Raw genomic sequence first — 50716 nt, 5'->3', positions numbered from 1 at the left:
GCAGTGAGCAGGGTCTTTGCATACCCTGGTTGGAGACGTGGGGTCGGAGTTGGGGGTAGTGCTTTGCTAGGCCTTTCGGTCGGAGAGACCGTCCGGAGGCGCTGGAGACCGAAGTGAGCGCTCCGGTCGGAGAGGTGGGCCGAAGTCGACAAGCGGGCGCTGTTCCTCCTCGGCCTGACCTTCTGGTCGGTGACTGGACCGTCCTTCTGGTCTGTTGTTTTTACACTTGGGCCAGCCCATGAGTTACGCACTATCTGCTTGGACCGGGCCTTTGTGGGGAAGCTGGTCCGCAAGGGACCCAGGGTTTATGAACCCAACCGTTCCTATCCCCCAAACCCTAGACGTCGTCATCGCCGCCGCCTCCATCACCGTAGCTGCTACCGCATCCTCTCCTTTGGTGCCTCCACGTCCATAGTCTCCCCTCCGCCTGGGAGTCCTCCGCCACCGCCTTCACAGTCGTATATGGCGACCTCAAGTGGGTCCAGTCGAAGTTTGGGGACCCAAGAGTCGCCATGGCGATTCCCATGGAGATTCATCCTCACCCATCCCCTATCGTGAAGGACCACTAGAGTATACCCCAGCTGTGCTATACAAATACGGTGCAAAAGCTGCTAGGTTCATATCTTAGAGTGATTTGAACCCAGGATTGTGGTATCTAAAGTGTGCACGGGCTCATGTAAGTTGTTCTCTTCGTGATTCATAGTCTGTAGATGCATCAGTGATTGAGTGTGTCTCTGATTTGCTGGTTATTGGTTTGTTTCATAGGATGGTGGTTGCGACTTTTATAATTGGGTGGATCCGCCAAACAGTAGTTTCAAGAAGCAACTTCTTCTTGATTTGCGAGATGCAGTGAAGTACTGGAAGCGTGCAACTGGAGTAGCTGAACAGAGTTTGGAAGATGCAAGAATGGAGACTGCAAGACTCTTGGAAGGTGCAACAAGGGAGAATCAAAGACTACAGCTTCAGCTGGAAGGCACAACAAGGGAGAATCAAAGACTGCAGCTTGAGCTGGAAGGCGTTGTTAGGTACAATGAAGACAGAGAGGCCATGTTTGTTGCAGCCAGGAGAGATGTGGCCATTATGCAAGCTGAATTGCAGTTGGGAGCTGAATCTAGAGTTTAGTTAGAGGTGAGGATAGGAACATTGGAGAAGGAGAGGAAGTTCTTGTTTGGTGCTCTATTTGTGTGTAGGATTAGTGGCTGCTTCCTGGATGCCTTGGATCATGTAAGTCAATGTGGTGTTAGCCTTGGTGTAGTTGTAGTTGTAGTTAGTAGTATCCATGTTGGTACTGAAAACCTGTTCAGATTCTATTATGGGTTGTGTATCAGCTTAATGCATGAGCATAATGCTCAGGACCATGTATGAATATCAGGTTAATACTCACGTCCTAATGTTTTAGTGAAATGTGGTTGCATGAATCCTTTTATATGTGTAACCAGTGAGTTTTGTCAAATTTTTGACGGCGTCTGCACAAAGAGATGACTAAAGTTCAATACAACACAGATCCATACAACACATGTCATTCAGTGATTAACACATGTCATTCAATGATTAACACATATCCAAGTTCATTATAATAGTTTAGGTTGCACACACAGACTCATGAAGTAAGGTAGAAGGATAGATCTAAGTTCATTACACTAGTTCATTATAATAGTTCCAGATAGCATAGATAAGACAGATCCAAGTTCATTACGATAGTTCCAGATAGCATAGATAAGACACAGATACAGACATGGGCTCTAAGGATTTGGGCCTGTCAGCAGTAAGGTAGAAGGAGTGGCTCTCTTGTGATCAACTGCACTTGGTCTTCCTTCCTCTAGATAAATCTGCTTGGCTGGTCCTGTAGCTGACACAGCAACCTTGGAGGTAGAAGCACTTGAAACTTGGAGGCTTGCTTTACTGTGCTTTCCAGACATCCCTGGTATAGTGGCCTCTAGGGTGACCTTAGCCTGAGCCCCTTCCTTCAGCGTTGTCTTCACTCTTGCTGATGACTTCATAGCTTTTTGCCTATCCTATAAGACAAAGGAAGTATATAACTAAGACAAAGAAAGGATATTACTATTAAGGATGACCACATGGAATAAGCAGTTAAACTTACATTGCAGTGTCTTTTGCTACTAGCAGCAGTAGATGAAGGGCATGACTTCCTTTTTGATGAGCCTCCTCTACCAGACCGTGAAGCACCATCACCTCATCTAACAGACTGTGAAGCACCACCACTTGCATTACCAGACTGTGAAGCACCACCACTTGCATTACCAGACTATGAAGCACCACCACTTGTATTACTGGAACCTGTCCTCCTGCTACAAGTTGTCCTATTATGTCCAATCCCTTTACATACTCTACACCTTATAGCTATTCCTTTCTTGGATAACTTACCCTAAGGTGACTTCTTCTTCTCCCCATCTTGCCTTTTCCTCTCCTTCTTTGGTCTTCCAGGCATCCTTACATACCTGGGGGGCAATGGCTTTTCTCTATTTGATACTAGCCAGATGGCCTTGCCTTCCACTGGTTGCAGGCAGTGTGCATATGTCTTGTTGTACTCCTCAATGGAATAACACTTGGCTATGAATTCTTCTAAAGGCCTGGATGCATAGTAGATGTAGGAAATAGCATGAGGGCAGGGCAAACCAGACAACTGCCAGAACCTACAGGAGCAACTTCTCTCATCCAAATTCACAGTGAATCTGTGATCCCAGTAGGTTACTTCATAGCAATTGTTGCCATTGCTGATAGCATGGCAGAACCCACTAGCTGTGACATATGTCATCAGCTTCTTGTAGGTGTTTGGACAGATGAGACTTATCCACCTTTCTGCCTTGTTCCTATTCTCATGGATTCTTACCATAACTTGGTGCCTTATACCTTCAAGCATACTTATGATTGGAAGGAACCTTACTTTCAGAATCTAGTGGTTGAAGCACCCACACATGTTATTATCCACAGAATCACAGAATGACCTAATTTTGAACCATGCTCTACTCCAATGCTCATGATCAGTTCTCAAAATAGCATCAGCCCCATGTGGTGTCTCTGCCCTTAGCTTATTCATGTTGTAGTTGAATAGATTCATTGATGAAGACTTTGCACATCTCCAAAAAAGCTTCTAATACTTCTTGTTAGTGAACTTCTTCCTCCAGTTAGCATAGATATGTCTGGCACACATCCTATGGTCCACCTTAGGTGCCCACTTGTTTACAGCATTGATGAGCCCCTTCTGTTGGTCAGAAATGAATACCCAGCTATCACCATCACCAAACTGCAGGTCAGTGCTCAACAAAAATAAGAAAAAGTTCCAGGACTCCTTGGTCTCTCTCTCTACAACTGCCCAAGTTATTGGGTACATTTGATTGTTGGCATCTCTACCTAGTGCACAAAGTAGTTCTCCATTGGTTAATCCCTTAAAAAACAATCATCCAGTCCAATAACCTTCCTGCAACTAGCAAGAAACCCCTTCTTGCATGCATCAAAGCAGACATAAAACCTCATGAACATGGGTTCAAGTTCTTTAGTGTCAAGCTTCACTACTATTATACACCCAGGATTGCTTCTTAGCAGTTCAAGCTGGTAGTCAAACACCAGAGCATACTCCCCCTTGGTTGCATCATACATCCTTTGCATCACAATTGATTTGGCTCTCTTAATATTTGAAATACTGACATATGCAAACATTTCCTCCTGAATTGTTCTCTCGTACTCTCAACTGACCACTGTGGGTTAGCCAATATCAACTTCTCATATTTATCTGCTATTCTCCTTGATGTCACTAAAGAGTTGTCTCTCCTTGGTGGGCATGTGTGCACATCTTTACGTGTGGCTATAAGCCAACTACTTGCCCTTGATGTCTTTGACAGATGCAAAACCCAAGTGCACTTTGGCCATGAACAAACCGCTCTACACTTTATGTTCTCATTCTTCACAAACTTAATCACCTTCCTTTCTATCAGCCCATACTTGATGACAGCCTCCCTAAATGCTGACTTATCATTAAAAGCCATCCCAATAGTAAATACTGGCACTGGAGCATTGGCATCAAACTTGGGGAATTTCTTCTCCTTCCTAACCAACTCTCCATCAAATGTTTCATCATATGAATCATCCTCTTCATCAGTATCCATAGCATGGGAATCACAACCATCCTCTTCATTAGCATATTCCACATTGACATCATGCATTTCCTCATCAACCACCAACATGCCTCCAGCCTTTAATTTCTTCTTTAAATCCTTTAGCTCTGCTCTAATCTAGATTACCTTCTCATCCTCTCCATTGCTCTCATCATCACCAGGCAAGTAATCCTGGTCACTGGAATCATCCATATCTGAACTATGTTCCTTCTGTACAGGAGCCTCTTCATGAACATACACTTCTTCTTGCATAACTAACTTCTGTACAGGAGCCTCTTTCTCTCTAACCCAATGCAAATACTTAGTAGCACCTACTAAGTCCTTCTTCACTTGTTCTGGTGATGACATGTTCATTATAACCAAATCCTCAACCACCACATTGTCTTCATGAGGTGTTTCTATCCTAGTGCTTCCACTGCCTACTCTTTCACTTTCCATTTGAGCATCTTCCTCCCAGTCACTAACTGGCCCTCCCCATACTCTTTCTCCTCAGTCTCCATGCCATAAGCTTTCACTTCAATAAGCTCAACAAATACATCTGCAACCCCTCCATTAGTAACACATTCAGACATGTCCAAACAAGCCTTGTCATCTACCAAAACTCTGAGTCCATTTAGTAAATCCTTGCCAGGGAACAACCAATGGAGAAGAACAGACTCTGAAGCATTGTAATGGTCTTTAAGATGTCCAATTACTTCAGGCAAAGATATTTTGTCACGCTCGATGAATGACATCTCCTCATTTCCACCTAGATAATGAAGCTTCTTTCCATCATTGAAAAACTCGCCACCAAAGTAAAATCGAACACAAAGAAATTTCAAAGGGTCCATTCCTACAACAGATAGTACAGTCTTAGAGGACTATGGATCCGAGGTAACTAACCTAAGAGTACTTCCATCCATACATCCAGAAATACAGAAGGATTCAATCGTACCTGAGCGTGTTTGTTTCAATCCTCCAAGCCCATATGACTGCGAAGGCGGCGGTGGAGGACTCCTAGGCGGAGGGGAGACTGCGGACGTAGAGGCACATGAGGAGAGGATGCGGTAGCGGCTACGGCGCTGGAGGCGGCGGCGGCGTCTAGGGTTCGAGGGAGAGGAGCTGAGAGGGAGAGACAGAGCTGAGCGGGCCGGCTCGTGTTTTGACCCGCACGGTGATCCTACGTGTCCATCAACGCCAGCGTGGCCAGTCAAAACCGGGAACACGTCAGCGCAAACCGCCTCAATCGCGCCGATGAGCTTAAACTGAACGGGTTTGAAAGTTCCGGTGTCCAGACCAGACGGTTTTGTACTTGGGGGTCAAAATTAGACCGACATGAGAGTTGAGGGGGCAAAAATGGACTTAATCTAAAAAATAATATATAGTTTTAGCATCGTATTAATCGAGTACAAGCGTTTCTATACTAAAGTTTTTGCGTTTTATGGTGCCAAGTGGAGATACTTTCTATACTAAAGTTATAATTCTCAACGAGATCTACAACTTTCTTGTTTTGAGTTTTTGCATTTGAGATCGTTAAGATGCTTAAAAAATAAAATATAGTTTTAGCACCATATTAATCGCGTACAAGCTCTTATATTTTTGAGTATTTTAACGACATCAAATGCAAAAATTCAAAACTAAAAAGTTGTAGATCTTATCGAGAGTTATAACTTACATATAGAAAGTATCTCCATTTGGCACAATATAAGAAAGATACGAATTTTTTTAAGGCGACAAGCGCTGGTATGTGATTAATACGATGCTAAAACTATATATTATTTTTTTGAACATCTTAACGACCTTAAATGAAAAAACTCAAAACTAGAAAGTTGTAGATCTCATCGAGGGATATAATTTTTATATAAAGATCATCTTCATCCGAGATTGTATGAAAAAAATATAATTTTTCTAAGTTGCGCCACGTCAGTGAGTCAGCGTCCGGCTGACTGCCACGTGGCAGGCTTGCCGTGCTGCCATGCATGGCACGACAGTGTGGAAAAAATAAAATTTTTCTAAGTTACGCCACGTCAGCGAGTCAGCGCTCGGCTGACTACCACGTGGCAGGCTTACCGTGCCGCCATACATGGCACGACAACGTACTTTTGCCGCACCGCCAAAAGGGTCAGTTAAAAAAAAAGTGAAGACGTGTTAGCTTTGAAAATAGTGTTAAAAATAAAAAAAAAAGCTGATGCTGGACATATTTCCACTACGTGGCAATGACCGTGGACAAGCTCCTCCTCTACGTTGTGTCCGTGCTCTACGACCCCGTCCTCAAGATTTTTTTAATATTTTTTAAAAACTATTTTTAATTCTAATATTGTTTAATTTTTTCTTAAAAAACTAACACTTTTGGTCGTGCTTATTCGCATGGCGCGACAAAATCGCATTGCCGCGTCATACATGGGGGTGCAGTAGGAGCGGTGACGTGGCAGCGATAGGGCCGCTGAACGCTGACGTGGCCGGGGCTGTCGCGCCGCAGATATGGGGGCGTCACTGACGCGCCACGGAGCATGGCGCGGCAAGGCCCATGGCAAGACAGGTAGGCGAGCAGAGGTCAGGAGCGGAGCGAGGTCGGTCAAAGATTCGGTCTCGTGTTTTCGGGCGCGGCATCGCGAAGAGCTGGCGGCCCCCCTCTCCCACGCCTGCATTCAGAAGATCCGCTCCTGACCTCTGCTCGCCTGCATGTCTTGCCGCGGGCTTGCCACATCATGCTCCGTGGCGCGTCAATGTCGCGCTAAGATCCGCGGCGCGGCAGCCCCGGCCACGTCAGCGTTCAGCGGCCCTGTCGCTGCCACGTCACCGATCCTACCGTGCCCCCATATATGGCGCGACAACGTGATTTCGTTGCGCCATGCGAATAGGCGCGGCAAAAAATGTTAGTTTTGAAAAAAATAAACAATGTTAGAATTAAAAATAGTTTTAGAAAAGTATTAAAAATAAAAAAAACTCGTCCTCGACTGCGACCCCATCAACGAGGACATCGCTGATATCTACGCGGCCGACCTCGAGCTGTACGAGGGGACGGCCATGGCGTGGACCTGGGAGTACTCCTCGACGCCCATCGTCTCCCACTGCTACCCGGCCAAGAAAGACGCGAGCAGGAGCAGGAGCAGGCCGGGCTACCACAACGATGTGGCTGCTAGGTCTAGGAGTTCTGCCTACAAAGAAAAGAGGATCGTGGTGCGAGTCCCGTGAGATATTGGAGCACCGCGACGACGCATCGTCGTCGCTTGCCCGTGGAACGAGAGTCGTGGTGCCCCGTGAGACGTGGAAAAATGTGGCGGCGTTCTTCGGGCATGCACCGCCGCCTTACCATTTCCTACCTTTAGGTGGCGCTTCTCCTCTACCTTACTCCCTTTGTGTCACTATAGTGGCCGCGCACGCTTCTAATTAGAAAAGCTCAAATTTGTTGTGTATGTTGATCTACACAATTATATTGTTGTTTAAGTTGTAAATACTTATTTTGACTTTATAAAACTTATCAAACTGGTAAATTTGTATTTCAAATTACTTCTACACTACTGTTTTAAAAACTTTTTTTTTTCTCTCGAAACATAATGACAAGAAAATTTATTAGATACTCACTCCGTTCTAAATTATAAGTCGCTTTGACTTTTCTGGTTTATCCATTTTACTATATATCTAGATATATTATTATATCTAGATGCATAGCAAAATAGATGTACCAAAAAAGTCAAAGCGATTTATAATTTGAAACGAAGGGAGTACATATTAGTAGAGAAGGAGCCATGATATCACTATTGTTAGCATGGCCCTCCCCGCACCTTGGGCCACCATTCGTGCCATCCCAGAGGAGCGACGCGGGGCGGCTTAGGTAAAGGATAGCTCTTCACTACCTTAGACACACTATTGTTATAACTGTTTCAAAAATTGTATTTTGCGAGAAACTAGTGGTAAGAAAAATCTATCCGAAGATAGCTAAGCACAAATGTTGTAATCTCAAGTGCTCCCCTTATTTTCTTGTCATTACGGCGATTGCATTTTTTCCAAGTATATTCTTGTCATTACGGCGATTGCATTTTTTCCAATTTTATACTTGAAAAAAGTGAATTATATAATGCCAAGGAAACTTTTGGTAGTAGGAAATACCGACAATGATTTTGCATCTCAATTTTTGCGATAATATATCTATAGGTACATTATACATACGCATTGGATGAAAAATTTTAGAAACTTATAAATATTTGTTTCGAGGAGTTTTTTATGATTGCACAGAATGTGTGGTTTGTACCAAATATTTTCCAAAAAAAAGAAAGAGCACAATATTGTGCGATTGTTATTGATAGTGAAGTAATTAGTGTCTCTAGCTTGATGTGAAGCAATTGTTCATGCGGAAGTTTCTCATTTTTCTGAATGCATGGCCTTTATGCATATTATATACTCCCCGTTCTAAATTATAAGTCGTTTGGACTTTTTTAGTTCATTCATTTTGCTATGTATCTAGATATATTATTATATCTAGATGCATACTAAATTGGATGTACAAAAAAAATCAAAGCGTCTTATAATTTAGAACGGAGGGAGTATATGTTTTGACATAGACTTCATGAGCTGTTGTTTTTGCAACAGTAGATGTTATCTGTCACAGCCATATAGTGGTCTATGGTATTTGGGGTAAATTGCGGCACACTACAAGAGTACAAGTTGTCGATAAATGGAGTCTCTCCTCGGTGTGTAAAAAGTCCTCCATCTATATATGCCGCCCCCTCCCCCTTCAACTTCAAGCCATTTCGAGTTAACCAACCCAAGTACACGTTTCACATTCTGATCTCTGTTCGTTTGGTGCCTTCGTGGGAGTCTCTAGCTAGGCTCCCCGATCGTTGCATCACCGGTCACCGCTCACCGCTCACCGGCCATGCAGGCAAAGGCCATGGCTCCCGGTGGCGGTGCTCTCCGTCTCCGGGGAACGACGACCACGGGCGCGCGGCCAGACAAGTCTTTGGACGACGCGGCTTCAGAAGGAGCTCGAGGGGCTCTGGGGCGACCCGCCCGAGTGGTGCGTCCCCGGCGCCGACGCGACGGACCTCTTCCACTGGCAGGTCGTCGTCATCGGCCCCCGAGGAAGCCCCTACGACGGCGGGGTGTTCGCCGTCCGCTTCAAGTTCCCACGCCACTACCCCTTGAAGCCTCCCAAGGTCACCTTCGCAACCAAGGTACCGGCTCGCTCGCTCCCTGCAGTTCTTCTTCGGTTTTGGTGGGTTCACGCATGCGTGTCGCCCTTGCGATTTCAGGTGTACCACCCGAACATCGATCCGAGGACCGGACTGGTTTGCCTGGACTTCCTGACTGACAACAAGCACTGGTGGACGCCGGCTTGGACGGTGGACAAGATTCTCCTGGTCATAGTCTCGCTTTTGCACGAGCCTGTCATGGATGGCCGCGCCATCAACCCCGACGCCGCGAACCTCTACAAGCGGAAGAGACTCAGGTACGTGGAGATCGCGAGGGCCAAGACCCTGGAGCACGCCACGGCGTCGGCGTCTTCAGAGAAGGAGCGTCCGCAATCCCGGGGCGTTTCGCTGTGCCGTCGGCTCATGACAAGGGCGGCGTTTCTTCAGACTTCAAGATAGGGGCCTGCAACATGCAGGCTGCAAAACGTTGTCTCCGCTCCGAGAAAACCAAGATTCTGTGATGCTGGCTGGCTGATGGACATGTACGCGATGGGGTTTTCATCTTCAATTAGGCCATTGTTCTATGCTTACCACTTTACCAGCTTACAATTCGTTGTTGAGTAAGTGCCTAGCTAGTTGATCCATGGAGGTTTGTAACACGTTCGTTCTTTGGACTTTGGATGGTCGTTTACAAAATGATTGTATCATTGTAGAAACTAATGGCCTGTTCGCTTGACTGATAAGTTATGACTGAAAGTACTATTAACTGATTTATTGTGAGAGAAAAATACTGTTTACTGGCTGAAAAAGTACGACTTATAAGCCAAACAAACATGGCGTAAAAAGATGATGCGGAGATGAGCGTCTGCTTTCTAATTAAAGTCTGTCAGGGCCGAGTCATTTCCCTTATTACTTTCGCAAGCATATGCATGGTGCTTGTTAATATTCCAAATGGTCGCGTAGTTACTCGCTTGGTGTTCCCAACCATATCCCACTTTTCTTATTCGAGCCGGTGTGCGTTGGTTTCGTGAGGAGGATTTGTTTGTTGTGTCGTGGCTCGTGAGTCGTGACAATGGACTTTTTTTCTGCGATGGGAGAATATAGATCATTTCTTATTATCAAACCGGTAGAGTTTGGCCAGCTCTCAGACCATCCATGTGACCCCGATTAATTCAGCTGTTGGATTGTTAGATCAGCGCTCCTGGTTGCTCCCACCGGCTTCTACAGTGACCGCCTTCGAATATCTTCTCCCACCGCGTCCGCTGCCTCTCGAAGCCTCCCGTCGTACCGTCTCCTTCGACCTCTCCGCGACGCTCGGCGCCCCCTCTTCCAGCCCTTCCTCTTTCCCTCCCGACGCGGCGACGCCCTCCTCCTCCTCCTCCTCCCCTCGCGTCGCCGCATGCCGGGAGGGTCAACGCTGCCGGCTCACCGCGCGAGCCCCTGCCGGAACTGCAGCACGATGCCGCGGTGGTGGCCGACCCTCCGCGCGGCCGCCACCACACTCCTCCTCCTCCTCCTCCTCCAACACCACCACCACCACCACCACCACGCCGCTTCCTCCTCGCGACGCAAGGCAGCGGGTCGCACGGCCTAGGGTTTGACCCCTCCATCGCCGATCGTCCCCACGGCCGTGCGGGCAGCCAGCTGAGGCCCTAACGCGACGGCCAGCTCTCGCGGCGGAGGGACCTCCGTGCTGGCCGTCGATGACGATGGGGAGGTCATGTCAGCAAACTCAGCGGTGGATCTGAAGCGGCCGCTCGCGGGGTCCCTCCCAGCGGCGGATCTGAAGCTGGAGCACGACGTGGACCTCATGCCGGCAACGGAGGCGGTGGATCTGCACCGAGCAGGCAGATCTAGAACAAGGCCTCCCCGTCTCCACTGGATCCGGCTGCATGGGCTCCACCGATGGTCGGCAAGGTAGGAAAGGAGATAAAGGGGATTTTTTGCTCACCCCCCTTCACGCGCTGCCTGAATTTGCTCAGCCCTCAAATAGAACCTTGTCCTATTTACATGGACAATGATCTCTGTTAGTTTCACATGTTTAAATTCAATCCTAGACTGATCCTATTGTGTGCCTTTAATTATATGCCGCCACCAGTAGGAGGTATTTCCAAAGCCTGTGCTTTTAGCGCCAACTTCTCATATAAGAGCTGGTGCCGGCCTGAACTTCTTGTGTGTTCATATATGGATCATGTGCTGCATAGGTGAGTTCTATCTCTCATAGGTGTGTTCATATGTGGATCATGTGATTTTATGAAAAGATAAGTGGTAGATCAACTCGTCAGATAACATTGTAGCACCATCAAGAATTATCTCTATACTTTTTTTTGGAGTACCACTAAGCTAATATTAGTTGCTATGCCGTTTGTATGTATATAAGTTGCAGCAGCAATGTAGTGCCTCATGGTTTGCTTTGCTTTGTAATAATAGCTTCTAAAAAGCGATCAACTTAGCGATATAGGCTTATGCCTTGCTGCCTATGGTGCCTTTTAGCAAAGTGATCACCTTATCGATTTAGGTCTGCATCTTACTGCCTATATTTTACAAGAAATAACTGCTTCTTTGTACGCCTAATCTGCCTGGCCAGCATTAGATGCAACAAAAAAAGATGTTTGACTCAATATAGATCCATGATGAGAGTCCTTGCTATAGGCTCATGTCATTTGCAGTGATTGTGTGTTGACGCTGGTTGAGTCATTATCAAGGTACACTTTGTCAAGCTATATTCTTTCCTGTTTTTTAGTGCACTGGCATTTATATTGTCTTTTGTTGTTCAAAATGTAAACATTCGCTTTCTCTTTAAGATAATTCTATTCATAAGATCGGTATGTGATGCCTCTGTTTGCCTCATGCAGTTAATTGTCTCAGGTAAACTCACATAATTTAGGAGAGGAGTTCTCCAGCTTTCAGAAAATCTGCCAGTTCATGTTGATGCTTAGATTAATCTTTTTGAGGTAATGCTATATCATTCTTTACAGTAGTACACAAAGAATTTCGAGAGTCAAATTAGCTCAACCTTTTTTCATTGTTTTTTGGATATTTAGTGTAACATGGAATTGTCCTTTTCCCTGAGCAATTTTTCTCTGTGTGTAGCTTGTGTGTAGCTTGCAGAGAGTGAAGCTTATTGGTTGATCATGGACGCTGTCTTTGACAGATTTAGTGGCTCTTTTTTCCCTTTCAAATTTTTATGTACCTTTATTCTATTTTTTATTCAATGTGTTCCAAATATTCGCTTGGCTTCACTTATCTGGAAGCTAACTTCATTTGCAGGTTCCAGGGCTCAAGACCTATTATGACTATGCCAAAAAGAGGTTGAGTATTGCAGAGAAAATGGGAAAATGGGTTTGATCCCCTCCAGCCCCACACATGTATGCAAATTTTGACAGCAATCATGTTAGATTACATGATTATTGTTCATGATCAAGATTAGACACGCACATGGGTTCTAACATAATCTGTATAACCTTCAATTTTATATGGCAGACCTATGCGCGTGATTTGCCGGCGCGCGTGATGGTGGGCGTGATGGACTAGTTTTTCATTAAGCAGAAGAGAATTATAAGATCCAACTACGAGAGAACACTCATAGCACATATTACCAACCACTAAGTCAGCAGTGAGTAAACTGGAATACAATATAATAAACAAGAAAGAAAAAGAGAAAGAAAGGAGCGATTGCCCTCAGCACCCAAAATCTACCAACTGAGCCTACAAAAAAGGATACAAAGACGCAATGGTTGCCTACAAACAAGACGGTGCCCTAGTGGCAAACAATCCACCCAGAGAGAAGCGAGCATCCAGCAGCAACGGCGGCAAAGCATCTGCCAATGACCACGGTGGCCAAGCATCCACCAAGAGAAGACGCCCTGCGGCAAAGCATCCACAGGGGGAAAGGCCAAAACACACTCGGCAGCAAAGCATCTGCCAGAGAGGAGGCCAACGACAACGGTGGTAAAGCATCCGCTAACGACCACGGCAGCCAAGCATCCGCCAAGAGAATACGCCCTACGGCAAAGCATCCGTGGGGGGAATGACCAAGACACACTCGGCAGCAAAGCATCTACCGCGAGGAGGCCAACGACAACGGTGGCAAAGCATCCGCTCGAGAAACCAATGACGGCCAAGCATCCGCCATGGAGATAGAGATAGCGGCAAAGCATCCGCTATGGCAGCCAAACAACGACGACAAGGTCAAATGCTGCAGGACAAACCATTGCGAGTAAAACAAGGGCTCACACAGGCACAACGAGGGACTCCACCAAAAGCCGACAGAATAGATGAGCCACGGATGTCAGCGACCGCACGGGGGACAAACGATGAGCCGGAGATTCTTCCACAACGCCTTCAGGAAGGAGGTGACGCCCATAGTGGATGCCATCATCGATGGCCTTACAGCTTGTAAGGCGGGGCTTTCACCCAGAATCTGGCATCGTCGGCGGGAAGCATGGGGTTCAACAACGACGCCTCCAAGGAGGAATGTGGCGCTCGAGGTGTCACCGCCGCCCGCTCGACCAAAACCGAGCTGAGCTTTCGCCCAGAACTCCTTGCCTCCAACCCGCTGCCCTAGATAGCCAGTAGGGTGACACCAACCCCGCAATTGGGACTCAACATTGCGCGAAGCCAGCAGGGTCAGATGCAGAAAGGTGAACTGACCGCCGGCCTATGAGCTCGCTGGTCGCTGGTCACTGAAGCGCGAGCCAGCTGCTGGGCACAGGGGGTGCACGTAGCTGGCCGAGTCCGCCTGACCCTAGCACTGGAGGCCACCCGCCACCCGTTGATCGTGGATCTAGGGGCCACATGCGGCTGCCTGCATCGTAGCCCCAGCCAAAGCCGGCCGCCCATCCCCGTACAGAGGAGGCAAGTCAGCGCACGCAGCTAGACCCGAAGGCGCCAGATCTGCCCGGCTTTGGGCGCTGGAGGCGCCGGATCTGCCCACCCCATAAACACAGATGCAGGGTGCGCACGCGACCAACTGTCAGCGTCGCAGACCCGGCCAAAGCCACCCATCCCTAGGACGGAGGAGGCCTTTCAGTGCATGTAGCCAGCTAGATCCAACGCGGCACCACAGCCCCGGCCGTAGCTAGCCGATCACACGTGGAGTGCAGCCAGATCCAGCCACCATAGGGCCAGATCCGGTGCCCAGGAACTCCGCCAGCCCATGGTTGCCGCTGCTTGAGGTGGAGCTCAGGGAGGATGGGAGGAGGAAGGAAGAGGAGGTAGGAGGGGAGGGGAAGGAGCGACAGCAGCCTTTCCTGAGCAGGACCACCGCGGGCCGCCACCACCGCACATTGGAAGGAGCGGTGATGGTGGCCAGAGGAGCGGTCCCGAAGGGCCTGGTGGCGGCGGGGGTTGGCCCCTCAAGTCGCCTCAGAGAGACGACGTGGGGGTCATGGGTCTTTTGAACTGAACCCCATCCATCTTAGCCAGTGCACCTCCTTGTGACAGTGGACTGCCACACATTGTGAGAAGAAACCCTTTCGATTGTATCTTCGAGGTGACTTAGCTATTTCCAGTAGAGTGGAAAGTTCCAAAACAAGCTTGGTGTACGTGACTGTTATAGGTCAACCCTGTGTGCTAAGTCTCCCAAAGTTTCTACTATTTTACCACTCTCTAATTTTGGGAAAAGGGGTTGAGGGAGCACTGAGCACATCGGTTGCTTACAGCTAGAAGGGCAAATTGCGGTGAGTCGGCCTGTGAGTTCGTGACAAGGAAACCGACTACAACCTAACTTACGAAAAAGTGGACTTTTTCGTACAAAGAAGGTTTTAGTTTTGGGGATAAATTGATTCCATGGAATAAGGTAGTTGCAAAGGTAGCGTTAGTGCATCTAAATTGACCAGCCTAATTCCTACAGATGGACCCCAAACATAGATTTATTTTCGTACAAACAATGTACTTCACTGCTTCCTCCGCCGCCCCCAACCCCCCCAAAAAAAGAAAAGAAAACATCCCAGATTTAGGTTAAAGTCAAAATTTCTCAATTAATTTATAGAAAATAATATTATACATGATAAAACAAGAATATGTCATTCTTTTGGGGACAAAGAAAATATGTAGCTTTACTTAATAATCAAAATATTATATCAACAAAGAAGGTTTTACGAAACACAATCCCTACTAGTAATGGAAACGGGGATCCCGATCTTCCATCAGGTAGAGGTAACTATCGTTGTGGCGGAGAATGACACACCGATCCGGCTTCAGATCGAAAGATCGAACCCTGCAATCTTAGCACCATAGCTCCTCTGGTTATCAACTAAGTCACGAACCAGGTTGACCTCACCAAGAAGGCTAATCCCTGCCTGCGCAACGAAGAATGCAAGCAAGAACAAGAAAGAATACAACCAAATTGCAGATAAATGATTAATCTCACGAAGTTTGGGTCTCACAAACCGATGAACGACGAAACTGTTCTTGACAGAATAATCTAAGCAAAACCCAAACCCTAATAGAGGGGCGACGACTGTTTATGAAGACTCTAGGGTCATGCAAGACTCCTGGACGTGCCCCTAATGGGCCCAAACTCGATACATGGTCCAACGGACCAAAAGACGGTGTCGCAGCACCTTGGCAGATTCTGGATGCTAACTTGTAACCATGATTCCCATTGATTCCGAACAGCTTTTGACGTGAAACTACTTTGATTAGCTTCCTTATCAAATTATCTTTCCATCCATATGTGGATCATCAAAAATGGAGTTCGGATGCATCATGAGTGACCAGTTTAAGACAGACGGATCCTAAAGGCCGAGGTAGACTCGAAATCATGTTGGACCGGGCCTCCGGTTCCTGTTGGATGTCCTTGCTGGTCATCTTCACCTCCACCATGTCCTCTAAGTCCTTCATGACCCTCTCCAATATTCCTAAGCAAGATAACATCATTAGGTAGTAGTCTATTCTCAAAAGTATAAAAAGAATCGCTTAAGAACGAGCTCACCTCTAAATTGAGTTGACGCATTCGAGTCCGGGTCATTGGACCTTGCATGACGGCTGGAGGATTAGCGGGTTTATCCAAAGGAGTGATGTCCTCATCATCCTCCCCCTCTTGAAATGGAGTCGTCCTTGACTCAAGCTCATCTTCTTCTCCCAAATAAGGTTTCAAATCTGCAATGTTAAAGGTGGGACTAACCCCGAACTCAGGTGATAACTCAAGTTTGTAGGCATTATCATTTATTTTCTCAATTATCTTATAAGGACCAGCTGCTCTTGGCATTAATTTAGACTTACGCAGCTTAGGAAATCTATCTTTTCTCAAATATAACCAAACCAAATCACCCGGTTCAAGTTTAATCTCTTTTCTACCTTTACTACCAGCAATTCTATAATTTTCATTCATTCTTTCAATATTTGCTTTAGTTGCTTCGTGCAACTTACGAATAAAATCAGCATGCTCTCTAGCATCACTATGTATTCTCTCAGTGGTAGGTAAAGGCAAAAGATCAATAGGAGCACAGGGGTTAAAACCGTACACTACCTGAAAAGGACTTACCTTGGTGGTGGAATGTTCTGCCCTGTTATATGCAAACTCCACATGCGGCAAACACTCATTCCACATTTTCAAATTGCGCTTCAAAATTGCTCTCAACATGGTGGACAATGTTCGATTCACAACCTCAGTTTGCCCATCAGTTTGGGGATGACATGTTGTAGAAAACAACAGCTTGGTCCCCAATTTATTTCACAATGTGCGCCAAAAATGACTCAAGAATTTTGCATCGCGATCTGAAATAATAGTAGAAGGCATACCATGCAAGCAAACGATTTCTTGAAAGAAAAGGTCAGCAATATGAACAACATCGTCGCTCTTATGACAAGGAATAAAATATGCCATCTTAGAAAAACGATCAACCACCACAAAAATACTATCCCTCCCCCTCTTAGTCATTGACAAACTCAATACAAAATCCATAGATATATCAGCCCAAGGAGTAGAAGGAATAGGAAGAGGCATTTACAAACCATGTGGGTTCAACCATGACTTAGCTTTTTGACATGTGGCACACCGAGCCACGTACCGCTCTACATCTCGCCTCATCCTTGGCCAAAAGAAGTGTGTGGACAACACCTCCTCTGTCTTCTTGGCAACAAAATGTCCTATTAATCTGCCTCTATGTGCCTCCTGCAACAACAAAAGATGAATGGAACCAACTGGAATGCATAGGCAGTTAGCTCTAAACAAAAACCCATCATTGATCATAAACTTATTCCATGCATGTCCCTCTCTACAATTAAGCAACACGTCCTTAAAATTAGGATCAAGCATATATTGTTCTTTTATTGATTGAAGACCAAAAATCTGACGATCAAGTTGGGACAGTAATGTATATCTTCTAGACAAAGCATCAGCAATCACATTATCCTTTCCTTTCTTGTGTTTGATAATATAAGGAAAAGATTCAATAAATTTAACCCATTTAGCATGCCTATGATTCAGATTATTTTGAGAACGAAGATACTTAAATGATTCATGACCAGAATGAATAACAAATTCTTTAGGCCACAAATAATGATGCCACATCTCTAAAGAACGAACAAGTGCATACAATTCCTTATCATACGTGGAATAATTAAGAACAGGGCCATGTAGTTTTTCACTAAAGTAAGCAATGGGTTTACCATCTTGCATCAAAACACCTCCAATGCCAACTCCACTAGCATCACATTCTAGCTTAAAAGTCTTACCAAAGTTTGGAAGTTGCAGCTATGGTGCGTGTGTAAGCTTGTCCTTCAAAGTGTCAAAGGACTCCTCATGTGCCTTTCCCCAATGAAACATCACCCCTTTCTTTGTCAACTCATGCAATGAGACAGCAATGGTGCTAAAATCTTTGACGAAGCGGCGGTAGAATCCTGCAAGATCAAGAAAACTCCTCACCTGTGTGACGGTTTGGGGAACCGGTCAGCTCTTTATGGCTTCAATTTTCATCTCGTCCACCTTAATTCCCTGTGGAGTTACAACATAGCCAAGAAAAGAAACTCAATCCGTACAAAAGATGCACTTCTCAAGGTTACCAAATAAATGTGCATCACGTAAAGCATTAAAAACAGCACGTAAGTGATCCATATGTTCATCAAAAGACTTGCTATAAATTAATATATCATCAAAGTAAACTACCACAAAATGACCAATAAAAGCTCTTAAAACCTCATTCATTAAGCGCATGAAAGTGCTATGTGCATTTGTCAAACCAAAAGGCATAACTAACCACTCATACAACTCAAATTTGGTTTTAAACGTAGTTTCTATTCATCTCCAAGTTTCATTCTAATCTGGTGGTAGCCACTTCGCAAGTCAATCTTAGTGAAAATTATAGAACCACACAACTCATCAAGCATGTCGTCTAGCCTAGGAATAGGATGACGATACCAAATAGTAATATTATTGATGACTCTACAATCAACACACATACGCCAAGTTCCATCTTTCTTAGGAACCAAAAGTATAGGAACGACACAAGGACTAAGGCTTTCACGTACATACCCGCGGTCCAAAAGGTCTTGGACTTGCCACTGAATTTCCTTAGTCTTATCGGGATTGGTTCGATAGACAGCATGGTTGGGCAAGGTTGCTCTCAAAATCAAATTAATTTGATGCTCCATTCCTCTCATAGGTGGCAGCCCCGGGGTATCTCTACTGGAAAAATATCCTCATAGTCCTGCAAAAGGTTAGTGATAGCAGGAGGCACCGAGCTAACAATATCATCAAGCGAAAACATAGCTCGTTTGCAAACCAAAGCATAGCAAATATCATCATCAGAAATTTCAGCAAAGTCATATTTTGTTGCAAGCATAACACCACCCTTCAATTTAATTCCCTCAGCCTTAGAAATAGATGTAGACTTATCCTTTTTAGGTGGGAAAATAGAATTAGCAACTTGCTGATTTTCAGATTGAACATCATTTAAACTAGCAGTGCGTTCTCTATCAGCTTGTACAATTTGAGCAGGTGTCAAAGGTACCAAAGTAATTTTCTTTCCTTTATGCACAAAAGTATATTTATTACTTCTACCATGGTGTGTAGCATCATTATCATGTTCCCAAGGACGACCCAATAAAAGTGAATAAGCTTGCATATGTACCACATCACAATCAACAGAATCAGCATAAGAACTAATAAAAAATAAAACTCTGTAAGTTTGTGTTACCTTTGCTTTATCAGAATCATTTAGCCACTGAATATGGTATGGACGTGGGTGTGGGTGTGTGGTCAAGCCAAGCTTCTTGACCAAATCAGAACTCACCAAATTATTGCAGCTACCTCCATCAATAATGACACGTGCTCGACGGTTGCTAATGACGAAGAAAATCTAGAACAAGTTATGGCGTTGTAGCTTCTCAGATTGCTGGACTTGTGAGCTGAGCACCCGTTGTACAATGATGCTCCTATAGGACGCCGTGGCCTCATCACCAAGGACTTCGCCATCCTCCTCATCTGCATCTTGGTCTTCTTCATCCTCAATGTCAGAGGTGCTGATGTAACCATCTTTTATAGCAATATATGCCCATTGACTTGGGCAGTCCTTCTGCACATGGCCAATGCCATGGCAGCGGTGGCATTGAATGCCCAAAGTGCGTTCCATCGATGCAACAGATGAGGCACTCTTGGTAGGCACCTGCAAATAATTTTTACCTGAATCTGAAGGTCATGTGGGAGGTGCCTTAGGTGTAGCAGAAACTCCAGAGGCTGTTGGTCGCTTGCTTGTTGGTGGAGGCGCCCGAAAAGTGGTTGGCTTGGTCAGCCCCAAAGATGGTGCCGAGCGTGGCATGTATGTGGTGCTGACCTTGCTCTTGCTCTGCTATTCACGCCTCTGCAATTCCTTTTCTACAAGCATAGCAAACTGAAACAACTGGTTGACAATGTTAAATTCTTTATAATCAACAATGTGCTAAATCTCATGCCTCAAACCCGAATAAAAACGACAGATGGCATCTTCGTTCCCCTCCACAACACTACAACGCATCAATTCCTTTTGGAGCTCACCATAGTAATCCTGTACAGATTTATCTCCTTATTCTAAACGCATCAATTTCTTACGCAAGTCTCTATGATAAGAAGGGGGAACAAAACGATCACACATAGCTATCTTAAGTTCTTCCCACGTACTAGGTAAAGCATCCTATGTAGCTAGCTCATTCCACCAAATAATGGCAAAATCCTTAAACTCACTAGTAGCTTATCGAACTCTATGATGCTCAGGCACAAGATGGGCACTAAACTTTTGTTCTACTGTCATCTCCCAATCAAGATATCTCTCAGCATCATAATGACCCAAAAAATATGGTATTGTGAACTTAATCTTAGCATAAGGATCATCGGGTACACAATGATTATTATCTTGATGGTGGTGGACACCACCCATATCTATCGTGTTACGGCGAAGACGTCATCGTAATCTTGCTTGTCGGAAGGCTGCTCGATCTATATTCCCAACAGCATCATGCACCGTGTCTTCTGGCAAGAGACCATCGGTGTTGCTGTCGGAGACGTCATTGTTGTTGACCGCCACCAATGTTTCCAACTCAGTAACCTTGTTGGTTAGCGTAGAAATTCGTTTGTCCAATCTCGCCATGCTGTTGCCAATGTTGAGTTCAATGAGTGCGTCAGTGATGGCCTTCTTGATGGCCTCATTCATCCTTTTTTGGGCATCCTCCACAACAGCTTATAGTTGCTCTTAGCTGACACACTCGTTGAAACCCTTAGGATTGTTATCTCCAGTCTGATCACCTCCTGCCATTGTAAACACAAAAATAGGAACAAACGGTAAAAGTTATCCCTACCAAATGACTACGTGGTTGTAGTGGTGTCACTTTTCACAGCAAGTAGAAGCGTCTTACCAAGCTCTTACAAAGTTCTTACCAACACAAGCAGTGGGCGGTACAACCGGTGGCTGGTTCGTGATACCTATGAGGCAGTGGTACCGAGATTGCAAAGCCCTTTTTCTATACTGATCTAAAGAATTTGTGGAGCTTGGAAGGCAAACAAAGAGTAATATGTATATCTGGAACACAAGTCAGTAACAGAAAGTAATGCTGAATTATAGTCCAAAGTACTTGTTCTCATTGCTGATCTAAAATGCTCCAAGTACTAGGTGTGTAACAAACAAGCAAGTATGGTGGATATCAAAAAGATAGATGTGTGAAAAACAAGTATGATGGATGAAAACAGCAACACAAACAAGGAACCAGATAGCACATGCTAACATAGCTCACTTTGGTCTTCTCTATGTGCTTCTCTAGATATTGTTCCTCTTTTGCCCCTCTTTTTTTTCTATTTTTTGGCTGTCGTTGTTTTTTTGGGAAATTTTGACTTTTTTATTTTATTTTTTTGATATTTTTTCTTCACTTAGGAGCACAAAAGAAGTAACCACAAAAAATATGAGCTTAAACAAGTGAAAGACGTGGCCTGTGGAATTTTTAGAAAACTTGCTCAAAATCGACAAAAACCTTGTAACCACGAAAAGAGGATCTTGTGACCACTTTTTGACCAATTTAAAATTTTCCAACCCCGGCAAATCCAGAGATGGACGGATCCAAATTTTTTTTCTAATCGATTTTGATATATGGAACGTCGAAATCGGGGTTCGTATGCGAAAACTAGACCAGTTTTAAGAATTGGCTCCGAATTAGAGGACAAAACGGGAATAATATGCGCAAAATTGGTCACAGCAGCAAAGATTTGATGGAAACGATGGGAGAAAACACACGAACTGGACTCTAACATGACCTAACCAGCAACAAGACCTTGACCAGGACACAAACTCAATACGACGGACTCTGAAACCGAAATATGCAAAGGCTATGGTGCGGAAGGTTCTACGACAGGGAAAAAATATGGCACTAGACTATGGGACGAAAGTGAAACACTCAAAACTAGGGGATAAATGTAAACCTGACGGTATACCTTAGCTCTGATTACCACTTAATGGAAATAGGGATCCCGATCTTCCATCAGGTAGAGGTAACTATTGTTGTGGCGGAGAATGACACACCGATCCGGCTTCAGATCGAAAGATCAAACCCTGCAATCTTAGCACCACAGCTCCTCTGGTTATCAACCAAGTCACGGACCAGGTTGACCTCGCCAAGAAGGCTAATCCCTGCCTGCGCAACGAAGAACACAAGCAAGAACAAGAAAGAACACAACCAAATTGTAGATGAATGATTAATCTCACGAAGTTGGGGTCTCACAAATCGATGAATGGCGAAACTGTTCTTGACAGAATAATCTAAGCAAAACCCAAACCCTAATGGAGGGGCGACGGCTGTTTATGAAGACTCTAGGGTCATGCAAGACCCCTGGACGCACCCCTAATGGGCCCAAACTCGATACATGGTCCAACGGACCAAAAGACGGTGTCGCAGCACCCTAACAGATTCTGGACGCTAACTTGTGACCATGATTCCTGTTGATTCCTAATAGTTTTTGACGTGAAACCACTTGGATTGGCTTCCTTATCAAATTAGCTTTCCATTCATATATGGATCATCGAAAACAGAGTCCAGTTGCGTCCTGGGTGACCAGTTTAAGGCAAACTGGTCCTGGAGGCCGAGGCAGACTCGAAATCATATTGGACCGGGCCTCCTGTTCCTGTTGGACGTCCTTGCTGGTCATCTTTGCCTCCACCACGTCCTCTAAGTCCTTCATGACCCTCTTCAATGTTCCTAAGCAAGATAACAATATTAGGTAGTAGTCTATTCTTAAAAGTATAAAAAGAATCGCTTAAGAACGAGCTCACCTCTAAATTGAGTTGACGCATTCGAGCCCGGGTCATTGGACCTTGCATGACAGTTGGAGGATCAGTGGGTACATCCGAAGGAGTGATGTCCTCATCAACTAGTCCATCTTTGACGGGTATGCTAGAGTCGGCAGGAATCCGTCTTCATTGTTGGGTAATGAGCCTAGGATCCGTCTTCATTGCTGGGTAATGAACCTAGGATCTAGATAATTATTAAGGATTCTATTGACCCGATGGTGAATTTAATGTCGGGTAGAGCCACGATACGACAGTGATATGGGAAGATATCGTATCACTACCTAGTCAGGCCACAATCCAATAGTGGTATGGCAACGGTGGCAACACATACGATATCATAGTCGGGTTGAGCTGCAACCCGACAGTGACCTACATCATTGGATTCACCTACCACTGATTACTCGGTCCACCTGCAACGAATCCACCTACCTCTACCTATCCTAATTACTTCTAGTTATAAATAGGCCTCCCAGATACACTTGTAGTGATGATCCCATTTCTACAAAGAGCTTCATTATGTTCTTGTCGGCCATGTCAAAAAATATTTCATTCTACATGTTTCCTTTGAGCTTTTCTAGGAGGAACCCCTTTCTAAGAGAAAATCCTCCACATACATCTTTTCTTCGTAATCAAGATAGTGCATGAGATAGGACTAAGGATAATTGATTGAACACTAAAGATCGAGCCGAACTGAACGAGACCGAGATCAAAGTTTTTGATCACTAGTTCGGTCCCGAGTCTATACTAACCGAATCTTTTACGGTTTGTTCGATTATATATCTTGGGTAACCAAACTAACCTACAACATTCAAACTTTGTCGTCAGAATGCATACTTTGGATTGTTATTAGTGGTGTTACATTTTGATCGATTTGTATCGACTATCACTCTTATCATTTTGTTTTATCTACGTGTTGTCTTGTCATATTTGTTGAAATTTGCGGAAAAATCTGCTGTTTTGTGGCTATTAGTCTGGTCCAGTTACTTCGATCACGAGTTTCATGACCGTGATTGAATCAAACTAACTGAGATCGAACTTGCTTAGTCCTGGCATTTAAAACTAATTTATTGGTCTCTGTTTTTAGATGGCCGAACTTTCAAAGTAACCGAAGAACTCATCGGTTCAATTCGAGTAGACCGAATGCCCAACCCTAGCAGGAGAGGTATCTAAAGAAGTTCATGAAGACAGAACCACGTCGGATCCAAGGCGCACTGCGAGAAGTGCTAGCGTGATCTGGTTGGTTCTTAGGCTGCAAACATTTAGGAAGAGGGTTTGGCACCTTTGAGACCCTAATCAAGTACTAGAAGAAGTGATCATTCGAAAGACGATTCAACCGTGCACAACCCTTGCTCCGTGTCTATAGGCTTTACACTAATATTAGCCTAGTCAAAAAAATATTGCATCTTTTTCTTGAAAAGATCTTTGATGTCGTATATATAATTTTAAGGTCTTTTTTATTGATGCGCGCATAGAAACAAAAGCTTTAGGGTTTATGGTCTAGGATCTATCAATGAACTTATGGTACCATCTAGGAGACAGGAGTTGATGAAATTGTTGATTAGATTACTGATCCTTTTGGGCAGATTATGTAGAATAACATTACATACCTGCCTTAGAGATAAGATGAGACAGGATTACAAACGATCATACACTAGCGTATCAGGAGATATGATGGTAGGCCTGGCATCCTGAGGGCTGAGGCTGTGATGAGTGAATGAATTCTTGTGTAGATTCAAGCCAGCGCATTACACTAACAAGTGGAGATAGTGATCAATCTTCAGTTCTGAAGATCAGATATCTGATTCACATAGCTGTCATAATGTACTTGAACAAATTTTATGGAACAGAAAGAATCATGCTAATAACTATGTAATGAGAATTGACAGCATCATGCTAAGCAAGCACAGCACAGCACACCATTCTCAAGAACCAAAAAATACCAATGAAACTTGTGAACTAAACATACAACACCCCACCTAAATTACGACGAATAGCCTTCGTCCTCGACACCCTTCATGACGATGGAGCATAGCACCTGCTTCGAGATGTGGGTCTCCAGATCCCTCGACACCTCGGCGAGCCTCAGGTCGAAGTTGCTTCTGTACCTCTGCGGCTTAGGCGACGATGACCCTGAGAATCGCCTCCTGGGGCTCGAGATCCTTGCTGTGGGCGACACCGACAGCCAGCTCTTGGTGAAGACCGGTACGATCTCTTTCCCAGTTGTGATGTGTTTTCTCTCTGGGTTCAGAGGGCCTCGCTTTGTCTCCACCGGCAGTGGTTTCATCGGTGATGTTGGCAGCTTCTGTCTGATTCGCTCGCGTGCGCGCTCAGCGGCTGCCATCGCCTTCTCCTTGCTCATCTTGATCAATGTCCATGGGTTGATCTGGATATCATCCTTCCTTCCTGAAGCATCCATTTGGTCGCTTTCGATCCTGACTTCCTGAAGCTTCCGAGCACTCTGTGTCATGTTTGAAGTGAGCTTTGTTATTATTAAACGGTTCACTAACTGGTAATGAGTATACAGCAGCAGCAGCAGTAGTGCTGCAACTAATAGCTGCTTACACTTCGGTCTTTCAAAAAAAAAAAAGCTGCTTACTTCATTCACTTCATCTTTTCTGCAAAAGATCCTTGAAAAGAAAGATGGCTTCTCTGGTGAGTCAAAGTCGATGCTCTCGTCAGAGTCGGAGTCTTCGAATGGGTCAAATGCTGCTCCTGCTTCCTTCATCGCAAGAATGTAGTCGTAGGTCCTCATGCCCTGTAGTGATTGAGAAAGTAATGACCGACCATTTTATTTCTTAGAAGAAATTGCTCTATTTCATAAGCAAAAGATACTTAACACTAAACATGAATCACAATACTGAACTATTATTCACATGGATATGATCATATTTGCTGAAACTATACCAGTAATGAATACTCACCTTTCTAATGAGCACCATGTGGAAAAAGAAGAGCTGACCCAGCGCTGCAGTGCTGTACAATGTGAAGATGACAAAAGCCATCTGTGGCCAAAATTGCAGATAAAATTTTGAGTCAAGAACTAAGAAATACAGAAGTCATGTTTAATTCCATGTGTATGCCTCATGTACTTACTGATAGTGCTGCATGAGCTCCTTTTGGGAGCCTCATGTGCAGTCTGTGCTCCATTTCCATTTTCACCCCTTTGCTGTCGACAAAGCAGCGGATGAAGATCGCAATTGCTGTTCCTCCCTCAATTACAAGCTGGTAAAGTTGTGTGTCATCATCAGCTAATTAGTACTAGTTAAATTCAAGAGATGAGAAACTAAAATGATGGCAAAAACGTTAGCGCCCACCATCAGCAGGACAAAGAACATAAGCAGAATAAATGTTGCATAGTTCCTTCTTCCAATGCAATTGTTTAGCCACTGTACAAAACAAAGCATAAAAGATTAATTCACTTGGCATTTGGAGGACTGTGATTAAGAAAAATATAAAAAGCAGGGAGTTGGAGTTTAGTTAATATGTAAGTTTTGGTGGTTACCCTGCAGTGGTGATCAAATCCATCAACGCAACGCTCACAGGTCTTGCAGTGCTTGCTACGCAACTTCACCTGTAGAACAATTCAATTCCTGTTTAGATTGTTGGGTAATTGTTGCAAATTCCCAAAAACAAAAACAGAATTTGTCAAACATTCCATGGATTCATAGCCTGTTCGGTTGGCTGGTTCGTGTCGTTGCTGGTTCGTGAAGAAGTTCGGCATAGTAACAGAAGTACAAGCATTTAGAATTCTCATGCTAATATCATTTCTGTCATAGTAAATCCAAGGTTTGGAGTTTCACAGACAATGTCAGCATTCAATTCATCTGACATATTCGAAGTTGGAAACTAATCCATCCACATCGAACTAAATGTCATTTGCTGCTGTGTTTATCCTCTGAAACGAGCAGAGCCATATCATCACCTATGCGCAGAGGGGAAGAATCAAGCAAATACCTCGCAGTCGCAGATGGGGCAGAAGGAGATGTCGTGCCCATCGGCAGTGGCGCATGGCGAGACAATGTCATCGAGGCTGGTGAAGGCGAAGGGGAGCATGGGATCGAGCTGAACGCTGGTGTTCCACTGCTCAAGGTAGCTCCGCCGCACCCAGCGGTTGGTGACCCGAGCCTCAACCCGCCGCAGCAACCGCACCGCGTAGCGCCACAGGATGTAGCCATACCGTAGCCGCGGCAGCTTCGCCGTGGTCCCGCCGCCCCGCGCGAGCTGCCGCTGCCACTTGGTCTTCTTCGCATCAGTCCGGTCGGACGGGTCCACCGCCGTGCAGCGCACGTAGAGCACCGCCGCTGCCGCGGCCTGTTTGGAGCGGAACAGATCATCGATTCAGCATCCGAAAGACGACCAGACCGGCGCAAAAAAGAAGTTGTGATGATTCCGTCAATGCTGAGATAGATGTGCGAACCGAGAAGGAGAAGGTGCCAAGGAGGATATTGCCGGCGAGGGTGTTGCCGATGTAGGGCCCCAGGACGACGTAGAAGGCGGCGACGAGAAGCGCGAACACTGACGCGGCCACCAGCTGCGCACACGCGGCGAGAAAGACAGAGGCGACATGAGCTCTGTGGAGTGAGGACAGCATATTGCTAGGAGAGAGGAACTTTTCCGGATGGGATTTGCACGCGAACCTGAAGCGGGTGTAGGGGGAGCTGCCATCCGTGGCGGCGGCGCCAAGGCTGCCGCGACATTGCCGCCGTCACGATGTCTCTGTCGCCGCAGCGGGCCATCTTTGACGGTGAGATCTGTGGGGTGGACGCGACGCGAGTGAGGTGCTCTGCGCTCCGCTCCGGTCGAGTAAAGTCAAGCGGCGTGCGCGCGGGTCGTGTGACTGGCATGTGGGGTAGGGTAGACGCCCGCAGCAACGGTCGGCTGCTCGCTCTGCTTTCGCCCAAGTGTCCAACGTCTTTCCATTTTGTTCCGCCCTGGCTCGTGCGGGTTCCATGATTTTTGAAATTCGAATCAGGGGGTGGGGGCGACTGAGCGCATCTGGACCGTCAGGTGGGCCATCGGCCTAGGTAGCAAAGTGGATGTTTCGGCAAGATGGGCCATCGGCCTAGGTAGCAAAGCACATCTTTTGGCAAATAAGAGAAAAAATATTTTACTTCCCTCTACTTCCGCTGAAGTTTGATAGCATTTGAGTTTGCTACTAGGGTGGTTGTCTAGCTTTTAAAAACATTCGAGTTTGTTACCATGTGGTTTTGGAAAGATTTTTATCTAATATGTCGTCACATCAGTCATCCTACGCGGCGCCACGAGGTAAATCAGCCTAGATATTTGTTTTTTTAGGTTGAGTGAGGTAGACGAGATTCTTACGTGCTATGTGAGAAAGCGTATGTAACAAGTAAAACATGCATGCATGTGTGATAAGTGTGTCAAGCTTCTACTTCAGCATTCTCTAATTTAGAGGTAGAAAGTTCCAAAACAAACTTGGAGATGCCGAAACATTGGCAACAAGTCAACCTTGTGTGCTAAGTCTATCAAGCTTCTAATTTATTTAGTTCTCTAATTTAGGGAAAATGATTGAGGAAGCTTAGAGCACGTCGGCCTCTTATTAGAGCTAGAAGGATAAATTGTGGTCAGTTCTTGAGTCTTGACAAGGACTCATACATTTTCAAAGCCAAAAGCTTCCTACCTTCTAAATTTGCAAATTCTTTTACTTTTGTGGCCTCTGATGGTGCCAGGGGAGGGATCCTAACTGCCTGGGATCCAGCCTACTTCTCCATCTCGTTCACCCATCAAGATAACCACACCCTATCAACTGTGCTGAGCTCCAATATCTCGGACAATGACATTGTTATCACTAATGTTTACGCACCCTCGGACCAGAGACTCGGCCGCTTTTTTGAGCAACCTAAAATTACTGCCGCCATTTTTTCTGGCCCATGGGTACTGATCGGAGATTTCAATCTGACACGTTCTAGAGATGATAAGAACAGGCCCAATTTCAATCAAAGTTTAGCAAACCTTTTTAATGACACAATTCAGGACCTCAACATCTTTGAGGTGCACCTTAATGATAAACTTTACACTTGGTCGAACATGCAGCCGGCACCGACGCTTGCTCGCTTAGACCGTGCCTTCACCAACTACGAGCATAGCCTGTCCTTCCCATCGACAAATCTTTCTTCACTCCCTAAACCAACCTCGGATCACACGCCGATACTTCTATCCATGTCTACATCTATTCCTAAACCGGCTTTCTTCCGCTTTGAAAATGCGTGGCTGCGCAACCAAACCTTTCTCCCATCCGTTCTCCCGGCTTGGCAGCAGGCGCCTTCTTGTGCGGATCCTGCTGGACAGCTTGTTGCGTGCACCAAGGTGACCAGAGCGGCGGCAAAGGTTTGGTCTCGGTGTAACAGGGCACCACCCACTCTCATTCCAAATTGCAAGTTCCTGATTCAACTATTCGACTACTTCGAAGAAACCCGTTGCCTCTCTGTGCAAGAGTTTCAGGTCCGTCCAGCGGTGCAGGAATGTCTCACAGAAGCACTGAAGGAGAAAGCAGCATACTGGAAACAACGAAGTAAACAACGTGCAATCAAAGAAGGCGACGCTAATACAGCATATCATCATGCACAAGCAACTCTACGCATGAGACACAACTGCATCAGAGTAGTACAGGTTGACGGCTCTGACATAACAAACCACGAAGGCAAAATTCAGGCACTGACTGAATATTTCAAGGGAATCATCGGCCAATCAGGTAACTCAACGCCAATGAACATAGATGAGCGATATGAGGGAAGGCCAAGACCATCTTCTGCACTAACAGCTCAGTTCACGGAAGAAGAAACGAAGCAGGCCCTCATGGCGATGAATAGGAACAGTGCACCGGGCCCTGATGGTTTTGGACCAGGTTTCTACAGAGCAGTCTGGGAAACAGTGAAGGCGCACATCATGGACTTCATGTTTGCGTTCCATCAGCAATCAGTGCAATTGGAGCGGCTCAATAGATCATACATGGTTTTGCTGCCAAAGAAGCCAGGTGTAACTGCAGTTGATGCCTTCAGGCCAATATGCCTGCAAAACTGCAGTTTGAAAATCCTTGCAAAAGTTCCTAACAAGCAGGCTACAAAATGAAATCCAGCCGTTAATTGACCCGAATCAAACCGGCTTCATTAAGGGACGGTCAATTGCAGAAACCTTCATTCATGCAATTGAACTAGTTCAAGTTTGCCACAAAAGGAAACTGCCGGCTATTGTGCTCAAACTAGACTTTACAAAGGCATTTGACACTGTAAACTGGGACGGTTTGTTCAAAGTGTTGACTGCACGTGGATTTGATGACCTTTGGATCAGTTGGATGCGTATGATACTGACTTCCTCCAAATCAGCTGTCTTGGTAAATGGTAGCCCTGGACCGTGGATAACTTGCAAACGGGGCTTACGCCAAGGTGACCCTTTATCACCTTACCTCTTTCTGCTGGTGGCAGAGACACTCCAGTGCCTGATCAAGTCCAATTCGGAAAGCCTATCACACCCGGTCAATAGTGATCTGACATGTGCTGTGCTTCGATACGCCGACGATACACTCATTGTCCTTCGAGGTGATCTCCATGGAGTAACACTTCTGAAGACAATCCTTGATCGCTTTGCAAGCACGACTAGTCTGCACATCAACTACTCCAAGAGCACGGTGGTACCCATTCACATGGATGAACAATCGGTGCAGGCTTGTGTTGAAGCCTTGGGTTGCAGAAGTGAGGGCTTCCCTCGAACGTTTACCTCTTTCTACTCATAAACTGCCTCTGTCAGCTTACACACCATACATACATTGTTGGTATTTATTAACGCACATAGATAAATCTGTAAGCGCACGGATACTGCTGTACCTTTCATCCCCAGAAGTATTTCAAGTATCGTATCCACAGGAAAACGTATGAGACTAACTACAGTCTAACTTAACTAAAGGTAGCAACAAGGTTAGGATAAACAGGAGCATAGAGAGGATAACTAAAGTTCTCTAGTTCTGACTTCGGTAAGCTATGTCTTCTACTATTCAACTGGGGACATTACTAAAGGAAAGACACCAGTAGAGAATGCTTTCCTTCGTAATCGGGTCCTACTTGGCCTACAAACGGGAGGTGAACTACAAAGGATTCAACGAAGCTAGAAGAGTCACCCTCGCGAGCTACCACCAATCCAGAATGTAGGGTGCATCCACGATTAATCTAAGTCTAAACACCACGCTTACACTTACGATTAATACTTTACCCCCCTAGGAAGAGAATAAAGCACTCAAAAGAGTCACGATCCTGATGAACAATATAAACAAGATGCTTACTTAAATTAGAAGTTGATTACCAGAGAAGTCTTAGAAGCAAACTCAAATAGAACTTGGATCCGCCAAGGTATAAACAAGATGCTTACTTGAATTAGAAGTTGATTACCAGAGAAGTCTCAGAAGCAAACTCAAATAGAACTTGGATCCGCCAAGGTACAAGCCGTAGAGAGAGCACCGACAGGCCAACACTTCCTCCAAACTCTTCACTCACACTCTATCTCACTATTATTTATAAGACTAGATCCTATGGAGGACTAATCTTTTCTTGATTGCTGGCTCGATCCTAAAGTTATGAATTAGATTTTTAGGGATGGCTCCAGAGAGGGGGGTAGGGGCTGCTATTTATGAGGGGTGCCTGGCACCCTCCCCCTCTTAGTAGCCTCATTAGTACTAAACTTTACACCATATCTCATTAAAATGCACATGAGCCTTTAAGGGCCAAATTCTGAATTGAGCCCATAAATGCATAGCATGGCTCTATCTCGTCCCTATATTTGAACCGACGTTGAGCAACGACGTAGATTGATCCTCAATGGCGGTGGAAGAACCGATGTCGAAGCGGAGACTAACCAACGGACCCATAGGCCGGCCTGCAGGTGGGGCCGACCGGCCCCACATGTTAGCCTTTCAAGGCCTGCTTCGGTGGGTTGTCTTCTGGTGTGTTCAAGATCCTTCCCAAGTAGTTTACGTCGCGGATAATCGTGATATAATCTAACAATTAAGTCTTCCTTGACAGTTTTCTGGATAAACCCTCTTGCATTCACAGATTCACCAAAACTCATAGAATTCATTAGTTTAAACCCCTATACCTATGTTTGGTGATGGAATTAAGTATATATGTAGGTTATGTTGATGGTTTATAATTGGTGTTAGTGACCGTCAACAAGCTCTCCCAAGCTTAACCTTTGCTAGTCTCTGAGCAAAGCTAAACTCAACACTGGATCAGGAGTTGCTATAATGTTTTCACTCCTCAAAAGTACACATGTGTTCAATCAAAAATTCTCCTCTGAATTAGAATAAACTGATCTGACTTTCAAACTTACCCATATTATCTTCAACCATGGGGCTTCTAAGCCTTCACTTGGGTCTTGAGCAATTGAAAGACAGAACGATCGAGCCAAGCACTATATCTCAAGTTTTTTGTTCCACCATTATTCCAAAGTTTTTATAAGTTTTCAAAATAAAATTCAGTGATTTCATTGTATGACACTCTCAAGTCTCTCAATATATGTGGTATTTATGGATCCTCACCAAGGCAATAATGATGTTATACCTTTTTCTCTTCCTACCACTAAGGCTTATGTGGAGTTCATAGGTAGGGAGAAAGCTAGAGCATACCTGCAATGCATATATTGTAAAGTCAAACAACGGATTCAAAGATAGCTGAGTCATACAATCAAATCAAGATGTGCATGTGTGTGGATATATGGTGGATATATATAGTGGCTAACCTAATTCTACTTTGCTCCTTGAAAACTTATCTCTCTTTTGAAACTTGAAAACATTTGCTAGAGAGCAGGGGCTATCTTATTCATCTTCTCTTTTTTTTCACACGGGCATCTAAGTACCCATTATTTTAGATACATCGGACACTTTTGTGTCCATTTTTTTCTCTTCATTTTTCTTTTTTTTTCTCATTTTTTTTCTCTTTTTTATGAATAACTTTTATATAGCCCATGCCTCTTTTCTGTAATAAAACTTTTGAGAGATAGCAATAATAACTTGGAACATTTATTTGGTGGATGATAAACCTAACAAGCATGTTTTTATGTTCACTCCCAGTGTAGGAGTGGAACATTTTTGGGTGGATCTAAATGAAAAGCATGTTTTTGCACCTACCCCTAGCGTAGGAGTAGTGCATATGTGGGTGGTGTGTATGTGATCTTGATTTTAAGAGCATGATAAATCTCTCATAAGGGTCAACAAATCTTGATAAAACTCAATGCAAAACAAGCAACATATATGTGGAAGTTTTTCTAGCCTAAATAACATATATGGATTTGGTAGGAATTCAAGCTTTGTCATATAGGAACTTATCATGTAGCATTTTTGTGTTTTTCAAAAAGTAAATCTCTAGAACTTTAGTGTCACTAGGAACAAGATAAACATGAGCTCAGACCTTCTCATATCATATCCGTCAATTACCTAGACTTAGATCAAGCATATGCTACCTACGAGTTTTAATTTCAGAGTAAATCCTTATATCAAAATAGTCGTATCCAAAACTCAGGAGAATTCAAGGCTAAAAACTAGGTACTTGAAATGAATTACAATAGAACAACTATTCATCATTACCATTTAAGAGATTATTCTGAGTCCTCTTTATTTTATTCAGCTCTTAAAAACAAATTAAAGCAAACTAGACACACCTTTTATTTTGTTTTCAATTTTACTAGATCACACATTATTACTATAAATGACTAATGCAAAGATAAATTTTTATTTTGTTTTTCATTCATCATTCTTTTAACGATTAAAAGAAACTAAAACTAAAACAAAGGAGGAAAGAATACTTACCTGGATACACGAGAGTGCTTCTCCCCCAAGCTGGCTCTTTTAGTGAGGATTTAGTGTTGTAAGTTCTTCAAATCGGACTTCTCCTTGTGTTGGTATTTATTAACTTGTCACTTATTTTAGTAGCCACCTATTAATTATCTATATCTCCTAACATTACTTTACTAGGTTATCATCCCTAGTGATGGTGCCAGAGATGCTTGTTGGTACTGCCTAGCATCACTACTAGAATGATACTAAGTAGTTCTTTATCATTTTATGTGACTAGAAAGAATATAAAGATGTATGAATGAAAAGGAATCTGCAAGCGCACAGATAATTATACCATTGTAGCACTTCACCTGGGAGTATTCCAGGTATCGTTATTTATATTTTACCACAGGGAACGTCTATCATAGACATGTATTGATAACTTATACTATTGATGGAGAAGTAAACCATAACCAATTATTCTACTCATAATAGGGGTAAGTCATAAGATATATATATATATATATATATATATATATATATGATAAGTGTTGATCAATGATAATGATAAATCACTTAGAGTACTCCTTTCTATGGCATTAGCATGGTTAGGTAGAATATTAGAGGAATAATCCCTAAGTCATTCTTAATTATAAGTTAAAGCATACATTGACTAGTGCAATTACACCTAGTAATCATGGTTAAGATCATCTTTATATCTACACATAAGGGATATTACTAAGGAAGATTAAGAACATGGCTTGTCTTACTTCGTAACTAGATCCTACATGTATACCTATATTCGGGGAGTGGACTACAAAGGACTCAACGGGAGTGTCACATCTGCGATCTACCACATGGCCCAGAATATAGGGTGTATCCATTGGTAAACAACATGTAAGCACCACGCTTACACAATATCGACCACTCACCCCGTGTACTTTGGATTGAGCGCTTTGCGAACTTATGCATAAACATAATAATAAACTAGCTATACTAAGTATATAATCAAAGTAGACGATGAGAGCATTATAACAAAGAACACGAATAAGATGAATACTAATATTGTTGTAACAATTGTAGCAAGCATATAAAAATAATGGAGATACAAAAGAGAGGGGGTACAAGGATTATACCAAACCGCGCTCTTGATACGATCGGGAATCCAAGTGAAGCCTACTTGCCTCCCTCTAGACCTAACCTAACTAGCTATGCCCTAGAATATAGTGGAGTTCTGAGGATGATTAGGGTTTTTGTCTTCTCAAATGACTTGAAGCCTCCAGGGGGTGGCAGGGGCTAGTATATATAGCCCAGAGCATCAAACGTGAGCCATTGGATCAAACTGACTTAAAGAACAGCGTAGATGCAACCTAGGAGGCGGTGGAGAACCAACATTGTGACGCGAAGACCGACAGGTGGGCCTAGGGGCCGGATGACCTACAGGTGGGGTTAGGTGGCCCCACCTAGTAGCCTCTGCCTCTCTACCTCAGCATGGTGTCCTCTGGTGTCCTCTAGAACCTTCTAGTGTTCGTTTCACGATGGATAAGCGCAATTAAATCTAACATGTAGGTCCATCTTGATGGTTTTCTGGTTAAACCCTATAGAAAATACATATTCACCAAAACTCATGGAATTTATTAGTTTAAACTCCTAGACCTTTGTTGGTGATCATATTTATGCCCTTATTGATGTTTCTTTGATGGTTTATAATGGTTGTTAACTACCATTAACACCTTGTGAAGTTCATTGATCAAGTACCTCGGTTCACTCTGAAGATGAGGACTCTTGAGGTGGCACCTCTAATGGTGATGCCACCTTCTTCTGCCAAACCTGTCTTTGTTTTGAGTTTGTATTTTGGTTCGACAGGTTCAGAACCTTCACTTGTAGAAATTGGGGAATCGACTTTTCCCACACTTTGCTTGAAGTGTGTCCTGCTCATAAGACAAGCTAGAGATCAAGTGCATGGGCTCTATTGGTCGGAAAACACCAACATAACCAAAATTTTATTCATTCCTCTCTAACCTTAGGCACATCAAACAAGATGAAGTTGGTGTTATGTGCTTTGTTCATTTATATCATGGGTGATAAGATCAGAAGATTAAGCATGAATACAACATTTGAAGATATTTGGCCAAAAGGGTTGAATTGCTTAACCCATGGAAGGATTGTCTATCTTTAGAAAATATATCAATCTATGATCTTTCAGAGATAAGGTGTGCAACTTTTAGCTCATTTAGTTAAAACTATGAGATCAAGAAAGTGGTGCTGGAAACAAACTAAACATGTTGAGTTAATCAGGTTAGATCAAGTAGAACTATAACTTAAACATGTTTGTTTCTTATTTATGTGCCTACCAGAATCAAGGAAGAACTTTTTAAATGATGACATTTACCTTAGGATGTTATCTTTGTCCTTGGGGCGTGATGACACCATGTGACAAAGAGTAGATAACTCATAATGATCCTTCCCTGTTTGCTTAAAGTTTTCCTTGTTTGGCTAGCCTCACAGTTATGAGCTTCTTGTTGCCTAGATTGCACCCTTTCTTTCTCATCTTTTTGTCATGCCATCTTTTTGCTCTTTAATCTCTGACATTTTGTTGGATCTTCTATTCCACTCATTGTTTCATGCCTGTAAGGGATTAGTGGACAATACATACCTGAAGGAATATAACAAATTTGAACTATGGGTTGTTGTCCATAAATTATATGAATTACATCTATGCTAATGAAAATATGGTTTTAGGATTACTTTAGCATAGATTTTGTTTATCATGTTTTATACAAGCATGGCTCAAGGCAAAGGTAACTTGTAGCTGTTGGCACGAAAATGTGTGTTGACACACAACGCAGGGGTAACCGATCCTGTGTATTCCTCCCAAGACGTATCAGTCAATTTGACTCTACAATTGACAAAGCGAGAAAGTTTATCAGTAATTTAAGGTGAAACATGCCGGTCTGTGCTCAGACAGTTCCAAGTGTGCCGCTTCGGGAGCAGCCAGACGAGAAAAACGACTAAATAGCCGATACGCATAGAAATCGGCTGTTACGGACTGTAAAGCTCGTAGGTAGCGATTGATTTTATATTGATAGGTACAATACACGTAGATGTAAATGAGATCGTCAGCTAGGTAGATATTATTAGTGCAAAGCATTGAGCCGATGAATCTAACAAGAAATGATATAGCATACGAACAAATCTACTGTCTAATACAAATGATTCTCCAAATGCTCTGAATCTAATCTGTTACCATCATCAGTGAGGTTCGACCAGATCGATGGCAGCTATGATAATAATAATAAACTAAAACCGAAGAATCCGTAAAACCATCTATACTTCGACAGGCTTTCCAAAAGACATGCTATACGTGAAGGCTCAGGTGAATCGGCTGAAATAGCCAATTCAGGTGAAAAGGGACTACAACATGTGAATAATCGACTATTTCACATGAACAAACTTATGGACTCATCAGACTTAACCTGCTATCTCTAATAGTGGGGTTCGACCAGATCGATGCAGCCATGAAAAAGACAACGAATCAAACCCTTAAAGTACACAGATCTATTCACGCTTAACAGAATCATGGACGCACACTGTAGACGTTAACGCACAGGCGATCAACTATTTAGCCGATGTAGTCATAGCAAATAGCTAAGGACATGCCTAATCAAGAACAAATCTACTAACTAGCATCCTCCAATCTACAGTGCCATCAGTGGGGATCGATCGGATCGTTACAGTCATAATAGCGAACTATAAACTAGATTTAACTAGCCAGCAAACCTCTTCAAGATTATACATGCCTTAACCATATACTATGCACGATCAAGATCGAAGTAGAACAGCCGATGAAACGTAACCCGTCGCTCAGAGTAAGAAACATTGTGTTGTAATAAAGCGAACGACAGACTAAAAAGATATGAGGCCGATCTAGATCGATCTTGACTGAGCAGATTGATGTTGCTGCAAACTAATATCAATAAGAACATCAGCAAGATCGTTAACTTAATGAATCTACCCGAAGGACGCCACCCTTAGGTAGAGCCGATAACTTAACCTTAATCTAGTCCATGTAGTGGAGGTTGACCGGATTGATGCAGCCGTACTTGAACTAGACAAGAGTCGATAACTAGCTTATACTAGAGCTAGCAGTGAAGGTTGATCGGATCGATGCAGCCGTACAAACCAAAGTATAAGTCATGACAGTACTTACAGACAAGCCGGAGGTCAGCCGGACCGATGCAGCCCTGCTTGCTGAAGAACTCACCGAGATCTACTTTACTCCTACTCCTAAGGGTTGGCACGGAGCCGAAAAAAGTAAATTATATTTGATTGATTGGATGTCCCTAATACAATGGCCGGGGGTTAATATTTATACCCTAGGCTAATGAGGTACAAAACTTGCATCAAAAGAAATATCTAAACAAAAGGAAATATTAAGATACATGAATTCTGGCTTTCCCTTATGTAGAATCCTTGTTGTTGAAGCTTTCTTGATCGACGCGTCTTTGGTTCAATCGGCAAGAGTCCTGTGCAGACACACCTTGCAGAATATGTATACGAACATGATGCCGCCGGCCTTGTATACGCATATACATGATACGTGTTCTTGCTTTCCTTCACCGTTGATGTGCACTTGGACGTTACAGTCACGTATACGTATATCTCTTTATTTCTCCCTCTGACAAATATAAACTTTCATGCAAGATGGAATTGACAATCTCTCTTGGATTTGCTTGCCTTGCTTCCGCTCTATATTCCTTTCCTTATCTGGTCCTGCAAGTTGCTGAAGCAAATAACCACAGATTTTTCTTCCCCTTTTCATCTTGCTTTTCCCTTGTCTGGCCAAACCTAGGAAACTTTCTCCACAATAGCCTGGTAGTGTGTATGTATGCATGTGCTTGAGCATATCTTCATTGGCCTGCATCTTCATCACGTCGACAACCAGAATCAAGAAGCTTTCCTTGTATAGCGTAGCCAAATATTATTAAAATATCATGTTGCAACAGAATTTTCCTCCTCAGCACACTTCCATATCCATACACAAATAGGCTCTCTCACGCCCGAGCCAATGCTGCTGATGCCATGGCCTTTTCTAAATTTAGAACGAACAAGAACGCGCCTGGCCTTTCCAAGTCTGTTGAACACACGCGCAGGCACGTTTCTTCTTTCTCTTGACTTCTTCAAGTGTACGTATACACAAGCAACATGCAAATCAATGATAACTGTGTGCTTGGAGATATTTTCTCTAATGCATAGCTTGACTAATAATGAAATAATATGAATCCCGGCTGGCTTCTTTTCCTTAACATGCACGTACAGCTCTAATACGTACGGCAGCTCCATCGGCCCCTTTATTTTCGGCTGTCATTTTCCAATTGGACTTGTCACCCTTTATCTTTATTTTGATTGGTCCAAAGCCTTTCGAAATATATCCATATGCATTTGGACAGTTCCAACGAATAAAAATGCACATTTTGGCCAACTGTTATACCATTAGCCGATCCCTCCTTACCAGGCAAAGCTTACCAAATTTTGGTGTTAACACAGGCCTCCCTAGTTTGGAGTATGAATTTTTCATGCTTCGAACTATTTTGACAGCCCCGGCCCTGTCAAATTATAGACCTGGAGCGAAGTCACAGACGATGGGCCCCTTAATATAAGTCTAATAATATAATGATAATTTTAATAAGTGTAATGTATAAAAAAATTCTTATGAAACAACAAAAAAGTTATACATCTTATATTACCTTAAAAATTTCTTCTAACATTTGCTGCTGCGAAGTCATTGATGATGGCCTCAATATCAATTTCATCTAATAATTTTTTCTCGATGCATAAAGTTGCCAAACCATTTAATCTTTCTTGGGACATTACAGACCTCAAATAATTCTTCAATAATTTCAGCTTTGAAAATGTTCTTTCAGCTGAGGCCACAGTCACAGGCATAGTGAATAGGATCCGATAAGCAATAGAAATATTAGGATAACAATCCGCTTCTCTGACAAACTCAAAAATCTCCATAGCAGACATTGGCTTATCTGGCAGAGTAGACTGCATAACAGCTAACTCAGAAATCATGTCATTTACATCAACATCAGATGAACCATCTGAAGAGAAAGTTTTTGCAAATTTAATGCAATGGTCTTTTAGATCAGCACCATCCATCGCCTTCAAGGATGTTGAATTCATTAGAAATCCGAATTTTTCATTGAATGACTGTAGTTCTTTAAATCTGCTTTTCAATGAACTCATTGCCATATCAACCATAACCAAAAAATAAAAAGTTTCAAAATCCTTCTCAGCTTGCAAGATAGGTTCATTGCATTCAGTTTCATCAAATTGTTTCTTCCTAACAGAACGACGCTTTACTGAAAATGATGCCTCTACTCCCATTTCAAGTGCTATTTCTGTGGCAGCAACCACACTATCAGCAAACCCAGTATTTCTGTAGTTCTGAAAGTAATTCATCATACCTTCTATATGCTGTAGGGTAGAATCAACGCACATGGATGGTGATTGCAACTTCTTACTGACAATATTTACAGAGTATAAAATGTCATGCCAAATAACCATACCAAGTATGAACTCAAAGCTGCCAAGCACGTCATATAAATTTTTTGCATCACTTCTATCCTTTGGTTCAGTATCTCCATCCTCACTTAGCCACAACAAAGCTGACCTTAGTTGAGGAGCTTGATATCTAATTGCTCGGACACTTTTGATGCGACTCTCCCAACGAGTATTGCTTAATGATTTCACGGTCAAATCTGGAACATGTTCAAGCAAAACATTCCATCTTTTGGTAGAACCTGAAAATAATACATATATCCTATGCACAATTCCAAAGAATGAAATAGCTTTACTGCATGATTTAGCCATATCACAAAGAGTGAGATTAAGACTGTGGCATGCACATGGTATATACAAAGCCCTTCGATTTATTTCACGCAAACGACTTTGTACCCCCTTATGTTTTCCTTTCATATTAGAGCCATTGTCATAACCTTGACCTCTAATATCATCAACATTAAGGCCAAATGATTTGATGGAGTCAACTAATACATTGAAAAGCCCCTCACCAGATGTGTCATCCACCTTCAAGAAACCAAGAAAGTACTCCTCAATTTTTATTTTCTCATCAGACATATCAACACATCGAACCAACAAGCTCATTTGTTCTTGGTGACTCACATCTGGGGTACAATCAAGAATAACTGAGAAATATTTGGCCTCTTTAACAATCTTTATGATGGAGCTTGTAATTCTAGAAGACATAAGTGAAATCAACTCATTCTGAATTTTATGACCAAGATAATGATATTGTAGCTCTTTGTTTTGAATGCGTCTAAGGTGGTCTTGCATTACCAAGTCAAATTCAGCAACCATCTCACAACAAGCTAAGAAATTACCATTCACATCATTGTAAAGTTGCTCACTAGATCCTCTAAAAGCTAAACTGCGTTTACCAAGAAACTTTACAATGGCAATAATTCTTAGTAGAACTAGCCTTATGTGTTCTTTCTTCTTTGTGATTTGATGTTGCAACTCCTTGTCAATTGTTTCATGTTTGCTTAATCTAACTCTCAATTCATTCCAAGAGTTCATGTTGGTCATATGATCCACGCTAACTTCATGCTCTTTTAGCCTTTCACTAACATGGCTCCAATCTCTAAAGCCATCATGCCCCAATGAACTCTTGCGGTTACTAGAACCAAACAACTTACAACAAAAACAAAACACTTTGTCAACACTTTTTGAATAGACCAACCATTTCCTATCACGTACCTCGCCATTGCTCATTTTTCTAGAATAATGAGTGTATGCAAAACGTCTTGATCTGGCATCCATTGGAAACACAATATTTTCTTCTCTAATAGGCCCCTTCTCGACTAATATGTCCCTTGCTTTGTTATCAAGATTGTCCCAATTTACTGGATCATACATATCAATTGTAAAAACTGGTTCTTCATCAACACGAGTAGATTCCGTCGTTGGAGAATTAAATATGGGCTCATGGTCACTCACATTATTATCATCCGTGTCGATGCCAACATTATCTTCTATACGGCTTTGATCTTCTTGTTGCGTAGTTTGATCCTCCACAGCAACTATTACCCATTCATCTGAATTTCTTGTAGCGCTTGTATTGCTCTTAAAAAATTTATGAATAGATCCCTTTTGTGATTCTTTCAAGGCCTCTATCCTTCTCTTCTTTTTTCTTTTCTCACTTCCAGATGAATGTTTTTTGGGCAACATGACTTCACTGTATATTCAGACAAGTAGTAAGTAATTAAAAAAATATGCCATGCTAAATTCAACATGATTGCTACACCATATGGGATTTCTAAACCCGAAATCTAAAGAAGTATAAAGAATAAAGATTGGGGTGATTAACTGATTAAGGGGGCTTGGCCGCTCAAGGCAAGGGCTAGTTTCTTACCTCCGTATACGAAAACCAGCAGGACAGGAACAGAGTGCCGCCGGCCGCTCGCACTCGCCCGGAGTCGCGATTCGCGAAGATCGCCAAGACGCACCGCGCACGGGATCACTCGCTGCTCAGCCTCGCACAGTCGCACGGAAGTCGCTCACTCGGCACTCGCGCGGCGCAGGAACAGATCAACAGAGTAGCAGCCGGCGGCTGTGCGGTGGAAGGGCACGGGACGGGAGTACGAGTCGCAGACACGGAAGGCAAATAGGCAATCGTAGTATCGTACCCCTGGTTCTCCTGTTCGCCGGCTGTTCCTATGGGCCAAATACTACTACTACTTACCTATTTGGGGTTGGGCCCCCTGGCCTTGAGGGCCCAGTGCGGCAGCCCAGCTCGAACCCCCCTAGGGCCGGGCCTGTATTTTGATACGAATATACGATGGTCTTCTTTTTTTGAGCCGATAACATCTGATCGCGATCACTGGAAACTGTAACATGAACGCTTGGAAAAGTTACCGCCTTGGCAAGCCGCTGACACCGTACCAATTTTCTTCCTCTTCTGTGATCGCCAGATACTCTGTTGTTTGCTTTCTGCTGGACGTGGAAGTATAGAACTGAGGTGATAGAGGAAGCACGAGCCCTTTCCATCATCACGTAGCCATCAGGTAACTAGGACTGTGATGCACTTGGTCTCTCTGAGCAGATGGTTGATAATCACAGTCTGATGCCTATACAACTTTCATGCTTGTTGCTGTCGAAACCTCCTCTGTCGTCCTGTTCAATGCAGAAGCACAAAACCGAGCTGTAGATAACTAAGTCGACGTGCTGTGCAGAAAATCGGCTAATGAGTTCATTTATATGTTTATCAGCGTGCGTCATCCACAGTACGACGGTCTCCTTCTGATTTGACTTCCAAGGAGCTGATAAATTTGCTGGCAGCAATAATAACTTATTCCAAGTCTTGCCTACACTTGTGAACTTTAAAGTGTCTATCACATCATCTTGGGTGGTTGAGGAATGAAACGGATTAGAATTCGGTCATTCTCGCTTCTCCTGCTCAGAAAACTTGGGTTTTTGAAAGATTTTCAAATTAAAACATAGCTTTGCTCCTCAAACGATTCTCTTAGATCGCTCAACGTGTATAATTCCTCATCAAGGCATTGTTTTGTCTCTTTTCATCCTACTCCTAAAAAGCTTATGTGGAGTTCAGGTAGGAATAAAATATATAGCGTACTTACCTTGCATGTATTGTAAAGTTAAATCCTGGATCTAAGGAGAGAAGTGTCGTATTCTTAGATCAAGATGTGCATGTGTGTGAAATATTTGGTGGCTAACCTAACTCTATTATGCTTCTTGAAACATATTTCTCTCTCGTGGAATATTTTTGCGAGAACATGAGCTATCTTTATTCTCATCTTTTTCTTTTTCTTTTTTTCTCTTTTTTTTTTGCTTTGGACCTCTTTTTGTCCATTTCTTTTATTCATACTTTTGCATAACCCATGTCGTTTTTTTTGCAACAAACTTTTGAGAGAAATATTATAAAAACTTGGAGCATTTATTTTGATAAACCTAACAAACATATATTTTTATTTGCCTTCTCCCAGTGTAGGAGCAGAATATTTTGGGATGGATGAAAATCATGTTTTTGCGTACTTCCAGTGCAGGAGCAGCACATATATGTGGTGTGTACGTGATCTTAATCTTGGGAGCATGATAAATCTCTTAACAAGGGTCAACAAGACTTGACAAAACTCAACACAAAATAAGTAGCTTATGTGAAATGTTTTTAATGATAACAAATGGCCTTGGTAGGAAATTCAACATTATCGAGGAGACAATCTATTGATTTTGAATTTTGTAAGAAAATTTCACAAGTACTTTGTGAAAAGAAGCAAGGATCCTTTCATCGAACCATATCTCATTCATCAACTATTTAGATAGCATGTTTTCCTTATGATAAATTATTCACAAGTGACAGAAAAAGTAAGGAATAAAGAATATGCGAGCCAAGCATCTGCATGTACATACTTCACTCTGAGCCGACAAATATCCTCATGACTTCTTTTTTATTATTTTGAAATCGGCTGTCATAATCCGAGGCATTGACCGGTCGTAGCTCGACATCAGTGATGACTTCTATGTGAGTTTCTCTTGATATTTTATCCTTCTTCCCTTGCCTAGTTCACTTTGCAAAAAAAGTGAACCCGATGAATAGTACCACTTTCGTTTTATTTGGCAAATATTATCTAATTGTGGACCAACTAGGCTCAAAAGATTCATCTCGTGATTTCCAACTAAACTGTGTAATTAATTATTTTTTTTACCTACATTTAATACTCCATACAAGCGGCTAAAAATTAATGTGATGAAGAGAGAGTGAAAAAACTTAGAATTTGGATGACATGCGTTAGTAAACGGCCACAGGGTCTGACTCTGGTCAGAAATAGATGCAATTGGCCTCAGATGCTAAGGCAATCACATGTGGCTGGACTGAACCCTACCAGTCTCTGTGTATCTGCTGATGCAGCTTTTGTCCTAAGGAGAAGTATTCGTGCCCCAGCATGTCTACCAGCTGCTTCGCGTCGGCATTGTAGAAGATGAGGCTGAACTGGTTGAGCTCCAGCTACATGATCTCGAACACGGCCTACTTCTTCTCCACTTGCTACTGCTCCGTGGCAATGCAATCGAACTTCGTCACTGAGCTTCTTTGCATGTGTCTTCTTGGCCTCATTAAGCCAACTAGTACATCATGCGTGCCATCGCGCGCGTCGGGCAATTAAACAGGAAATCAAATGGTATAGGTAAGCATAGCAAGTACTGATAAATGCAGCGCAGTGGTACAAATTGTACTTATATTACATGGATGGATGTCATGAAGCCGGCAATCTTTTGAGTTGGAATGCTAGGGTAGTGTTACTGACATATTACAACAGCTCACGCCATATGTCCAGCGACAGGTTATAGCCTAGCATAGAGTCTGGTATAGTGCAGTTAGCAGCAGGTAGGATTCGTAGTTTTATAACATTAGATAGTGGGATCCTAGACTATACAAGAATGCTGACGACGAAGTTCAAAAGCGCCCAGATTGCATGCCGGTATAGTAACTTAGGCAGCCAAGTTTTAAACCGGCGTTGTAATTACCACTGTACATTGTGTTGAAGATGAGCTTGGCTGTAGGCGTTGTGACGGCCATGTACAAGACGATGCACCAAGGGGTTTGACAAGCTGTACAAAATATCAGATAGATTGAGGTGATAATAGCAGTGTTGAAGAAGGTGATTTTAAAAAAACTAAGGCAGTATGTATCTAAAATCCTGTATCATTTTTTCTGATTGCCTGATGATGATTTGCGTCCACCAGACTTGGCATGTGGTTTAGTATCCTGAGCTGTTGGCCTGCAAGCAGAGCATATTTATTATTGTTGAGAAGTTGCACAGAAGGATTATATGCTCATGTTGTAACTTATCACTTTAAACAGTTTTGCAAAAAACGTGAATCTCCGATTTATAGTTAGTGTTTAATACCTTTTTTCTAGGTTGTCTAGGTGGTCCTCTGGATGCTGTTCCTGTGTACCCCTATCATGTCCGGTGATCTGGATGTCTATGTTGAGTTCCTGAGAGGTCTCATGATCAGGTTTAGTGAAGGTTGCTTGATCCTATAGGGAAAGTACGTGATTGACAGAGGTCGCTGAGCATAGTTAACATGAAGTCTGTATTCACATTTGTTATGTGTGGGAATACATGTCTAGCATCAGTATGTGCGGTGTATAGTTTAGGGGGGGGGGGAGATATGATTTGTGGGTACAAAGAGGACAAACCTCCTCATGAGTAGATTGGTCCTCAAACAACTTCCTCTTTGTAGGTTTCTTTTCAATATGGGTCGACGACTTTGCCGGACTGGGAAATATAGCATGAGAAATTGCGAATCGACAAGTAATGTTTGATTAATTAATCAGTGGTAAGTGTGAGCTATAGTACTTTAAATATAGCAGGCATGTATAATATTCAAAGACAGTAGTGCACAACAGACCAATATAGAACAGTGGGCCAGTGATATAAGATCATCCGAAGCAATACTAACTGTGATGATGAAATAAACACAATTACACAATACTACTACTTTCATGTCACCAGAAGAAAAGGACGGCTGTATGTACAAGGATTTAAATTTATCAATGTGCATCGACCTGATGGTTTCATGTCGTGTTATCGATGATTCGCACGATGATCTTACACTACCAAGGTCAGTAGCTTACTAATGTCCCAGCAGTAAGAAAAATCTGTAGTAATCTAATTTTTAGTGACTTACTGAGTGTAATAGGAAGATAGCAAGAACAATTTGTTTTCATATATTCTGAGTGCACTAATTTTGACAGCATAGCATAAAATAGGTAACTCATGGGAAAAAAACAGCACACAGTTAGATATTTCTGACAATGAAAGTGGTAAAGTAATTAGTAATTGAGTTAGGAAATGGCAAGTCATGACCATTGTGATAGTAAGGCTGACACAAGAAAGAAGTCCAGATGTCTTGGTTGAATTTCACAAAACTTTTAAAGGTATGAACACTAATTCCCAGAGATACCATACGTGAAGCATCCTTCAGAAGGTCAAATCAAACCATCTTGTGGACTATATAAACCATCTATCATTCAAGCTATCTTGTGCAGCCATTGTTAAACAGTGGGCAAGATTAGAAACGGATCTAAAAGTGCAGCAAAGTATGAAAGGAGATACTTACATTCTAAACAGTAGCCATTGTTAAACAGCCATCGCGCGCGCCGGCAAGGTAGGAAAGGAGATACTTATATTCTAAAGACCACACGGGTCTTATAGAGTGTCGATGTTTTACCACCGATAGCCTGCCACGGGGGTACCCGAGGCAGTATGTTCGGGCTTCGGCGTATGCAGAACTCGATGGTGAACGCAAGAGACAGTCGATTTATCCTGGTTTGAGCCCTCGATCGTGGATCGAGTAATAACCCTACGTCCAGTCGGCGTTAGCCTTTGCGTTGGATTGATTGTGACATGTTGTGTTGTACAATTTTGTCCTTCTCTCAGGAGCCCTGCCCTCCTTTATATAGTCAGGAGGCCAGAGTACTAGTCGGTTTGCAATGAGATTTTCTAGTAGGATTACTTAATAGTTCTACTACTAAGATTACATGGGAAGAATCCTAGTTGGACTAGATTTTCTCTCTCCCTTGCAGGGTATCCTATGGGTCCCGCATCGACAAGCCCCCGAGCACTTCATGGTTGAGCTCTGAAAGTCTCACTTTGCTCCTTCAAGTCTTGTTGAGTAGGAACAAAATGTCATCCGAGTGCTTTCTGGAGTGAAACCTTGTAGCGCTTCTTGGGATCTTCGAGTGGTGAGTGCTTTTTGAAGAAAAAGTACATCCATCTGGTTGTAGCCCCCGAGCCTCTTGCTATTTGGAATAAGGAGCTGGAGGATCTTGTCTTGAAGTTGCTCTGATTGTTCGTTGAAGCTTTATCAAAAAGAACTCGAATATGGTTCGTTTCGGGTTCTTTTTGTCGTAATGTCTTGAAGTGGTCTGTGTTGAGGAAGTCTTTTGGTGACGTGCGCTTTTTCGAAGAAAAAGTGCACTCACTGAGTGTAGCCCCCGAGCCTCTTGCTATTTGGAACAAAAAGTTGGAGGGTCTTGAACCTTTATGTTGTTTGGAAATTTGTGTTCTGAAGTAGTCCCCGAGACTTGGATTATGTCATCATCCGAGTAGTTTTGTGACATCTTTCCGAAGCGGCCCTTTAGTCTTGGATTAAACCATCATCCGAGTAGTTTTGCGACATGCAGCCTCTGAGCTTATGTCCGGGTTCTTTTTGGGTGGGTGCTTGCAAAAGTTGGAGGGTCCAGATTCTTGTCTTCAAAAAATTCTAGGGCTATGTATCCCGCAGCCTCGTGCTTTCTCCGAGTTCTTCTCTTTAGAAAAGAAGTCGGATGAAGAGTCTTGATGTGTCGTCGTCGTTGTAGTCTTGAGTTTCTTGGTCCTTTGTCTTTGGTTCCGAGCCTTCGGGAGTAGTTGAAATGAAGGCCGAGCTCCCTAGCTTGGTGTTGATTAAGCTATGATGCTGGCCGAGCCCCTGAGCGTGTATCCGTGTTGTTTTGTTCAGGAAGAACTCGGATGCGAGGTCTTGGCGTATTCTTTGATAGTCTGCTGTTGTCAGATGTAGTTGTATGGTGGTGGTTGAGTGTAAATGCCTTTTGTTCACGGGTTGTACTGTGCTGGTATATTCTTCCAAATATGCCCGTCTTTGAGTACTGTTTCCTCTCGCCTGAGTCATCCATTATTGAGTCCTGTCTTTTCACTGTGTTCTTTGTTAGGCTTATTTTGTTGGTACTCCTAGTCCATGTGCGCCGCTCCTTTGGTCTATAAATACTATCCCGGAGTGCTTGTTTTCATCCATTGGATATTCTGTTGAAACCTTCGTGGTCATGAACATGGTAGTTTGTGAAGTAGAGCAGCCCCCGAGCATATTTTGTAGTTCCTGTGTGTCTTGTCGTAGCTAGAGGAAGTCTTGTGATAGGGATTAGAGGTAGGCTAATCCCGCGACAGCATTGTGCCAGGATGTACGTGGTGGTAGTTGGAGGAAGTTTTGTGATGTGGGCTTCGTTCCTTCATCCGGTAGTTCTGGGTTGATCCTCATTGCCTGTCTTGAGACTGTCCGGTGCAGATCAACACCATATCCAGCATCACATTAGTCTTGGGTAGACAGATGCCCGCTGGCCTTCTCTGCTCCATGTTGCCCTTCCGTGCTGCCGATTTCCACCTTGGATGCACTGCGTCCGTCCTTTGAAGAAAACAGTGTAGCTGATGGCGGTTTGTCCTTCTGAGTAGCAATTTGGGACACGTAGTCATTCCAGAGCCTAGCCGTGTCCGTGTTCCTCTTTGCTACTTTGCTTTTCGTGGTGCCGAGTTTGTTGGGTCTTGTAAGATTTGTAATCTTCTATTTTTGAAGTCGCTTGTAATGTAACGAACCTTGTCTTCTGAGTTGTCTTTTACTTTTCTGCTGTGATCTCTGTTGTCCATGAGATTACCGAGTTCTTTCTTAAATAACCGGGTTCCTTTGTTCCTTGTGAGGTAGCCCTTTCTTTCTTCTTGGTTTGACGAGTTGTTCTTGTAGCGATCCGATAACCCTGCCGTGGTGCTAGACGGATAAGTCTGAAATCTGCCCATTGGTTTGTACCGTTGTGTGGATTTGTGCCCTCTATTGTTTTAGCTACGTCGGTAAATGGACCGTTGCGTTCTCACACTGTGTTTTAACGGGCCTTGTGGGCCGTTTTTATCACTGAAAAATCTATTTAAAGACCTTTTATCTTCCTTTCCTTTGCTGCCCAGCTCTTGCCTTTAAACCCCAGCCTTCAGAAATCCACCGCCGTCATCGTCGCCGTCACCCGAGCACCACCATCCTAGCTTCCTCTTCCCTAGTGTCTTCTTTGCTTCTGCCAGTTCATGGGAAAGAAGAAAACCGCAAGCAAGTCTCAGGCGACCTTCGTGGATGAGGAGTCCTCCCTTTCTTTGATCGAAAACCAGGAGTTCATGGCCATGAGGGCTGCTCAGAAGGTTTGGCCGGCTCCAACAACAAACGAAGACCAGTTGTCTGAGCTCGTTAGCGACGGCTTGATCCAAAGCAAAGTCATCACTGAATGGAGAGTTTTGGGCGAGCATCGGGTTCCAGCTCTGGGTCCTGGTGAGATTGTCCTCTTCGTTTCCTTTGTCCGCGCCGGACTTTGCCTTCCTGCTTCCGCCTTCCTTCATCAGTTTCTTGGTTATTTCGGGGTTAGTCTGAACCATCTAACCCCCAATGCCGTTCTCCATCTTTCTATTTTCATTCATCTTTGTGAAGCTTTCCTTGGGATCCCTCCTTCTCTATCTCTTTTTCACTTTTTCTTTCATCTAAAACCTCAACCCCGCCGTGAAGAAACCAACATTCTTGGCGGTTGCGGGATTCAGTTTCGCCAGGGTCTCAAGATTAAGTTTTTTAACTATGACCTGGTTGATTATGTAAAAGATTGGCGTGCCGAGTGGTTTTATGTTGCCAATTTGATCCCTTCCCTCGTCGTCCACTCTGGATCTGGTCCTATGGTGAATGACCGATGGGACAAGAAGCTTGAGTCTCCTGCTAAGATTCAAGTGATCCAGCCACTCCTTGATAGGATCAGCATGCTAAAGCAGCAAGGTTTGACCGGCTTTAGAATTGTTTTGAGCTTTCTTCGTCACCGGGTTCAGCCTTTGAAAGAGCGGGAGCATCTTGGCTTTGAGTATTCTAGGGCCGAGGATCCTTCATGCATGGTCCCAGCTCTTGAGCTGACCGGTGAGGAGGTACTCGAGCATCTCTAGAAGATGCTGAAAGGAGTGAGCATCATTCCTCCTGCTGTCTCTGAGTTCTCAGCCAACAACCCGCCCCCAGCTATGAGTTGTCTATCTTTTTATTTGAGTACTTTATGTACTCTTGCTGCATCCGTTCTTGCTTAGCTTTTCTTTGTCTCGGTGTTTTATCCTTTTT

The 50716-nt window shown here is 43.5% G+C and overlaps 2 protein-coding genes and 1 pseudogene across 2 annotated transcripts; 1 reads left to right on the top strand and 2 right to left on the bottom strand.

Moving 5' to 3' along the window:
* The first annotated feature begins 9003 nt into the window (after positions 1 to 9003).
* On the top strand, positions 9004 to 9671 carry LOC136474682 (ubiquitin-conjugating enzyme E2 5A-like; annotated as a pseudogene).
* A 15117-nt stretch (positions 9672 to 24788) lies between these two features.
* On the bottom strand, positions 24789 to 27868 carry LOC136474681 (protein S-acyltransferase 18-like). Its single transcript, XM_066472245.1, has 9 exons — positions 27633 to 27868; positions 27413 to 27526; positions 26950 to 27306; positions 26498 to 26566; positions 26310 to 26381; positions 26089 to 26217; positions 25917 to 25997; positions 25592 to 25750; positions 24789 to 25453 (listed from the first exon to the last, which is right to left on the bottom strand). Exons 1-9 carry the CDS (start codon positions 27837 to 27839, stop codon positions 24977 to 24979), a joined length of 1665 nt encoding a protein of 554 aa, XP_066328342.1. The 5' UTR covers positions 27840 to 27868; the 3' UTR covers positions 24789 to 24976.
* An 11652-nt stretch (positions 27869 to 39520) lies between these two features.
* Positions 39521 to 40918, bottom strand: LOC136470527 (uncharacterized). Its single transcript, XM_066468346.1, has 2 exons — positions 40777 to 40918; positions 39521 to 40581 (listed from the first exon to the last, which is right to left on the bottom strand). Exons 1-2 carry the CDS (start codon positions 40916 to 40918, stop codon positions 39521 to 39523), a joined length of 1203 nt encoding a protein of 400 aa, XP_066324443.1.
* Positions 40919 to 50716: the final 9798 nt, after the last annotated feature.

The sequence above is a fragment of the Miscanthus floridulus genome, chromosome 8, assembly GCF_019320115.1.
Source record: "Miscanthus floridulus cultivar M001 chromosome 8, ASM1932011v1, whole genome shotgun sequence".
Classification (NCBI taxonomy): domain Eukaryota; kingdom Viridiplantae; phylum Streptophyta; class Magnoliopsida; order Poales; family Poaceae; genus Miscanthus; species Miscanthus floridulus.
This window is presented reverse-complemented; position numbering and strand designations above follow the sequence as displayed.

What these genes read in the sequence shown, in the direction of transcription:
- LOC136474681 (XM_066472245.1), bottom strand. Translation starts at nt 27,839, where the DNA reads ATGCCAGTCACACGACCCGCGCGCACGCCGCTTGACTTTACTCGACCG. An exon ending in TTGGCACCTTCTCCTTCTCG is followed by an intron (nt 27,307 to 27,412) that starts GTTCGCACATCT and finishes CGCTCCAAACAG; the next exon opens with GCCGCGGCAGCGGCGGTGCT. An exon ending in GAGCTCATGCAGCACTATCA is followed by an intron (nt 25,998 to 26,088) that starts GTAAGTACATGA and finishes TTTTGGCCACAG; the next exon opens with ATGGCTTTTGTCATCTTCAC.
- LOC136470527 (XM_066468346.1), bottom strand. Translation starts at nt 40,918, where the DNA reads ATGTCTGATGAGAAAATAAAAATTGAGGAGTACTTTCTTGGTTTCTTG. An exon ending in TGATGATATTAGAGGTCAAG is followed by an intron (nt 40,582 to 40,776) that starts GTTATGACAATG and finishes TATTATTTTCAG; the next exon opens with GTTCTACCAAAAGATGGAAT.